Source organism: Nicotiana attenuata, unplaced genomic scaffold (genome assembly GCF_001879085.1).
Source record: "Nicotiana attenuata strain UT unplaced genomic scaffold, NIATTr2, whole genome shotgun sequence".
Lineage (NCBI taxonomy): Eukaryota > Viridiplantae > Streptophyta > Magnoliopsida > Solanales > Solanaceae > Nicotiana > Nicotiana attenuata.
The window spans coordinates 14,047-65,692 of record NW_017674564.1 but is presented as its reverse complement, the minus strand read 5'-3'; the positions used below and the strand labels follow the sequence as shown (position 1 = coordinate 65,692).

The window sequence follows — 51,646 nt, the reverse complement described above, 5'->3', positions numbered from 1 at the left end:
GCCAAACTTCTTCAGCAGTACCGACGGTACCTGTTCTTTCGATAGGTCGTTGCCCTTCACAGCGGTGACGTAGTGGATCAGATGATCCTCGGGATCTGTGGTTCCGTCATATACCCTTAAGTAGGGTGGCATCTTGAAGGTTTTTGGGGTGGAGTGAGGAGCAGCTTCTTCGGTGTATGGTTGTTCAACGAACCTTCCCACGTCGCGTTTTGGTAGCAACTTGGGAGCACCAGGGATCTTGTCGACCCTCTCCTGATGTTCCTTCATCTGACCGCGGAGCGCCTTGTTTTCGCTTTCCATTTCTTCCATCTTCTTTAGGATGGCTGTTAGCGTGCCATCGTTGGTCTGTGTCTCGATGGGTCTGTTATTTACTAGTGTAGCTTCCGGTTCACCCACGGCAGCAGTGGTACCTACCGTTGGTGTACATACGATGTTATTTTGCGGTGACCTCTCAACCAAGCCACTTAGAGTGCTTGTTAGCCATCTTTCCAGTAGCTCTTTGACCGCTGAGGGTGCTTCCGTAGCCGCAGATGTGGAAGCTCCATTTTCATGCAAGATCGTCAGGCCTTCGGATGGGGAAGGTGAGATCTCTGCACCTGGTGTGATGCTAGGGGTTGCATTCAGGATGCCATCGTCACTGGCCTCGTTGAGAGGGCCCAGGAGATTGGTAGTGACACCCAATATGGCTTTCGATCTTGTGCTATTTTCTGCCATTTTCTATTTTTGTGTGGTGTAGAGAGTGGTAGTTGGTTGATCTCTAGGTGGATACTATGGTTTTGATTCTCGAAATCCCCACAGACGGCGCCAAATTGTTTGGCTCAAAAGTTAACGATATACTTTGTAAGCGATAAAACAATCAAAAATAGAAGAGGGGTAAATCGTAATCAAATATAATAAGCCTAGAGATGCAAAGATGATAATATTGTTGTAGATCTAATATTGCAATGTGACAATGTTTACCAATAAGATATTTTCGTTAGAAGTAGAGATATAGAGAGAGAAAGCCAGATAAATGAGAGAGTTGTATTAGATCAGATCCCCCTTTTACAATGTAGAGGTCTCCTTTATATAATAGGAGACCTTCCTCGAAAGAATCAAAAAGTTACAAAGATAGGTAACGTCTCCCTAGTGTAGACGCTGAGTTCTAAACGATGTCGCTTTTTTCCTCACGGCCGAGTCGTACCCGCTACGTTGGTCGACATTCACTCATTGGGCGTACCCACTGGCGTAGAAATACTGAAATTTGACCCTATACAGGAAGCTTTCTGCACAAAGAGTTGCGAGAAAGCACTCACGAACGAAAAGGAGAAGAAAGTTGTCCAATGGAGAAGATATGCTTAAGTATTTATAGTAAACAAAATACAATTAGTAAGCTACATTGGGTAATAGAAACAGAAAAAGTAACGCATAGTGAGCAATATCACTATTAGAAATCCGGTAAATACCGACTAAAAAAACCGATCAACTTTGGTCGGTTATGGCCAATTACCGACCAAAATGCGGCCAAATACGTTTGGACGGTATTTTGATGGTCGTTTTAATATACCGACCAAAGTTGGTCGGAAATTACCGACCAACATTGGTCGGTCAATTAAATTCAAAAAAAAATATTGCAAAAAAAAAAAACCGACCAAAGTTGGTCGGTATTTTAATTATGTAATCAAAAGATTCACCATCTGGGAATGGAATCGGGGTGTGTACTGTGGCAGGATACTATTCTACCACTAGACTATTGGTGCATTTTGTTTTAAGATTGTCTTTTTATTTATTTATACTCTTTAATTGTATTTTCGCACGAAAATTTGGTCGGTTTTATTAAAAAATAAAATTACCGACCAAAGTTGGTCGGGTTTTTTAATATTAATTTTTATTTACTTTAATTGCAAAAACCGACCAAAGTTGGTCGGTTTCTTGAAAAAAAAATTTTGCGGGACTCAAAATAATTTCCCGCATTTTTGCGCCAAAGAAAACCGACCAAAGTTGATCGGTTTCGTAAAAAAAAATTAAAAACTAAAATATTTTGAAAAACCGACCAACTTTGATCGATTTTTGGCCGATGTTTTGATCGACCAAAGTTGGTCGGTTTTTGCCGAACTTTTAGTAGTGAATTGTAATAGAGTGAGTATTAAATAAGAATGAGAAAGTGAAAAACAAAATGTAATGAACCATCCTTTTAACTATTACTAATAATTGCATTGAACGTGCCTTTTCACTATTAATTTCAATGAACGTGTCCTTTAAGAATGAGAATAGTGGATAACTGAGGAGTGAAAACATAAGAGAAAAAGACAAAAAAAAGGAGAAAAAAAAATAAATAGGTTTCTTGGCCAAAGAGAATTGTGCCAAGTCATCTTGTCTATTTCCACAATTATATATACTAGTCTCTATGTTACTTTAGTCAATTATTATGATAAGAGTAAAAATTGATGATACTTGGATCTTCCGTTTGATAGACTAACAACTACATTGAGCTCTCCCCGTGATTTCTAATGAAATCTTAGTGACAACCAAAAGGTTAAGATCAATCTTTCAATTACTCTGCGAATAGAAGTCGGCGTGTAATAATACCTCAAAGGTCAAAAACAATGCATGAGATGTTCAAAGATATGACCTTCCTGTCACGGCCCAAAATCCACTAAGGGTCGTGATGACGCCAGACACCGTTGTCAGGCAAGCCAACCATAATTACTTAATTAAATTTTCGTTTAAATAATTGTGAAAACTCTGATTTTCCTTCAATTTTACTAGTAAAATATACTCATTTCAAATTAAATATAAATGTCAAGAAGTCAATACAAAATACCCCATAATCATCCCAGAACCAGGTGTCACAAGTGCATGAGCATTTACTAGGGAATAAAATAAAATACAGTAACTGTCCGAAATACAAAGTGGACAGAAATGAAAATACAGCACAATACTCTGAAGGAGACCCTGCTGGCTGCGGGTCGTCTCGAGAAGTACAGCTCACCTAAGTCTCCGTATCAACCATGCTGCTACGCCCACTAGGCCGCTAGAGATGCATGTGCCTGTGCAACAAAAATGCACAGCAAGTGTAGCATGAGTACGAAAACAATGTGTACTCAGTAAGTATCCCACCTAACCTCGAAGAAGTAGAGACGAGACTTACTAGTGATCCGATAATGTTACACATTTAATATAATAAAATCCAAGATCTTTATAAAGCATGGTTGTAATTCAACAGAATGAAACAAGTAATCAATTCCTTTATTCAAGGGGAAATTTTCAATTTCATCTTCATCAATTATACATTTATTCTCAAGTCAGGGAGTGATAATATCAACTTCAATGAACTTCAAGGCAAGCAATACAAGCATGCGCAACTCATGCCGAGGTCGTACGGCCCGATCCAACAATATTTAAAATGTGCACTGCCAGAGGGTCGAATGGCGCGAACCTTAGATGCATCTATTACCCCGCTCGCGAATCATACATGCGACGCGGTCAAATACAAATAAACAATCACCGTGCTCGCGAATCATACATGCGACGCAGGTACACATAGAAACACATATTCAAACAGTCAATCAAGACTTCATCTAGGAAACAATTGTTCGAGGAGGTGTACATTTCTCTTTTACAAGTCAAGAAAATGAAGTTTAACTCTTTTAGGAAGTTATTTGTCACTTCGATATGATTTAAGCAAATTAAACCATCAATAAAGTTACAATTATTACAAGTAAGCATGCTTTTGGGTCCTAGACTACCCGGACATAGGCATAATAGAAGCTACGCACGGACTCTCGTCACCTCGTGCGTACGTAGCCCCCACAAATAGCAACACATATGTTCGATTAATTCACCTATGGGGACAATTCCCTCTTACAAGGTTAGAAAGGAGACTCACCTCGCTCCGAAGTTCCATAACCGTCCTTCCACGCCTTTCCGAAGACTCAATTCGACGCACAATGCTCCAAAACTTGTTGTTGATGGTGAAAAACCCCACTTGAAGCACTCCAAATCGCCCACACGAACTGAAAAATGGGAGAAAAATGACCATCTCCCAATTTTTAAAAGAACACACTGCCTCCAGCATTTCCGCACCTGCGAAAATTTCCATCGCAGGTGCGGTCTCAGCCAACTCGCTCAAGTCCGCTTCTGCGGAGCCTTGACCGCTTCTGCGGAAGATTCGCCGCACCTGCGCCCCTAGCCAAGCCCAGCCATTCTCCGCTTCTGCGGCTCCGCACCTGCGGCCCAAGTCTCACAGGTGCGGTTACACCAGCAACCAGCAACTTCAGTTCTTCCTCCAAATTCCAATTCGATCCATTAACCACCCGGAATCCACCCGGGTTCCTCGGGACCCCAACCGATCATGCCAACCAGTACAAAAACCCATTGCGGACTTGCTCGAGGCCTCAAATCATACTAAACAACGCTAAAATCATGAATCACACCCCAAGTCAAACTTGATGAACTCGAGAAATTCAAACTTCAACATTCGATGTCGGAACCTATCAAATCGCCTCCGATTGACCTCAAATTTTGCACACAAGTCATATTCGACCTTACGGACCTACTCCAACTTTCGGAATCGGATTTCGACCCCGATATCAAAAATTCCACTCCCAGTCAAACTTCTCAAAAACCTTCAAATTTCTATCTTTAGCCAAAAGACTCCAAAATGACCCACGGACCTCTGAATTCACTTCCGATCGCGTTCCCAACACCAGAATCACCATACGGAGTTATTCCCTAACTCGGAATCCCAAACGGACATTGATAACACTGAAATGTACTTCCACCCCAAACTTATGAAATTCCTCCAAAATGCTAACTTCCACATTAGGTGCCGAAACGCTCCCGGGTCTTCCGAAACCCGATCCGGACATACGCCCAAGTCCGAAATTATCATACAAACCTGCCGGAACCTTCGAATCTCGATTCCGAGGTCGTTTTCTCAAAAATCCAATCTTAGTCAATTCTTTCAACGTAAAGCTTCTGAAATGAGAATTCTCTTTCCAAATCAACTCCGAACTTCCCAGAATTAAATTCCGACCATGCGTACAAGTCATAATACCTGAAGTGAAGCTGCTCATGGCCTCAAACTGCTGAATGTCGCGCTAGAGCTCAAAACGACCGGTCGGATCGTTACACTTTCTTTGTCTTCAATTATGTGATATAAGTCTAATTCACGATGTAGCAAAATAGAAGAGAACAAGTAGCATTGATGAGCAAGAGAAATTCTATAACAGTAATCGCACAACTATCTACCCTACAACCCAAGCTATTGTACAATTTTAATAGAATAAAATCGAAAAAGACGAAATTATTGAGTATTGCCTATGTGTATATTTATTATATATGCTATCAAACACTTTATTAACCCCGAGAAATTACCATCAAAATGATAGCTATCAAACCAAGGGTAGAATCCTTGCTTAGCAAGGCATCCATGTTCCTTCACGCCGCCCGGGAAACAACCTTCCTCCATCACAAAGTTTATTCAAAGAGTCTAAATATGACTCAACTATAGAGATCTCATCTTCCTCTCAGATCTTGTGGTTATGGTTTACGCATGAAAGAATACTAAAAGATACAAAAAAATAGTTTGATTATTAGAAATATATATGCATCGACTAAGACGTAAATATGATCTCCATTCTTCGTCTTTATCCAATCCCAAGCTGTCACAATGGGAATAACGAAAAGTAACCTAGTTCAATCGTCAAACCCGTAAGAACAAAATTCAAAACACAACACCGCTATATGTACAGTGAAAGTGTTAAACCAAGAGTTATAGCAACAATCGTTCAACACATTTTATATGATGTATTATTGATGTTTAGAATTTCGTGGTGATATCTAAAATCTTCTCATAAAATTTATGACATAAATTTGCCATCTGTAACAAAAGAAAGACAATGTGAAAAGTAAGTTATTGAATTAAAATTTAAATATCATTAGTACAACGGTGAAAAACAAAAAGCATCACCAATTAATAAAGAAAATCGACAAAAGCCTATTAATTCCAAGGAGCTGTAAATACATAAAATTGATTGAACCATGTTTAGTTGTCCAAAATAATGCAAACTTGTAAACCAAGAAAAGTTCCAAATTGCAAGTTCTACTTGAATAAGAATGGGAGCACACGTATTTCTACTGCAACTTGGAGGCTCAAATATTTATTTGAGCATACCAATTTTATTGAAGATGAATCATTGATTGAATTAAATATAGTTAGCCTTAAGAGTATTGATGTTTTCTGACAGAAGTCTTATACCAAACTTAGTTTGAACTGGGAACAATTTCAAATTGATAGAACAATTTCAAATTGATAGCTGACCCATCGAAATTTGTGTAGACACTTTTAGTTGAAATCAAATTAGGTAGAGTCTAATATTACAATTTTATCCAATATGGATTATTTTTTGGAAGAAATAATTTAGCTTTATAAGGGTATAAAAGTCTATCAATATTTTTAGGATATTTTTGTCAATCAACATTTAGCGTTTTGATATTCGTGCTTTTATAATAATATACTAGTCTTTATGTACGTGCTTTGCACGTAAATATTTAATCAATTATTTATATAAACTTTTTAATATGGCAACTGAAGCAAAAATCCGTTTTATTATTTGAAGTCAAAATGCAAATATAGGTAATTTAGTTAAGTTAATTAGATAGTATATCTATTTATATGTATACAAATATATAGTGAGATCGTATCTTATCTAATACTTTCTTTATAGATGATATTTTGGGTGTATTTTTCCTTAGATGGTTATTATTTTTTAACAGTTTGGAGAATGGAAGCTGAACTTCCCTTTGGTTCTCCCCGAAAACGCCCTTCCTTTTAGCCCATTATTAAGGAACTCGAATTTTTTTTTTTTAGAAAATTCAAAAAGAAATATTAGTTTTTCTGAAAATAGAAGGAGATCAGGTTAACTGAAAACGTATAGCTTAATTATAAAAAGAAAAGATGCCACGACCCAAAATCCCTCCAAAGGAGTCGTGATGGCACCTAGTCTCTAAACTAGGTAAGCCTAACCTTTTCTGTAATGACATGGATATTTACTAACTTTAAATTAAATTACTCGGAACAAATTACAATTTCCAAAACCGGTGGTACAAGTCATAAGCCTTTCTAAGAGTAGTCATACAAAATAAATACAACACTGTTCCAAAACGAGAAGGAATCAATAGAACGTAAGTACAAACGAGGTGACTCCGAGGCCTGCGAACGCAACAACAGGTTATCGTGAGTCTCCACCGCGACGACCCGCACAGCTACTATCGATCACTACCTGGATCTGTACACAAAGTATGAGCACACCACGGCGGTGCCCAGTAAGTATCAAGACTAACCTCGGTGGGTTAGTGACGAAGAACAGTCAAGACACTTACTGGTCAAATAAAATGAATAGGATGTGATAATAAAATATCGAGATAAAGATAACGAGAACAGTCAAGACATCTACTGGTCAAATGAAATGAATAGGATGTGATAATAATATATTGAGATAAAGATAACGAGGTAATATCAACAGCGGAGAAAAAAATCAAAATACAAACAGTAGGGACAATAAAGGGAGAACACGGGTAGTAACGAACGATAACCAAGTAAATCAGATAACCAAGTAATTCAACACTGACATAACAGGAACAGAGACAAGTAAGAATGTATTCAAATAAAGAAGGCAATGCCAACTCAATCAACCACATCATGTCTAATACCCAATCCCGACCATCTCAATCCTCGGTTTCTCTTATCATAATCTCAACTTCCGAACCTTCAACACACATGGCACCTTGTGCCCACATATTTTTCCATCTCACTTTTAACAACAAAATCCACATGCTATACAATACATAATGTCCGTACAAATGCACTCAAGATGTTCAAGCAGTCTCATTTACATAATATAACGTAAATTACAATTCCTAAACTAATTAAGAAAACCAGCGAGAAAAGTTGAAGTTGTTTTTAGAAATCATTTGAGTAAAGTAAGTACCCCTTTCAATTAAAATACAACATTGAATGAATTATTACCTTTAACATGGGAGTTAATAACTTAGAACTTAGTAGAAATTCCTTTTTAAGTAAATTACAACTTCAGACGGCTTAAGGGAATTTAATTGAGTAACTAATTGAATTAAAAATGGGAAATTTTTTGAAATTTGAAGTATTGAAATATGTATATATAAATACGGTGAGGTATTGAAAACACTATGAATTCCAACACAAAAGATCACAGCAGTAAAGGAATCTAACCAGTTAAAACACTTGAATTGATAACAACAAATAAACACAGCAAACAGGAAGTGCACGGCATCACCCTTCGTGCTTTATCTCTCGCTTTTACTCTCGTTCTCACCATAAGAATCAATATTCACTTTTATTCTTTCTTGTTGCGGCGTGCAACCGATCCCAATCATATAATATTGTTGCGGCGTGCAACCCGATCCCATATAATATTGTTGCGGCGTGCAACCCGATCCATATATAATATTATTGCGGCATGCAACCCGATCCATATATAATATTGTTGCGGCGTGCAACGCGATCCATATATAATATTGTTGCGGCGTGCAACCCGATCCATATATAATATTATTGCGGCGTGCAACCCGATCCATATATAATATTGTTGCGACGTGCAACCCGATCCATATATAATATTGTTGCGGCGTGCAACCCAATCCCAATATACAAATCAACACCAATCACAAAAGAATCCCGGCAAGGGAACAATAGTATAACAACAATATCCCAGCAAGGAAAATAATATCTTAAGCAATAACATCGCGGCAAGAGAAACAATATCATAAACAATAACATCCCGGCAAAGGAAACAATATCATAAACAATACATCCCGGCAAGGGAATCAACAATAACCAATCTCATTCCAACAATTAACTTCACAAAATGAATCCCAACTTGAGTCAATACTCAACAAAGGTCAAATACCAAGGAATTACCATAAGCCTGGTCCAACATGAATACTCATCAAGTCAAGCATGAATAGTACATAATAAGGATCACGAAAAGGAAACCAAGAAGCACACTAACCTTAACAAAGCAACAAGACATAATAAGCACGTGATAATTACGCTGGTAACCACAACAATGGACATGTAACATATTTGCACGAAGTCATAGGGGAACTCACAATCAAGAAGTATCAAAACAATAAGGAAGACAATCACTTCAATTAAGGCAATTAGGGGTCAAGTAACACGTAAGAATTAAAGGAAAGATAGCAACATCATATGGAACATATAGAGGTAATTTAAGCAATTAGGAAACTCAAGCATGACGGAATACTTTGCACATAATGAACATAAAGGCCTAGGAACCCTAGAGCAAATTTCCCACAAATAAGTCCGAGCACACACTCGTCACCTCGCATGCACGGACTACAATTAGCATAGAAGACTCAAGTCCTAAGGAGAAGTCCCCCACACAAGGTTAGGCAAGATACTTACCTCAATCCGGCCAATTCAATACTCAATTTAGCTTTTCCTTTAGAATTCGCCTCCAAGTTACTTGTATCTATCCCAAATTAATTTAACAACATCAATAAATGCTAAAGAATTCTTACCCAATGCTTAATTATAGGTTTTCTACCATTTTCCCGAAAAGTCAAAAAAATCGACCCCGGGCCTGCTTGGTCAAAACTCGAGGTTCGGACCAAAATCCGATCACCCATTCACCCACGAGCCCGAATATGCAATTAGTTTCGAAATCCGACCCCAAAACGAGGTCTAAATTCCAATTATTCAAAAAGCCCTAACTCTACCCAAATTCCCAATTTCTACCATGAAAATTCTTGATTTTTGCTTAAAAAGTGATAAAAAAACATTGGGTAATTGAAAGAGTAAAGATTAGAATTGATTACCAACACTTTGGGGATGAATTTGTGTGAAGAAAATCGCCTCTAGGTCTTGGGAGTTCGATATGAAGAAATGGTTCTGCCCGTTTTTGAAATCTGTTTTAAAAGACTGGGCAGGCCTTCATCGCGTTCGCGATGGGCCTGCCGCGTTCGCGATGGGTCAGGCCCAAATGGCCTCCGCGTTCGCGTTGGATGGCCCGCGTTCGCGGAGCTTTAGCTCCTCAGGCCTTCACGTTTGCGGTCAAGGAGCCGCGTTCGCGTAGAGCAAATTGAACTCCCTCCCCCAGGCCCACTAACGCTATGCGTTCGCGAGAGCCCGAACGCGTTCGCGAAGGGTAACCCCCCCCCTAAAGCTTTGCGTTTGCGTCCTGAGCTCTGCGTTCGTGAAGAACAAACTGACACCTGAGGGAATTTGCCTTACGCGTTTGCGAGTGAAGCCACGCGAACGCGAAGAACAAAATCACTATGCACCTGAAACAGCAAAACCTGCAACTTTTCTAAGTGTAAAAGCATCCTGAAACCTATTCGAAACTCACCCAAGCCCTCGGGGCTCCAAACCAAACATGCATACTAACTCAAAAACATCATATGGACTTACTCGTGCGATCAAATCTCCAAATTAACACCTTTAACAACGAATTTAGCATCAAAATCAAAGAAAAATCTCAAGAACTCTTAAGTTCATATTTTAACAACCGAGGGTCCGATTCATGTCATATCAAGTCCGTTTCTTATCAAATTTTACAGGCTCAACTTAAATACCATATAAGACGTGTACCGGGCTCCAGAACCAAAATACGGGGCGATACCATCAAATTCAAACACATTTAAATTTCCAAAAACTCTTATAATTTCAGTTAAACAATTTTCTTCAAAAATTCATTTCTCGAGCTTGGGACCTCAGAATTCAATTCTGGGCATACGCCCAAGTCCCATATTTTACCGCAGACCTCCCGGATCGTCGGAACACAGATCCGGGTTCGTTTACCAAAAATGTTGACCAAAGTCAACTAAAAATCAAATTTTAACTCTAGAAATTCTATATTTTTTTCATATTTTACATAAAAGCTTTCCGGTTTCACGCCCGGACTGCGCGCGCAAGTCGATACACATAATATGAAGCTACTCGTGACCTCAAACTGCCGAACCGGATGAAATTGCTCAAAGCGACCAGTCGGGTCGTTACAAAAGAAGATGTAGTGGAATAAGGGAGTGTGTTAGAGTTCATATGACAGAATGATATATTTTATCCGATATATTGTGATTGAATTTTACTTATATTTAATCAACAAAAATAAAGAAATCGAAAAGAAAACTAATTATTACAAACCTACCGATCCTTGTATTAACATGTGAATAATTAACATGAAAAAAAATCCTGCCTAACATATAGTTTGACGTTGTACACCAACCTTTAAAAGATAATAAAGAACTAATAATAATTTTGCAAGTTTTACAAATTTTGTTACTTTAATTAGTTGCTATACTATATTAATAAGACATAATCAAGGATCACATTCCAGGTAAAAAATCATATTCGTCTCCTCGTCTAAGTATAAATCCTATTAACTATGGTATGTCCTCCTTATCAAAAGAAAAATTATGAGTATTTTGTCTCCTCATCTAGTAGAAAATTTATTCGCCTGTAGTTTTTTAGATGGATTTAACATCCTAAATATTGTGAGTTAGTTTAAATATTACAGTTATATCCAGCACTAAAGTGCTTTATTGAAGAAATATTTTATCTTCTGACCTTTCAGGTAATACAATTTCATCCTTTGTTGCAAACTTACAAACTTCGTGACATAATTAACCACACGAGGGAATAAAGCAGTGAAATAGAGATTACTCACGTAAAATATTTGTGGATACTCAACATTAACCATATGTTTAGACAATAGAACCTCCGGCACTCCTTCGCTATCAGTCCTCATGTATAAATATTTGTCCTGCATAGTGAATTCTCTGGATGAAATTCTTTTCACAAAAATTATTAGTTATCTTCTCCAATTCATTATAGCAATAATCCTGCGCTCCAAAGAACCAAGCATGAAAACGATGTGAGAGTACCAAAACTATTTTCTAATTACAGAATAACTAATAGTAATTCCTAAAAAAGTTGTTCAGCTAATTACAAAAGATAATACCTGAAAAATAGTGCAATGCAAGAAATTAAGAGAACTCTTGACAACAGTTGATTGTAAGACTCTAATGTTCCATTATGAAAACAAGCAGTTCCACAAGTACAATGATTGTCGTCTTTAGTTTATAGAATACCATAAGAATAATTATTTGTAAACTACAAAAGGAATAAAGTTAAACATATTTGTGGTGTAATATAAGTAGGATATGAAGAAGAATTAGGCGGTGAGGAGATTTGACCCAAAAGTGACTTTGTAGGCTCGGTATATGTGTAGTTTAAATGGAAAAGAAATCCTGCCTTAGGTGATTTACAACTATATCCTTAAATTATATAAATGTTAAAGGTCATAAAAAGTCGATCAATGTTTCGGGGATATTTTTGTCGTTCAACATTTAGTATAAATTATTCATGCTTTTATAATAATATAGATAGATAGATAGATAGATATAGATAGATAGATAGATATAGATAGATAGATAGATAGATAGATAGATAGATATAGATATAGATTGATAGATAGATAGATAGATAGATAGATATAGATAGATAGATAGATATAGATATAGATAGATAGATAGATATAGATATAGATATAGATATACAGATTTGATATTGTCGTTAGCAGCGCCATATAAACCATTTTTAAAAGTTTTAAAAAAAAAATCACTTGGAAGAATAAAAGAAAAACCCAAGCTACTAAACAGTCGGTCATCCCAACATCGTCCTCAAGATCATATGCATGCAATGCAAGACTATGCATGGCAACCCATTCTTCCCCTACTTGCACTTCAAATTTTGCCATTTTCCACCAATTGCTATTCTTCTTTGACTCACGACAGGATACACAATGTACGAATAAATATGAGGAACAAATAAAGGAAGGAGCCAAAATTAAAGTACCTCATCTCCATCAACAATGATGTCTATCTTCCTTGGAGGAACAATAATAAATTCAACAAACTTTCCAGCTTTGACTTTGGCCGGGGCTGGATTTATAGGGTTAATCATGGGGCACGTGAACCCATGGTCTTTTCGTAAAATTAGATATTTTATGTACATATTTTTTGAAATTGATATAATATTAACTGTTGGCACTCATGTTGCAAGAAGATTGAATGATGCACTTGGTTGATTGTTCCCACTAGATACATTTTTTCATCCTTTTTTTAGTAGTGCACCCATGTACTAGAAATTCTAGATCTACCTCTGGCTTTTACTATATATGCCACCCGCAAAATAACATACTATATATAGCAACCACAAATTAAACATAAGAAAGTATTTTCGTAGCTCAAACACCAAGGCTCAAACATAGTGGTACATCATGAAGGAAGAAGTGAAGCTTTACTGCATGCAGTACAAATACATTGAATGTTACAGTACTGGTGATTTTGTCTACAATACAGTAGAATTAATACAATTCATCAATTCAGGGTAATTCTTATTTTTATGTAAATACTGGCTTATACTAAAATGGATCTGTCTTGTATACATACATTCAACTTATTTAAAATAACTAAGCGACCTAGCATGGATATATAGTTAATATATTTAAAATTGAAAATGTATAGCAACTTGATATGGAACATTAATTTGCAACGAGAGATTATTTGGTCATTAATTTGGTGCTATAGGTAACAAAAGTATATTTGTGTAAACTATTTCTTATTAACCTTATGGTGTTAAATAATAATTAGTATTTAGTAATGATGTAAATAGAAAACTACTACACATTTTATGATTTACGTTGCACAAGTCATGGAGAGGGAGATTTTGAGGAGTTGCCAGTTAGCTGATTTCAATGAGCACTCTTTTTTACAAAATCACCAAAATCATTAATATTCATCAGATAAGCATATGCAAACCAACTAACAGCTTGTTTGGATGGTTGTTCCTCGTTGTATTGTATTGTATTGTTATCCCAAAACAATGTTTGTTTTGATTGTTTCATTAAAATTGGTTGTATTGTATTGTTAAATCCATTGTTCCGGAACAATGAAAAGTCTCCTTTTTTGAAACAACCGATTTGGTGTGGTGGAATTGTTTCCTATTTTTCTTTCCAATTATGTCCTAACTTATTACTCCATAATTCTATTTTACCCTTTATCTTTTTTATATTTTAGCTCCAAATCTTCAACTTATAACCTACTTTGTTTTTTTCGAGACCAATGTTAAAGGTGTTTTGTTGCCTCCTGTTTTATTTTTTTCTCCTAATTTGCTTGTAAATCAATTCTAATTAGTTGTGTTCCTTTGTTTTGTCTTTTTCTGTCTCGCTCCTTTGTTCTGCTTCCTTATTGTGTTTTGCCTTCTTCTGTTTTGTCTTTTAAAATTATTTTTATACATAATTTTGATAAATTTAATATTTAAACAATTAAGGGTATTTTACTAAACTTATCAGTTACAGTACAGTACGATACAGTCAAACCAAACAACAAAATATTATTTAACAATAACAAACAATACAATCTATCCAAACATTGTATTCATAAAACAATACGGTACAATACGATACAATACAATACAATACAATACATTATAAAACGATAGGGAACAATGATCCAAACAGAGTGTAAAAAATCCAACAAATTCAGGATCTCGTGTCAAATTAAATATACAGTACTATCTAGGACCCTAACAATATTCATTTAAATGCAAAAGACACCATACCCTGATCATTCTCATTGATAACTACTCCCTTGTTTGGGCAAGCTTTTAGGAAGCCAAAAATACTTTTTTTTTAAAGAAATATATTTTGTATTAAAGCATTTGCTTTAAGTTACCAAAAGTTTGAGGTCTCAAAATTTTGTAATATTAGAATTTCATAATTTTAATTTTACTTAGATAATATTGAAGTTTGTATGAAAAAGAAAAAGAAAAAATAAAAAATAAAATAAAGTAAGGTTGTCACTTTCTCGCAGTAGAAAAATATTGTAGAAGTTTTGAGTTAAATTAATCAAATCTTTATATTAGTAGATAGCTCTTTTTACAAAATGAACTAAGGTAATATATTGTACGCACAAGGCTAATATCTTATTAATTTGAATTAACCCTTGCCAATTAATATATTGTACACACATGGTTCGTAGGGATGGCAAATGGGACGGTGCGGGTTTAAAGCTATGCGGGGCGGGGCGGTTGAAATAATTTTTTAAAAGACTGATGTGGTGCGGGGTGGTTGCGGGTCTACGCGGGTTTTCGCGGGTTTGCACAAGTTTACTGGATTTGGCCTATTGTATTATCCAGTAAAACTTGACTTCTGTGACAAACCTTAAATAGTAGAACATCTATTAAATGTTTGATACTTCATACAAACAAAGTAAATCATTTGTAACTTTTTTTTTCAAGTACACCTTTTAATTATAATGTTAATTAAGTTAGAAATTTTGAATAAATGAAAAAAGTTAGACATTTAAGGGAATATAAAATGTAGTTTAGACAAAAAAATTATGATTAAATTATTAACATTTATCACTTAATCATCTAATGAAGATTCGTTAATTGTTTCCAAATTCCAATACCATCAGCAGCATAACGTTCAGGTTTTTGTCAATTTCCAGCATTCCCTTCCCATTATGAATTTCATACTGAACGAGGGAATTCTCAAATCCAATTGAACAATTCAGTACATGAGCATAAGCTTTTCATTTTTTGGTTGATGAAATCTAAAATCCAGCAACAAAATTAATTAAAACAAACTAGCAGAAAAAAACCTATGCGGGGCGGGTGGACACTGGTGTGGGTGTGGGGCGGGTGGACGCGGGTGCAAAATGCGGGACGGGTTGAAATCTTCGCGGGTTTATGCGTGTTTGCCCCGCAACCGCACCACCCAGCACCGTGTGCCATTCCTAATGGTTCGAGTTTCTTTTTGTAAGACAATGGTGTAATGGGCATCCATATGGCAGATTAACCAAATTCTAGTGTCTTAATTAAATACTTAACGATAATTTGAAGGGCTCCACTCTACTTTAGTTCTTAGCTCCAAAGAAGTCAGAAATTAGCTATGAAGGACAACGAGACCATTGTATTCCAACGAGACCATTGTATTCCACTTAATTTGACAGATAATTTCATCAGCAACTTAGTTCCTAAGTCATGACGGAACAATAAAATCAGAAGTTAACTTGAATCCGAATAACAGTACATTCTAAGAGAACTTGCAATGCCTTGACTGAGAATAGAATTGAAGGGGTGAACGGGTACTGTTGATCACACTACCCCAAACATGTAAAATAGGCCGCAGTTTTGGTGATCCGCCATTGGAGAAGAAGTGCTTTCTTGATTAATTTATTTGTTCGTGAAATTCTTGTGTTGTAAAGGAGCTAAAGAAGGAATAGGTTTTGAATTTGAAGTATATAAACCTGTTGCGGTGTTGATATTGTCGTTACTAACCAATGCCGTAACTGCCATCAAACGAATTGTTCATTTAATATGCTAATGCAATAGTAAATAATTTATAATGCTTGCGTTAGAAGGTTGGGCATTTTAGGTTTGTTGTGATGTCCTGGTAAAAGCTTGATGCGGCTGGTTCGAATTCGACTAAAATGCTACTACTAGGATAAATATTATTGCTCGTCATATAGAAGTGTTACATCACTTTGTCTATGACCATATATATATATAGAGAGAGGGAGAGTCTTTTACTTATTCGTATTTTTCTAAGAATATGTTTTAAAGAAGAATTAAATTTGTATTTGCTCTATGATTATGATAAGACAAACTATGATAAAAAGGAAAGAACCTATGCTTATGTTTTGAAAGATCAAAAGTGGTTAACATGTAACAAATGAAAAGCTAAGGCAATGATCCATAACTTACTGGACTTTTGTTTCCATTAGGTAAATAGGTGCCTATAAAAGGAAAGATGTATCCTTATGATTTGCATTTCAATCAAATTGTTTAACAAAAGCGCATAACACCAAGCCAGGACACCAGATTCAACCTTCACAAAATCGTGCAGTTGACCTCAAAGAAAAGTTTACTACATATGACATTTTTACAACTTTTGAGCCAAACTGAGATGTACAGTGTTAACTTTACTAATAAGCTCCAAGAATTTATGTATAAATTACTTCAACCATTCTTTTTACTTTAACTACTCATGCAATCGCCTCGTAGAGGCATAGATTGCAAGAACATTTGAAACAACTCTTCAAACTCCGATTGCCTGGTGCACAGAAGGAACCGGCATCTGATGTTACAAGAGAAGCAGCTCTAGACCTAAACTGCTGAAAAGACAACACAGTAAAGTTTGTACACGTGCATGTGTTGGTAAATATGAAGTTTATGAACATAACAACACGCTGATGAAAGCTATTACACTAACTATTCCACACATAGAATACAAGTTTAAGAATGAAAAGCACCGCTCATATCACACAACAGTTCACTTCCTAAAGCCAACAACCAGAGCAACATCTTCACACCCGTCAACACAGAGTCCCAAAGGCCCAGATAATACACAACATTTCGTGCAAGTTGAATGACCACATATCACACCTCCAAGAACCACTAATCTATTCAATCCAGTTTCATACTATCTGTTAATCACAAGTTTTGATCTGTTGGTCGGGCTGTTGTAAAGCCACCACCGCTACTCCCGCCGGTTCGATTAGGTTCTCCCACTCTTGATGCCAAAGCAAGAACTTCAGGCGACATCTCCCAGCTTCCACTTTTCCTTCCCCAACTGGATCCTCTAGGATGTATTCCTGCACGATCAGCCTCATCTACCGTAGTTCTTATCTCGGGAGACATCTGGCCTAACACACCATCTTTAACGTTCAGGATATTGTTGTCGCTAAATTGTCCTTCATTATCCACTCCTCCCCCTACTTCACTCCAAACCGCTTTCCTGCCCATTTCTATGTCCTCCACAGCCTTTCCCATGTTTGGACTCACAAAACCCCCACCTGCAGATCGACTTGGCATCTTGGGTTCCCTGGGCACCTTTGCACGGAAATTGTTCTTGGATGGAGGAATCACAGTACAGAATATCTCCTTGAAATTCTGAATCACTCCTTTGTTGTAGGGGTTGGCACGCCAATCATACCGGTATCTAAAATTCTCATAAGTAGTCTGCAGTACCCAGAAAATAGATGTCACCCACAGTACACATCAAAATCCAGACCACCTTAGCTAAACAAAGGGAAGCATACTATTAGAATCCAAGATCATACCTGATTAGTACTTATGAGGTATAGATGAAAAGCTGTAAGACCTCCAACAAACCACACTGATATAAAAGTGTATACTATCAGAACAATGGAGGCAGGTGTTTTGATCATTGCTTTCCATATGGTTGTGTCTTCTAGAACCATGATTCTCTTGATGTAGACCCAGCAGAAACCAAAAACATATATGCAAAGAAGTGTTGTAGAGAAGACAAACATGAAGAAAAAACGGTAGTTTCGCTGCAATAAAAGATACAAAAGTTTCAAAAGTCTGTGCAATGTAAAGCACGAATGCAAGACAGTAACCGTAGGTGAACCATTTCTAAAGAAGCATTAGTTACAGAAAACTATCAGTGCAAGCAAATGAATAAAGATATTTCCAGAAATCTAATGTGGACGTTGAAGTTGACTGGTAAATTGACCAGCTTGACCTCATACCTTCATAAATCTGAGAGTCAAGACCGTTATAAGATGAGAACTTAAAATTGCGGATATGTTTACTAAATCCTCTTAACTTATTTCCACCACAGAGATCTAGGGCGCTAAATATTATCCTAAACTAGAAACATACAAAATTATAATTGTCTGCATGGTGGCCATTTGAACTAAAAGGTCAGTTACAAAATCATTGAACTTCCTCCTGCTAACAACAGCATTAATGGTTAAAAGATTCTGATTCAAACATTAGTATTAACCATTTAACATCATTATATACTTGAGCTAAATCTCAAGATGTTTTGAGGATCTAATGCTTCAGATCCACATCATTTCTTCATGAAGTCTACAATTTACAAGTTATCTTTGGACACTGTACACAGTTTACATGTTTTCTCAAATTGGCATTAGAGTGAATAGGTTTTAAAACTAGAAAAGAAGAAAGAATCAGTTTTTCATATTTTTAGGCGAAAGAATCAGTCTTTCATTAATATCTTTTTTTGAGGTTTCCCAGCAGAACGAAGAGTGCGATTATGAAAAAATAGATCTGATACCACTACATAGCAGAATATATGCAATAGTTCATCAGATATATCAAGCAGCGAAAAGTTAACTGAACAGAGAGAGCATATCAGTTACTAGTGCGGTACTACCAACTAAAAAATGTTAAGCTAAAAAAAAATTACCAGCCCAATGCATTGCCCTACCCAAGGGCAGTGATGGTCAAATCTTTCAACGCAGTTATTGCAGATTGAGCAGTGAGAACAACGGGGAGGTCTATAGAGCATGCAGGTGTCACAGTATTTGATCTTCACGGTAATGCCATTAACCTCAACTTCTTTAATGCGGGGCAAACGTAATTGAGGAGTTTGTCCACCACCTTCCGCAGTACCATCATAACCTTCTGGTTCTGGAGGGTGTGCATTACGAGGAATTATTCCTGGATCCCTTCCAGATGTGAGAAGGAGTAGAACTAAAACCTGTAAGATTTAAATGTGAAACTCTTAGCAGTGCAAATTGGAAGAAACCTTCCACAAGTTATGCAATAAGGTTGTCAATCCTTTCCATTGTGAGGACAGCCACTTAACAGTATTGGCAGTTTGGCAAAACCAAGCCAAACTTACATCCTTGAGATGCAGTGCCAAGTTAATATCAGATCAATTAAGATCATTGATTTTCTAATACTTGGAATTTTGCAACGGTAGCATCAGATCATTAATTATCTAATGCTTGGTATTTTGTTTCCAGCAATGGTAAGATAAAATAAAGACAGCTTTATACAGCTATTGTGTTCTCTGGAATTGCAATCATAAACTGCTAAGCTTGTTTCTGTAAAATGTTGGTAATGAGGATGTTACTATCAATGAAGACTAGGGAGAGGACTTACATAGAATGTGAACACAACGACTACAACCATAATCAATATCCCCAGGTGATTTGAAAAATCATCCATCAGCTTTCTAGCAACAAAGACACAGAAAACTGAGACAGGGGCCACTATGAGAAACATGGTCAGTGCTAGTGATCTTGCGTCTGGCCCAAATATGAACCTTCCTTGAAAGAAAAATATCTGCTCAGAGAGAAGAACATTAAAAAGTCAGAAACTAAGAAAAGGAAGTGGCATATATTCTGTAACGTGAAACTCTTCTCACGGAAAATGCTTCTTTTTTCTTTTTTTAAGGAGTGAATTAAAGAGATAACTCATCCCTTTTTCACAGGAAGTTCATGTAAAGCACATATCACTTTTCAGTAAGTCAAGAAATGGTTTTTCAACACATGAACAGCTGGAAAAGATGTCGGAGGAAAGAAAAGATTTTCAGTTTTAGATGAACATATGATAAGGACTAAGACTACCGAAGACGTTTGTCCTAGAATTGAGACTAAAAATAATCAAGTAAAACACTAAAACCTCATTCCGAGAAGTAGAATTGCACAAGCCAAAATACTGGCAATGTTACTAAAGTAAATGTGATAACATAACCTAGAATGAGCACATCTGGTGTACTCCTCCTACACAGTTGTTTGGCGCTTCCACGGACAGTAAAAACTTATAAGCACCATTAACTAGGATGCAGAATCTTCAGGGATTTCACCTTATGACATAAAAGCAGATACCTCGTATTCTCACATTTTTTGAGGAAGCTATATTTCTAATTCTTGGGTCTTTTTTAACCCATGCTGATGTTTAAAAGTTTGTTATGCAATATCAAGTATGATCAGCAGACTCAAGTATAGTTCATAGTAGTTCTAATAATGACAATAAGCTAGCGGAAAACAGGTAAAGATTGAAGCTTTAACATCTTATAAAAACGGAAAAAAGATTGAAGCTTTAACAGGTAGTACGGCAATAAAAAATAATGCCAGAGCTAAACCCTAAGAGTAAAAGTGTAAGGATATACTAACATTGCTTCCTTTCCATGCCTGGTAAATCCGTAAATCATCCGACCCATTCATGGATCCAGATAATGGATCGGATCGTTTCGGAGGAGGTACCACATACATCTCCCAGCTTCCTCTCTATTATAGCCCAATGAATCTCAAATCCGGATCTCTAGCAGAAAATCAAGTACAAACGCTCCGGCAGCAGATAATGTTAATTACAGAAAAACAAATAAACACTTAAATGGGCGAACTGAGAGCTATCATTATGAGAGTGTGAGACTTTCCGGCGATAAAAAATTTGCCGGCAACAAAGTCAGGTTTCCGGTGAAGAGAGGAGTAAAGTTTTGGGTTAAATGGGCCGACAAGGCATGAGGGTAAAGAGAGTGAAAAAGGGAGAAAAAGGGTTTGGTTTGTATGAGTGTGTTGTGGGGGCCCATTTCTAACTTTACAGGATGGTCAAACTGACGTGGCGAATTACTGTTGGGTAAGCTTGTGAAAGGTGGACCCGTTGAACTTTTGTTGTGGACCGCTTGGCTTTTGTAAACGACGTTTCATTGCAACACTTGGATGCCCTGGCACTCGTTTTTTGGTCCCTAAATCTTTGCTCGGGATAACAATAGGGGAGAAAAATTAAGGGAAATTACCAGCTATGTTCATTTATAAGTAGTTCATTATAAAAATTGGCCAATTAATAAAATATTATTAATATTAGTCAAATTAGCCAATTAGCTATTTGAAGCAACAAAATATCAAATTTTTGCTTTGTTTTGAGTGGGTGTTATTAGAATATATTGGGCACAACTTAAGGAGCTTGAATCTCAATTTTGTGATGATTTGGTGAAGTTTTGAGGCGGTTTGAATTGAAAATTCGACGTAAAAACTGAAAATGAAAAAAAAATTATATGTGTATCACATTGTGTATTATTTGTGTATCACATATGTATCATATTTGTATCAATTGTGTATCACATGTATATCCATGTATACCTGTGTGTGAGATATATGCGTGATACATGTGTCGCAGAAGACTTTTTTGAACTCGATTTAATTACGAATTTTGATACAAAAACCAGTCCAAATCACCTTCAATCTTCCTCAAATTTTGTATATTGACTTAACTATATATTTTCAATGAATTTCAACTATACCCATTGAAAAAATTCCTTTTTTGCTTAGATTTTTGGAATATTGTATATATTTTTGTATTTCATCACCTTATTTGCTACCCCGTCCATGAAATTTCCTTTCCGTCTTGTATCTAATGTTGCTAATCACGCTTAAAAATATGGAAGGTGATTTTTACACGTGATTCTTTGAAAGAAAGAACCTTATTATTTGGTGTTTCAATTTTTGTTGGCTAGTTTTGGTAAGTTTATGACTAATGGCTAGAGGTTGGTAAGTTGAGATTTATTTGGGACATTTTTGTAAGTTTTCCCAAAAATTAAATATGAGCGAATTGCTTTATATCTTCCACTTTTAAGTAAGGCATGTATTGTGGGTCAGGCCCAGCCCGGGACCGGCCCGGGACTACGGGCCGGTCTCTAATGCTGCAAAAGCCCACAGCAGGTCGGTCTCAACCAAAAAGCCCGCGAGCCCGGGACTGTTTAGCCCGTGACCGGCAGGCGGGCCTGGGCCGGTTCAACCGGGCCTCACGGGCCCAAAGGTAATATTTCAAAAAAAAAAATTTAAAAAAAGACCAACGGCTAGAAATTAAAAAAATAGCCGTTGGCCCTTAATTTCAGTCGTTGAGAAGTTTAAAAAATAGCCATTTGGCCCCCAAACTTTGTTTTAGCCCCAAACTTTTTATAATTATACTTTTTTCCTATTCTAAACTATAAATACCCCCTCATTCTTGCATTTTTACTCACAAATTCATCAATCTCTCTCTAATTTTCTTCTATAATTGCTTACTTTATTATTGCAATTTCGTAAAAAATTGTAAAGTTGGTGAATTGAAGTATTCAAGTCTTCAAGTCTTTAACGATATTCAATTTTCAAGAAGTTGTTCGTCAATTCATAAACTCGTTCCAACTCTTAAGTTTTAATAATATAGTTTTGTTTGTTTTAGTTTGTATAATTATAATTAATATGGTCTTTTCTTTGAAAAAAATATTTGGTGGTAAGGGAAAATCTAAAATTGGTGAATCTAGTCGCCAAGCTACTACCCCTCCCCCGGCTCCCCGACCCAAACCTGTTACCCGTCCTCCTGCACCTATTATTCTTGATAGTGATAACCCTTGTTTTCAATTTAGCGATAGTCAATTTTGCCATGATGTTGCACCAGGTGAACAATTAAATGCTGAATATATGAATGCTCTTTATCCTAATGAAACTATTGATGAAAATGATGAGGAAAATGAAGATTTAGATGAAACACAACCGGATTTAGATGATACACCTACTAGTCCTGTTGTTAACCCAACTGATAATAATCCAAATGATGCCCCGCCTGACCCTCCTGTAGTAACCCCTACTTTTAATAGACAACGTTCTAGACGCCCCGAAACATCACTTGTTTGGAACTTTTTTACTCAACTAAGAGAACAAAATAAGGCTAAGTGTAATACTTGTGGGGGTTTGTTGGCTCATAAATTTACTGGAGACTGTAACGGTACGGGTAGTTTGACTAGACACATAAAGACACACCCTAGAGATAAAGCTAGATATCTTCAAATGAGAGTGCAGCCAGAGGGGAGAAGTAATGAGGTTAACCCTAATACCGGGTCAAATCTAGTTCAACCAGGAATTAACACTGTGACCGGTGGCATTTTATATTACGATCCAAATAAAGACCGTGAAGAATTAGCAAAAATGGTTACTGTTATGTGCTTACCCTATAGTTTTCCTTCTAACCCTCACTTTGTGCATTATATTAGAAAAGATTTTAATCCTACTTATAAAGGATGGCCTCGCGCAACCGTAAAGAGCGATATTTATAAATATAAACATGAATATGAATAATATTTGCGGTATTTATTTACTCATATAGATTGTCGGATTGCTATTACCACTGATATTGGTAGAAGTGGTAATGACTGTGATTATCTTACTGTAACTACTCATTGGATTGATGAAGAATGGAAAATGCAAAAATGCATTATTGCTTATAGAATAATTAATTCACGTCACACAGGTAAGTTTTGCTAACACAGTTGCAGATATTTGTAGATATTTTTGCATTCGACATAAAATAATGTCAATTTCTATGGATAATGCTTCTAGTAACACTAATGTTATATGCTTACTTACAACTACACTAAATCCTGCATTCATTTAGTAATTATTTTCATGTTAGATGTATTTGTCATATTTACCATTTAATCGTCGGTGATGGTATGAGAATTTTAAATTTAGAAATTGAAAAGGTTAAAATGGCTCTTAATTGGCTTTTTTATTCAAACCGTAGAAGTAGACTTAGAGAGTATTTTAAAAAATGTGATGAATTTGGCCTTAGAGAAAGAAAGGTTCCTAAAGCTTGTCCGACTAGATGGAATTATATGTACGAAAGTTTAGTTGTTGCATATGAATATAGAAACCCAATTAATGCAACGTTTAATGCTCGTGTTGGTGGTGAGGATGATGATGAAATCCTTACAAATCAAGATTGGAATAATGTTAAAATTCTTATAGATTTTTTAGAACAATTTCATCAAGCTACAAATGAATTGTCTGGGCAATATTATCCTACTATTTCAAACTGTTTAGTTTATATTGCAGCACTATGTGATTTGTTTGTTGAATTTTCAGAGGGTGGGGAAATTTATCAACTTGCTATAAATGCAATGAAAGAAAAGTTTAAAAAATATTTTTTCCCTATTCTTCCTATTTATGGTGCTGCTGCCATGTTAAATCCTACCATGAAATTAGGAGGTTCTCACTTTTGGTATTCAAATATTTATAAGGCTTTAGATCTTTTTGATGAGGAATTTGCTACACTTGCAGATGCAAAAGCCTCAATTAAAATAAATGCTCAAACAATTTATAATGCTTATCAACTTGCCTTAGATCATGCTAGACCAAATGTTCCAACTCCTACTTCGTCTAGTTCACAATCATCTAAAAGAACTGCGGGCCTAAAAACACTTAGTTCTTGGACGGAGTTCAGGGGTTCTCAAGGTGATAATATTGATGATACTTCATATCTAAATGAGCTTCAAGTTTATTTGTCGCAGGGCCTTGAAAAGGAGAATCCAGACGGCACCTTTGATCTTTTGGAATGGTGGAAGGCCGGAGAAAAATATTTTCCGGTTCTTGCAAGGATGGCTCGAGATATTTTATGTATTCAAGCTTCAACAGTGGCATCAGAGAGCGCTTTCAGTCAAGCGAGACTTCAAATAGGTGATCATAGAGCGTCTATGAGGGAGAGCTTGGAAAAATCAGTACTCTTCAGAGATTGGATCCGTTCGGAAAGAAGAAATTTTGGACTTGCTGAATCACAACCGGAGATAGACGAAGCTTATGAAGAAATGATAGCGGAACTTGCGGAGGATGCTGCTTCGCCCGGAAGCGGTGAGTGACAAGCTCTTTCCGCCACCACCAACGGAATTCCCTCCGAACCTTGAAGGATTTATGAAATTTGTTAGAGATACTATGTAGATTATGTGTAACTTGTACTTTGGCACATCTTCTTTGTTTTTTTTTCCTTTTAGTTGTAGGTATTAGCACCTTGTTGTGCTCATTTCCATCGAGGGGAGGAAGACTAAGAAAGATATTGCCATTTTTGTTAATGTCTGTAATAATAAAAATTATAAGACATTCCATTGAATATCTCTTTGCAAACTTTTTTTTGTGTTTAAAATTGACTCTTTAGAAGATTTAACTTACAATTATATATAAGCTATAAATATATTACAATAAATTAATATAAGGCAATAATATATACATAACATACTATATATACTACATAATATATATATATATATATAATACACACACACAACATCTAACACATATTAAGCTATATATATATATGTTAATGTATTATAGATATAGATATAGTATATATAATATATATTAATGCAATATATATACATACTAATATAATGTGGTAGATTGTGGTGTGGTGCGCGTGTATATATATATATATATATATATATTATAATATAGTATATATATATAGTTTACAAGAAATTGCCTTAGACAAAAAAAATTCAAAAAAAAATAACCCGGAACGAAAAAGCTCATTAGGCCCGTTTAGCCCGTGGGCCCGGCACATTTAGCCCGTGACCATGTGGTCTTAGGCCCACAGTGGGCCGGTTCCACACATTAGGACCGTTTGGCCCGAGATCGCCAAAGACCAAACAGTCCCGGGCTCGCCCCATAATACACCCTTACTTTTAAGTGAGTTCATCAATAGGAGAAAATGGAGAAATTTTTATGACTTATGAGATATGAAATCTACATTTAAATTACGGAGATTAGATTCTTCACCTTGATGCTTATAAGATGTCGACTAGGCTTTTAATTATTGAGTCTATTGACTAATCTTTAAAGATAAACTGTATTAGTTACCTTAATGTTTTTAAATTAAAATTTGAATATTCAAAAATTATATAAAAATATTGTATATGAAATTCTTCTCATGTCAATATGATGAAAAAATACATCTTAAATTATTGGTTACAATTCACATAGTTTAAATATCACAAAACTAAAAGTGCCACATAAATTAAATATTATTTCAGACGAAAGATAATAAAGAACGTACCCTTTTTTTTTTTTCAATTTAAACTCCAATTTTTCGTGTGGAAAGAATCAGAAATTAAAGAGAATCAACGTCGTTTAAATCGTTAACTTAAAATAACATACTGAAGTACAGCATCATCTGGTTCTATGGTGTAGTGGTTAGCACTCTGGACTTTGAATCCAGCGACCTGGGTTCGACTCCCGGTAGGACCTTTCCTTTTTTGCTTTTTCGCTTTTCCATTTACTACCTTTGTTGATCATATTTTAGCAGCGGGTGCCGGGTGGTATGTAACGGATTGTTTGGTTTGGTACTAGTTTATCTTGGGATCATCTTTCCACATTCAGTATGGAAAAGATAATACCAAAGATTTTGGTATAAAATTTATGATAGTATTAGCTAATACCATTAACCAAACAGTGAATGAATAGTCCCAAATTTTTTAGCAGAATAATATCTTTAATCAGACAACTGACCCCGAAGGATCATTCTTGAATCCTTAATCAACGTAGATTATCGGGAACCACGGTTTTATTTATATTGGTTAATGCAACATCAATCTTCCAACAAACATGATCTTATTTATTTGGTTAGTAGTTGAACAAGATTTCACATGACAAAGAGAAACAAACCTAGTTATAATAATGATAAATGTCATCCAATGTTATGTTATTGTCCAACCCATCTCCAACTAATGATATTGTGCAGCAAAATAGCCTCCTATCAGGATATAAGGAATGTAGATCTTCACAGCAAAGAATCATATAATTAAGCTGCCTAAGTTCTTCACACTATACTACTAAAACTTTTAGCTTCTGCAGATGAGTGATAATGTATTTGGCGGCATCCACTGCTTTTGAGAACAAACACATATATAGTTCAGCAAAGGAGATGCATGCAAGTTTGACATTTGAGTGTAGAAGAAGCAGTCAAAGACGATATATATATATATATATATATATATATATATATATATAAGCTGCCTGAAATCCTAGATGTGACCAAAGCCTCAAGTTTCATGACATTTGGATGGTCCAATCTATGCAAAATAAAAATCTATTTTGCCATAAAGCGACACTCTCCGGATCCATATTCATTGCTTTAATTGGAAATTCGTAATTTTATTTACAGATTACCTTGAACCAAGCTGACACCAATAAAAAAATATATATATATAACCAAGCAAATAGGTTTAGATTGGCAAGATAATATCTGAGTTACAAGGTGTGAAAATCGTATAGAGGAAAAAAAAAGGATTGTCTTCATTAATTTTTGTGATTTGGGGCATGTAGTCTTTTTTCTTTTCTTTTTTGGATATGTTATGAGGCATCGTATTTAGCTCCTGTTTTAGCATACAAAATTGGTGATCCTTGTCTTTATTTCTGCGGTGGGAGAAAGGCCACAATTTGGCTTCTAAGTTGCACCAAGAGAGTTGACCTAGTGATCAATGAAGTCGATACAAACTTTGGAGACCAGCATAGATATAAAGACATATAGTAGGTGCTTTCTCTCCACCTGCCTAAGACTTGGTGGGCAAATTACTCGGTACTAGGAAGTAGTTGATGGAATAGTTAATTGGTGGGCAAATTACTCGGTACTAAGAAGTAGCAGATACCTGATGGAATAGTCGAGGTGCGCATAAACTGATCCAGATAAAAAATGAAAAAATTGGACTTCTAAGTTTAATGAGAATAGCAGCTGGTTTGCATCTGTGGGTTCCAATTTACATTTCTGGTTTTTTTCTTCCTTTTGAGTTAAAGTTTCATTATTCTAATGCATCATTTTGTCGTTTGACATTAAAAATGCCCAGCTCCGCTGATGACGCGCCTCAACTTATATTAATCCTTTACCTTTTCATTAAAAAGAAGATTTAGGAGAACTCATTGGAGTAATAGTCTAGTAATCCGCATATTTCTAGAATCACCACCGGTCTAAACCAAAATAATGAAAGAAGATAGAGAACTGGGACAATTTCTATATTGGTGGCTTGCTTAGATCTTCCTTTATACGCAAGATGACCATGAAAAGTGTGTGATAGCTGAGAACCTTGGTTGACTTGGTTCATTTGCTTGGAGGCAGGGGCGGATTTAGGGGCCGGAAGAGTGTTCACCCTAAATAATACACTCCCTATGTGAGGAAAAATTTGTTTTTTACCTCTATATATTATATTTTGAATCCACTTGACACAACCCAAAAGCATAGCTTTAGCGGTCAGGAGTTCAAAACCTTTGTAAGATCATTGGTTCTATTGCCACTATTTGCAACCTTTTTAACTTTTCCTTTTTTTGAACCTCCTTAGCGGTAATTCTGTCTCCGCGGTTTTGAGTCATCCTTTCCTAGGTGATAGTTCTGAGCTCGTGAAATTATTATATCAAAGCATAACAAAACGACCATTACATACTCGCATGCATTTCCATACTAAAGTCTCACATAAGGACAGCACCTAACGAAGAGCCACTATATATGGTGATCTGAAGTTACTTCACATGAAACAAAATAGTTATGAAGTAGTAACATTTATGGTAATCTCATAATGCATCAACAAAAAACTCTGAGGTTCTCTGCAAGGAAACTAACGTGTTATTACCACCTTGATCTATAATCAAAATCATCTTCCACATTCGGTTTCCTTTTGTCTCTCCAGGTCTCGCCCCACTTCTTGGCCTCAACAACAGCTCGTTCCCGTTCTTGATCCTTGCTCGAAGCTCTCATTTCCTTTACAGCGATTCCAGCACGATTAAAATCAACAGGGCTTACATTTCCTTGTTCTTCTCCCTGGAATATCCTCCCATCTCTCTGAGATCCAATCTGATTCGATTGAGCTGAAGGTGAATCATGCTTTTGGGATGCAAAGTAGCTCAAAGCAAGCACAATGTCTTTCGTGTGAGGTCGAGCATGGGGATCATCCTGAACACACATTAGTGCCAGTTCTACTGCCCTCCGGAAAACAGATTGTGGAAACTTGCCTCTTAACTTTGGATCTGCTAATTGCACATAATTCTTGCAGTCTTTCAACATAGGACGTGCCTGTCAAGAGGCAAACAAAGCTCACTATTAGCAGGGAAAAAAGGAAGCGCACAAACATGAAGTGCGGAAACAGGAGACTAGTGTTATCAAGCTCAACACTTTTCACTCAGAAAAACAAACGAAACGACTTAGCTTATGATATATTTCATGACAAATGGTCAGAACTGTGAAAAGATGGTAATTCAAATTATTAGAGAGCAGACGTTTCACGAAATACCTTTGACATCATGATAAAATTATTGAACACTCAGATAAAAACTTTTGCTTCAAAGCTAACTTACTAGAAGACAGAATCAAGAAGTGACACAAACATCTTTAAGTAGTGAAACAAAAACTTGCTACAGGAATTAATTTTCAAAATTGGATTCTGTTCCAGCTTGCTAATTATTGAATGAACTGTCATCAGTGAGCGAAGTTAATTACCCAGTCCACAAGCATTTCTTTTCCATGTTCGCGAGTGTCATCCATTGCTCTACATCCAGTAATTAGCTCCAACAAGAGCACACCAAAACTATAGATGTCTGACTTCATAGTCAGCTTTCCAGTTCCCGCATACTCAGGTGCACAATATCCATGAGTGCCCATAACCCGAGTTGAAACATGCGTATTGTCTGCACCTGGTCCAAACTTTGCAAGACCAAAGTCAGAGAGTTTAGGGTGGAAACCCTCACTTAATAATATGTTTGCTGACTTAAGGTCCCTGTAGATAACAGGACGATCAGCTTGCCTGTGAAGGTAATCCAGCCCTTTGGCGGCACCAGATGCTATTATCATCCTGGTATCCCAATCCAATGGCTCCATGTCAGGCGTCATATCTGCACATTACCTCTAAATCATCACAATTCAAACTTTAACGGCCGAGTGCACATATTAATTGCATCCTCTGATGCCTGTTCAATTGAACAATTTTCTACAGAAAAGAGAAGTTCAAATCAAGTAAGGTAATGCTAGAAAATTTCACACCAAAGCTAATACTCACATAGTAACAACTTGGGAAGACATATTGGAGGCAACCACTTATAGGTTCAGAAAATTTAATGCACAGTTAATACAGTTAGGAGTTAAAGATGGGCAGTTGATCATTTTCACGGGGAGAACTGAGAAACAAGATATCCATCAAATTTGGCAATGCAGCTCTTCTGCTAAACAAGACAAGCTTAGTTGTTATAAACAAAGGCAGAAGTCTGTGTCGTGCTGAAGCAACCACCGGATCTATTTTGGAATGCGTATGTCAGACAGAAGCAGTGAAGACTTCCTCAGTGAAGAAAATGAAAATAGAAGTGGATGAGTATTTAAAGTGTGATAATAAGAACTTCATATCTTCAAGGATCCTGAAAATGGACTTGTTACACCATCAATGGTCACCCAAAAGTTTTATAGCAAGTAAGGAATGAATCTACAGCTTCGAAGCAGACCAAGACAGGAATGAATGGTATTACTGAAGCATAACAGATGGCCGCAGGTAGACAAATAAGAATCTATTAATTTTTATTTCTTTTGTTGCCAATCCAAATTTCATAACATGTGTAAGTGAGAACTGCCTATCAGCTGAAACTATGTTAACGTTGAAGCATTACCATGGAGATGATATTCCAGAGATCTTAGAGGCATGAATTCATAGATAAGAATGCGCTGGTTTCCTTCAATGCAGTAACCAATTAGATTAACCAGGTTAGGGTGACGCAGCAGTGAAAGCATGTGAACCTCCACAAAGAACTCCTTATCCCCTTGAAGACCTGAATGATTTAGCTTCTTAACAGCCACAACCTGAATGGATCATTCCAGGACCAAAAAGTATGATGAATATGAAATGAACAAGACACGCTTGCTTTAACGTGAAACTGGATAAAGATTTAATGTAGTGAAAATCACCTGACCACTTTCAAGTTGCCCTTTGAATACTGGCCCAAAGCCACCTTCCCCAATAATTGATTCTCGCCTGAAATTGTTCGTTGCTGCTGCAAGTTCCCTGTAAGAGAAAGTTGGAAGGTTGCTTTCCGAAGGAGAACTATCTTTTGATATTGGTACTTGTTGTCTGGGCTCCAAGAGTGTGCTATATTTGACTGCATTATCTGGCAGGTGCATATAAAACAACAAAGAAAGAACAGATGAATTATTACACCAGGAGATTCATGACTATTCAAACTTCTAAAAGCACAACTTAATATCCTTATAACTATAATATGGGATTTTACACCAACTTACCGGCCTCAACAAATGAAGTGCAAATTAACAAAAAGACAACTTCAGAACCATGGAATTTATCAATAAACAGTTAGTCTATGTCAAGCATGGGAAGCTTTGTGAGAATATCACTGTAGCTAATCAATTTACTAAAAGTTTAGAACAACATAAACAAGATGGAATCTACATTAACTGTGGAAGATCAGGTTAATTCATCCAAACTTGTTATAATCTCATATTTGGTGTCAAAGAGAGCACATGCCTCGGTGTCCTTACACAGCTTAAGGATTCGCAATTACATTACAGGGTTATCCATCCTCTGCATCATAAACCTCTTTAAGCAATTAGTATAACTTGGTATTGAAAAGTCTTGACAAGATAAAAAGTGTGATTAACAGTTTAACGTTTAGGCTTCAAGATCCTAATTACATTCATAGTATTCCACTTATCTCTAGACAAAAGTAAACATCTGTTCATAGTCCCAACAAGGCAATTTAGGAAGTGAAATCACAAACAACAATTTGTCCTTTTATGTTACCTTCAAAAAAGATTCAATAGTTTGTCCTTTGGAGTAGTAGTATTTTGTGTACAGTTAAACACCCTCATATTAAAGGGGACACAACTAGTACAGACTATTTCCTACCAAATTTAAAATACTAATTAATAATACTATATTAAACTCGACCAGGTATATTAAAACGAGATAGAGAAGCTAACTGCAATCAGGCTGGAAGATTTGGGTGAGAATCATTCAAATGTATTTTTGCATGGTGAGTCATTGGAGGTGCAAGAACTAATTAACTTAGACATCTAAGTTGATCGTAGATAAAAGTATAATAACATTTTATTTTCCAAGTAGAAGCTATGAAAATTCCTGAGCCGAGGTTCTATCGGAACAGTTTGCCTTCTTAAAGTCTTAAAGGCAAAGGTAAGACCTACGTACACTCTACCCTTTCCATACCTCACTTGTGGGATTATAGTGGATATGTTGCTATTGTTGCTCTTAAGCTATGAAAATAGAATGAAAGCGGAGCTAATTAATATAACGTTACAGATTTAAAAGTAACAAGATTAAATCGACGAAATAGACGAACGGGGTAAGGAAACGAAGTGAAACAAACCAAGATCAGACTTGATGGGCGTAGTAGGGGCGGCTTCAATAGGAACGTAGCTATTGTTGAGCTTGGTTTTCAAGTTGATCCCCTTTTTTTTGCTACGAAAACATGGGCAATACCCCATTATATTCTTCTTTTAGATTCCTCTATTTAATGATCAGATTATCAAACAACTCTCAAAGTTCTCTGCATGCATTTGGCCGGCGTCTTCGTTTTTCTTTTCTAGGTTTACCAATTACTATACGCACATCCAGATATTTCAAATACGTGGTTTGGATTTGGATGGCAAAGTGATCATGACCGATCCACTCGTTTAAATTTAACGAGCTAGAGTCAAGATGAGTTTTGTATTAGAAATCACAAGCTAACTATTTTGGATAAGGTGGACGACTTATACGTTTATCAAAATTGATAATTAGAATAACATTAGAACTCGACTTAGGAGAATGGACTGGGCCAGTGTGCTCTTATATTAGGATCAGTGACACGAATGATCTTGGTCTTGAATTTTTTTACCTTTGGTATACATATGGATAAAATTTCAAGTTTAACAAGGGGTAAAACTTTTGATTTTTATTGAGATTTTTACATTCTTATACACTATATGAAACTATATTGCCCTCCCTACTCAAGTTTTACTATAATTACATTTTGTATATCCAATTACGATTTAAGTACATTTTAAGGGAATTAATGATAATAATTAGTGTCCTAAAATCACTATATATCTTCCACTCTACCCCCCCCCCCCCCCATGTTTCTCTCTCCACCTCCCCTCCCCCCAACGTATCTTGCACAAGAGAGCAGCAATTCCACCATTGACAACCATTAAAAAATTTTGAAGCTTTGAATTCGAATTTGAGTTTTCAAAAAATATTATTTGTTTGAATTGGGTGTTGTTGCAAAGAATTGGGAATTCTCTCTACGTCACTCTCTATCTCTCAATCCTAATTTCAGTAATGTAAAGCAAAGAAAAAGAGAGCAACAATTCCACCATTGACAGCCATTAAAAAGGTTTGAAGCTTTGAATTCGAATTTAGTTTTTCAAAAACCATTATTTGTTTGGATTGGGTGTTGTTGCAAACAATTGAGAATATGATTTGGAGTTTATATCTCAATTTTGAGGGTGTTTTGGTGAAGATTAGACTTGACATTGGCTGAATATTTCAGATTGAAACTCGTCGAAGAAGAAGAATTGTATTATGTTTATATATACATACAATTCTTCAAATATATATATATATATATATATATATTGTATGAAAGTTGAACAATATTGTATAAAATTTATAGTTAAGTTGTATGTTATTGTAGTTGTATTTAACCGGGTAGAAATAATGTATGAAAATTGTAGATAAGTTGTATAAAATCTCATCCATATTTGAAATATTATTTCCTCTTGAGAAGAAGCCACGTTTATGAGATTTAACACCTCTCTTTGTAGAAGAAGAAAAATCACCTTTGAATCTGTAAAATTTGCCATTATTTTCATTTTTTGCACCACAACAATATGAAACTTTGAAATGCTAAAGCCCCAGAAGAATAACACATAAAAATGAAACTCAACTGTTTCTTGCTAAAAACCCAAGTCATGGCTCATGGGAATTTTCAAGAAAAGATCTATATTTTCCCTGACCTATATTTTTCCATCTTTTCTAAACCTATAAATTGGTCAGTATTTGACAACCATGGAACGTTATGCATTTGACTTAATACGTCAGTCCAAACTTAATGCATAAATTTAGTCCCAAATGGCATGAAATTGGTTAGTATTAAACAGCGTGGTGCACATTCAATTGCATCGGGAGAGAAAAGGGGAGAGAAGAGAGAAAAAAGAAAAAAGGTGTAACTAAATCCCTTGATTGAAGACACAAATAATGGATTTGGGAGCCTTTTAAGGTGGATTGTATATATTTTGTAAATAAAACTTGTTTATGCCAGGTAATTAATTAAACATGGACATTTAGGGTAATAAAGTTTCTAATAGGGTATAGGAATGAAAAAAATCCCTTTTTTATTTTGAAGATTTGCCCATTGGTCAGCTTGTATGGGTCAAAATCTGTCTTTAGAATATTCAAACCAAGATAGTACTAAGGGAAGAGTTCCCAAGTCGTCGTTTGTTGAAATGGCCCAAGGAGCAGCAAAGTTTGTGATCGAAGAGTCAACGAGAGCCGTGGTAGAGGTGTCGACAAAGGTCGAGGCAGAGGTCGAGTACCGTTGACAGAGTTGTAATGGCTAGTTTTCAAGATAGGATATTAAAGAGAATATTCTAGTGGATATTCTCTGTACTTGTACTATTAGGGTTTCTTAGGAATATGTTCCCCATAAATAGAAAAAGAGAGAATGATAGGGAACATGTGATATTCATTTGTAAAAAACACACTTTGACTTAAAAAGAGAATCGGATCTCATTTGCTAAGATACAAACATCACCTTTTTACTAAGATTCTTGTCTATACTTTTTCACTAGATCCGAGAATAACTCAAATATTCAAGGGATTGTCTATCATTCATCATTGTCAGAAAGAACATCCACTTATTCCATCCTATCTTGGGTGAATCATTCCTTCTATTTACTTAAATGGCATTTATTGCTATTTATTATTATTGAATGCTACATTATTGCTTCTGATTTCTAGAACATTTATTGTATGCCACTGCCACTGTCCAACCAGATCTACGTAATATTTATTGCTTCTTTAAGAGTTCCATCTAGGGATACTATTACTAGCCAAGATTAATTCTTATTTATATAAATTTATTTATTTGAACCCAGATATATATATTTTTGGTCAAACAATTTGGCGCCGTCTGTAGGGATTTCTTAGTTAAATTTTTAGTTTCCTCTAGATCTGCAATTTACATAGGTCACTAACGTCAAAAAAGCCAATATCTCCTTTCTTTGTGATATACGAAACCCTACATGGCAGATAACCAAGGAGAAAGAACGAGAATAACAAGTGATTTCCCAACCAACCTCATAAATGTCATCAACGAAAGCTGCAAAACGATAGGCGAGGACATGACACCCAGTGCGTCGCCTAGGCGAGAAAGGTCACCGCCCCCACACTGCAGCATAGCAAAACCCAGTGGTCAATGGGCCTCCACGTCTACAGAGGAAGGGACGCCCCCAGCTGTGAAAAACTCCTCGGGGCATGGCTAACCGATACGCTAATAAGCTCATCAACAAACCCGCTCCGGGAACGACTGCAGAAATCGCAAGGACTTGCACGATACAACAAATAGACAAGTAGTGCAACCGTCCCCTCCCCCAACGAAAGGTATAACTCACAATGTTATTGATATTGCATGTGCAACGCCCTCGCTGCCATTCTAAAAAGGATGGAAGAAATGGAGAATGAAAACAAAGCACTCCGAGACCAGATGAAAGAGCACCAAAAGCGAGTTGACAAGATACCGGGCGCTCCTAAGCTACTACCGAAAAGGGACGCTGATAGGTTCATAGAGCAATTGTACAGCGATGATACAACCTCATATGCCATACCAAAGATCTTCAAAATGCCGCCCTACCTCAGGATATACGATGGTACGATTGATCCTGAAGATCATGTGACTCACTAAGTCACCACTATGAAAGGCAACCACCTCGCCAAGGAACAAATGTCATCCATTTTGCTGAAGAAGTTTGGCGAGACCCTCACGGGAGAGGCATTACATGGTATTTGCAGGTACCAGCACACTCCATAGGAACTTCGAGGAAATGTCCGATAAATTCGTAACCGCCCATGCCGGAGCCAAGAAGGCCGAGGCGAGAGTAAAAGACATATTTGCTACTAAGCAGTCCTTGGTAGAGGGACTAAGGGACTTCCTCACCCGTTTCAACAGAGTAAGGATGACACTGCCGAACGTATCCGAAGGGATGACAGTCACAACTTTTCAGAACGGGCTGAATAGAGAGGGTTCAAGAGCAACTAGAAAACTGTTGAGTCAATTGATGAAGTATCACTCAACCACTTGGGACGAAATCCATAATGATTACTGTGCCGATGTCCAAGCAGACGAGGACGACTCAACTGGACAACCTACTAACTAACCTCGATATAAGCCGAATCTAGAAAAGAACGAAGAGACAGCACCAGAAGAGATCATTCAATCTCGGGACCTGACAGGGAACGACACCAACCATATGTCAGGACGACCGCTGCGCCCTCCCTCCGCTATGAAGAAGGCTTGTCTAGGCCAAGGACGGGAACTCATTGGAACGAAAGAGGTATGCCTCCCTTATAATCTACTCACAATTTTTGTGTGTCACCTACAAAGATAGTCTACGCTCTGGAAAAACTCAAACGGAAAGTGAAATGGCCGTCGAAGATGAGATCAGACCCGAATACCAAAAAATTCGACACCTTGTGTGAGTTTGATAAGTACATTTTACCTGATTTTAATGTATAACTTTCTTCGTAAAAGTATAAAAAATTATCATGTTTCTTTCACAAATTTAACTTGATTGCGTAGGAAATGTTACGAGAAGAATTGGTGCAAAATAAATAAGACTTCAAGAAAAAAAGAAGCAAGTGACGATAAAATATGAACTGGCATAAAATCCATCTACCACATCAAAGTGGCCATAACCAGATCCAAAAATAAAAGAATCTTTCATAACAAAAACAAGCAGCTATAGCCAAACCAACTTATTATGGTTTGATTATAAAAGCATACTTCGGAAAATGATGAAGGGTAGAGAGAAGGAGAGCTCAGCAGACAACTGTCACGACCCCAACCCCGGTCGTGATGGCGCCCAACACAATGCTAGGCAAACCCGACCATTTCAACACTCTCAATCCTTTATATAGAGTTCATTACCAATTAACAGGGTTTAACTACCAAATTAACATGAATAGAAATCTGTAACAGAAGGTAAAATGTGCGAAAAACAAGGTAACATCACTACATAGCCCACCGATCCGGTGTCACGAGTTAAGAGCCTCTAATACAAGTCTGAGAAACAGCCTAAACAAAAGATAGTCTAAAATACTGAAAATAAAGAGGATAGAGGGAGAAATCGGGTCTGCGGGCGCCATGCAGCTACCTCGATGACTCCGGTGAGATCTGGACAGCAGAAATAGCTCGAACTACGCCTCAGGGATACCTGTATCTGCACACACGGTGCAGGGAGTAATGTGAGTACTCCGACCCAGTGAATAATAATAATAAATAATGACTGACGGAAAGAAATCTCGCAAAAACACTAAGCAGTTCTATATCAAAGCAGTAAGAACATTTAAACAACAACTAAATGAAGAAGTCAGGCAAAATCCTTTAAACCAGTACTCATCTCATATACTTTTCACAATCACTGAAATCATAATTATACCGCTGCGGCGTGCAGCCCGATCCGTGTTTCGCTGTGGCGTACAACCCGATCCATAATAAATATATTGCTGCGGCGTGCAGCCCGATCCAATAATAATAGTCGACTGCGCTCAATGGGGGTGTGCAGACTCCGGAGGGGCTCCTACAGCCCAAGCGCTATACTGCTGCGGCGTGCAGCCCGATCCATATATATACTGTTGCGGCGTGCAGCCCGATCCATATAAGTATACTGCTGCGGCGTGCAGCCTGATCCATATAAGTATACTGCTGCGACGTGCAACCCGATCTATATATATATATACCTTGCTGCGGCGTGCAGCCCGATCCATAACATATCAGTCATCCTCACTATTGGGTTCTCAACCCCTCTCAGTCAATATAAACTTCGCCCTTCGGGCATAGTAAGATAAGATAGGGATCCCAGCCCACGTATTACTCACATTCTGGTTTAGCTATTTCAAAAGCCGGTTCATATTTTATTAAACAGTTAGAAACATGACTGAGGGTATGATTTTTAACAAGTAAAGTGAGGTCAATCAGTACGAATGCCCCTACGGGTTCTACAGGTCGGCACAAGGCCCCAAACATGGCAACTAGCCCAAATCATGATGATAACCAAATCAGTTTAATCGAATACGCAGTAAAATATCAAACGGGACGGACCAAGTCACAATCCCCAGTAGTAACAACCTCGCGCTCGCCATTTAAGCACGTGTTTCACTTCAATATAGCACTACGTTGTGCGAATCCGGGATTTCAAACCCTCAGGACATCATTTATAACCATTACTCACCTCAAGCCTGCCAAAATCCTAGCTAGTTATGCCCTTGCCTCGCAAATCAACCTCTTCGCGCGTCGAATCTGGCCAAAACCACAACGAATACGTTACAATAGGCTAAGGGAATATAACCCAATCGAAAAACATCAAAATTCACGAAATTGGCAAAACCCGAGCCCCGGGCCCACTTCTCGAAAAATCAAAAAATTAACATCACCGGATTCCTTATCTCGCCACGATTCTATACATATCAAAATTACCAAAATCGGAGTCCATTTGACCCCTCAAATTCCACTTTGAAATACCAAATTCCCAAGCCCTAGCTTTACCCTCTTTTGATGAATTTCCACAAATTTCCATGTTAATTCTACCATTAAATCACGTATTTAGGCCAAGGAACTCACCTCCAATCACACCTAGTCGAAATCCCCTTCAATTTCCATCCAAGAGCTCTCAAGGTCGATCAAAAATGGTGGAAATAAACTTAAGCTCGCGGAACAAAATGAGTTTTAAACCTTTCTCTGAACAGTGATTTTCGCATCTGCGGTACCTTTACCGCATTTGCGGCTACCGCTTATGCGGTTATACCTCCACTTCTGCGGATCCTCATTAAGTCCACGACCGCTTCTGCGATCCTCTATCCTCATTTGCGGACCTCGCTTCTGCGGATAATTGTCCGCTTCTGCGGAAACACCATGGCTTCACCCTTTCGCACCTGCGACTCTTCCACCGCATCTGCGGTCTCGCAGATGCGGCTCCCCTTCCGCATCTGCGCAATCTTCCATCCAGGCCAAATGACCTCACCTGCGAGCCTTCTTCCGCACCTGCGCAACCGCATCTTCGATTCCTTTTCCGCAGATGCGGAAATACCAGAAATCAGATACACATCAATCTCATAAGTCCAAATTTCATCCCGATGGCCATCCGAAATCACCCCGAGGCCCCCGGGACCTCAACTAAAAGTGCCAACCCATCATCAAAACACCACAATTAACACCAAAACTATCAAATTACATCGGATTCAAGCCTAAGTTCTTCTAAAACTCCCGAATTACGCATTTGATCAAAAACCCGACCAAAACACCTCCGAATGATCTGAAATTTTGCACACACATCCAAAATCATCTAATGAAGCTAGAGCAACTCTCGGAATCCCATTCCGACCCTCGGATCAAAATCTCACCTATCAACCGGGATTCGCCAAAATACTAACTTCGCCAATTCAAGCCTAATTCTACACCGGACCTCCAAAATCAATTTCGATCAGACTCCTAAGTCACAAATTATCCCCCGAAGCTAACCAAATCACCGGAAATCACATCCGAGCCCTCTAACTCACAAGTCAATATCCGGTTGACTTTTCCAATACAAACCTTCCTTAAAGAGACTATATGTCTCATTTCCATCCAAAACCAATCCAAATCGACTCATTCACTCAAGACTCTTATAATAAAACATAAAGAAGCAGAAAATGGGGGAAACGGGGCGGTAACTCACATGACGACGGGCCGGGTCGTCACAACAACTAAATCCATTTCAGAGTCTTTCCTTTTTATTTCAGTCAGTTCTTCAGTTCTTTGAATTTTCGCCCAGTCATTACAGCGGCTTTTGTTTCTAGTTCCTAATTTTAGCTTTGAAAATTACTCTATATCATGCTTTTAATTAAATAGGGAGAATTATTCTTTTTGAATATTTCTTTCTATTTTCTTATCTAATGGACAAGAATATTTTCATTAGCAGTATTAGCTCCAGTATGGAGTAACTTACCATGTGTTGGAAAAGTGACGAATCTTAATATTTTTATATAATACTAAATTATTCCTCAATTTCACATGTCCAAACTGAAGCTTTTTATTAAATTTCATCTGCTTTATAGTTAGGGGTCATTTAATTTGTAACATCTATCTATTTCATACTACATATTAACTTCTTACTAATTCTGTAGTCGAAAGAGGGGGAAGAAGTAATATAGTAAATTTTGGTATTGATAGATGTTAACTTCTATTTAATGACAACTAGCTCTTATATGTTAAAATTGATTTTATACTTATTTGTAATCGAAAGACGCGAATATTGTAGTGATCAGTTATAACAAGTTGTGAAACTGAAAGGGACTTACTAAAAAGAGCATGCTTTAGCTCAAGTATATATTTCTGGCTTGTAATATTACTATTTTATCGATTAATTTGTATAACCGAGAGGAGTGCAATTAATTGTTCAACTTAAGTAATAATATATAAATATAATCGTGAGAGGCATTTATACATTTGTGAGAAATAGAAATTGAAGAATAAGTATCACTGTTATATAATTAAAATATTAAGTGAAGTCAGGATCCCAACACCTTTTTATTATATTTGTGAAAAATAAAATATTTTCTATTTCTCTATTCATGCATTTTTAGTAATTAAAACAAGAAACGTCTGTAGAATAGATAAACCAATCTCTGTGGTTTCGACATCTTTCTATACTATTATTTGACAGAGTACGAGTTAAAATTTTATATACGCCAAACACTCACCAAATTTTTTGGCGCCGTTGTCGGGACTGACAACATCTACTTTAGATTAATTATTTTGTTATTAATTTGAGAACTACTTCTTCTTCTTCTTCTTCTTCTTCTTCTTCTTCTTCTTCTTCTTCTTCTTCTTCTTCTTCTTCTTCTTCTTCTTCTTCTTCTTCTTCTTCTTCTTCTTCTTCTTATTATTATTATTATTATTATTATTATACTAATATTACTGTTATCTTTATTTTTTGGTTACGACTATAGGTATTGTTGCTGGTAATGTTTTTCTAATTTTCTCTTAAAGAATATTACTACTTATTATTTTCGTATCGTTTTCTTTCTTCTATCTTTTTAATTTTTTATTTTACTCTACGTATTATTCTATTGTTTCAAGGACCAGCTAGCTTTATTCATAAAAAAAATATATTTTATTTTATGTTCTTAATTAGTATCACTAGTTATATTAATTACTACTGCTATTTAAATTTTTATGTATATTTTTTTTCTTTTTAGTGCCACCACTAATATTTTAGGAACTAAGTTTGATTTTTTTTTTTTTTTTTTTTTAAAAAAAATCTTTGCGTTAAAGATTTCAGGTAGTTTATGACCCCTCTTTTACAAAAGAGTTGGCAAATTAAGATCCAGAAATTGAAAAATCTCTTCGATTGCGCAGGAAAGGACGAACATCATCTCCTCAAAGTATAGCTAGTGAAGAAATGGAGAATGAAGAGCTTAACAATAACCAACTTCCACCACATCAAGTGGAAGAACAGTTCGATGAGGTGGCTCCACGACATGACAGAATACTCAGAGATTATGCAAGGCTAGATCATTTTGAAGGAGAATCAAGTGTAAGGAGACCATCAATTGCAACAAATAACTTTGAAATTCGCACAGGCTTGATTCAAACTATTCAGCAGTCGTGCCAGTTTACTGGTGATGCGAGTGAAGATCCCCACACCCATCTAATTAATTTTCTTGAATTAGCTGAAACTTGCAGGTATAATGGAGTCATAACAGATGCTATCAGGTTGCGGCTTTTTCCTTTTTCTTTAAAAGGTGAAGCAAAAATATGGTTGCGAAGTCTACCGAGAGGTTCAATCACTACATGGGACTAAATGACTCAGAAATTTCTTAATAAATATTTTCACCTACAAAAACATTTAAAATGAAGCAAGAAATCAATAATTTCGTGCAAACAGATACTGAATCTGTATACCAATCATGGGAACGATTAAAATCAGTGCTAAGAAAACGCCCACACCATGGTATCCAATGTCACACCTCCTTTTTTACACACCCGAAGGTATATAAGGGAGTTTTTCCAATTAAAGTGACATTATTCGAAATGGGATTATTTATTTATTAGAGTCGCCACTTGGGATAGTTTATTTGGTGTCCCAAGTCACCAGTTTATTGTGAATCCCAAATCAAGGAAAATTTCGACTTTCCTTTTGAAGTCTGCGAACCAGAAATTCTGAATAAGGAATTCTGTTAACCCGAGGGAAGGTGTTAGGCACCCCCGGATTCCGTGGTTCTAGCACGGTCGTTTAAACTATTATAATTGGCCTATTATCTGATTTTAATACATGTTTTAGCCTATGGTATATTTTAACTTTTTAAGCCACTTTTAATTATTATTTTTTAAGGAAGATTTCAACGCCATCTAAAACATGTCTTTGGACCACGCCACATGAAATGCACCCGCAGTCCGCGACACATTTTATTTAACGTTGTTGAGATTTGAATTTGGGTCACATGAAATGCACACCCGAGTTTAGGAAAGTAATTTTTAAAATAGCGCGCCTAAAGCAACTACGCACTTTCAAATTTGCGAGCGCCATGAAAAATTCAACTAAATAGCACGCCTCGATTTCTAGGATTAAAGTTAATTAAATAAGGGCCATGCGTTTTGAGATTTTGTTGGGCAAGACACACCTCGATTCCAATTCTTAAAGGGAACTTGAACTAAACTTTTGAGGGCCATAAACTATGCCTTACCTAATATGGCACGCCTCCAATCTACTTTTAAAAGCCCAACTAATTAATTAAGGACGGTTTAAAGGAATTATAATTATTCTAAACTAAAACCCAGACTTAATTCATTTAAACAGACGGACTAACATTAAATGAAGTCCGGTCTATTTCAAAGCCTGGGCCTGAAGTGAAGCCCAATAGCCTATCAAAATTGCAAGGTTACCAAGTTGCTGATTTCACAATAGCTTAAACTAAGCCCAAAAGGGAGCCCAACTCTGAGGACATACCATCGTCATAAAGTTGGGACTCAGGATCGAGTCCCTTCAATAGCACAAAACAGCATACATTCGAATTTGGAATTAAAACTGACCCCATATCGATTTTTAAACAAGTAAAGCAAACAGGGTAAGAGGTGAAGCACCACTAAGTCATAACACCCTTTGAAAGAAAATCATTTTTTGAATTCAGTTACTCTAATGATACCAATTGCACTGTATGACACTTTAACTTAAAAGCCCATAACTTAAGACCATAACAGGAGAGTATGAATTTCAATTAAAACTCATAGATCCCAGACAGATTGACACTGTACCACCATGATCTTAAATAACAAGTTCAGTAACTTAAAATCCAATCAAAACCTATAGGATCATATATTCAAGAGGGAATACTACCTAATTCGACTAACTTAGGAACCATCCCTGTAGTAAGGAGTCATTTGTGCCTTACAAGCATGCTGATAACAATTCAACTGAAATTCAAGGTAAAGAGAATTCAAAATCTGACTAAACAAGCTATTAATCAAATTTTCACGATAGTTCCTGTCACGACCCTAACCCCGAACCCGGTCGTAATGGCGCCTCTCGTGAAGACGAGGCCAGCCAGTTTAATATAATTCATCTTTTAAAGCAGTTATGCAACACAAAATAGTCTAAACATGAATTAATAAATTTAAGTAGCGGAAATATCAAGAATAATACGGAAAACCCAACCTAACACAGCCCTAACCGGGGTGTCACAAGTCAAGAGCATCTACGAATCACAGTACAGTCTGCTAAAGTCATAAACTACTACAAGTGTTTGTAGGAAAACAGAAATGATAGAAGAGTAGAGACACGGGGCTGCGGACGGCAACAACTACCTAATAATCTCCGAAAAAGCCCGCCTGGAACTGGAGGAAATCAACACTTCGGAGCGGAACCAGCTACGCCTGAATCTACACACAGGGTGCAGGGAGTAAAGTGAGTACTCCAACTCAGTGAGTAATGAATATAAATAATGACTAAAAGCGAGAAAACACGTAAAGCATATAGCAGTCTATAATGAAGCAGTAAAATCATTTATAATCAGGAAAGCCGGTAAGAATCAGGAAAAATGCTCTTAACCAGTAAACAGGTAATTGACAGGTAATTATGATAAAGTAAACAAATAAAAGTTCGCCCCTCGGGCACAGTAACACCACAACCGCCCCTCGGGCAACATCTCACAACAGTAACAGCCCCTCGGGCTCACTCTCACATCACGATGGGTACCCGCGCTCACTGGGGGTGTGCTGACTCCTGGAGGGGCCCCTTACGGCCCAAGCGCAATAACAAGCCATCTCGTGGCATCAAATCTAGGCCCTCGGCCTCATATCAATCAAGCCACCTCGTGGCGTACATATCTCAGGCTCTCGGTCTCCAATAAATATTAGTGTCTCATCACAATATAGGCCCTCGGTCTTACTCAGTCAAAAATCATCACAAGCCTCTCAGGCGATAGTAAAACAGTATTTCTCAGCCCAAACATCATTTAAATCTCAAACTGAGTAAAAGCTCCTGAGTAGTAAAACAGTGGAATTTAATATGACTGAGTTCAAGTAGTAAGTCAAAACAGTGAGGAAATATCAAATAAAAGCCCCGAAGGGTTCAAGTAGTTAGCACGAAGCCCAAATATGGCATTCAACCCAATAAACGATGATAACTAGTAGTTTTAAATCAAATACGCGGTAAAATTATCAATCGGGACGGACCAAGTCCAAATCCCTAATAGTACATGACCCCACGCTCGTCATTGAGCGTGTGCCTCACCTCAACATAGTACTATGATGCACAATCCGGGGTTTCAAACCCTCAGAACATCATTTACAAGCATTACTCACCTCGAACCGGCTAAATCCCTAGCTCGCAACGCCCTTGCCCTTCGAATTGGCCTCCACGTGCGTCGAATCTATCCAAAATCAGAACGAATACGTCACAATATGCTAAGGGAACAAGACCCAAGCGAAAACAATCGAAAAATACTAAAAATCCCGAAATTAGCAAAACCCAAGCCCCGGGCCCACTTCTCGAAACTCAGAATATTTTACTCCAATAGGTTCCTTATCTCCCCCATGAGTCTATGCATATAAAGAACACCAAAATCGGAGTCCAAATGACCCCTCAAATTCCCCATTAAAGGCCTCTTAAACTCAAGCCCTAAACCTCCATTTTTAGCCCTTTAGTCCTTCTAATTACAGCCTTAATTCAAGATATTCTACCATAGAAATGTGTTTTAAGTCCAAAATCCTTACCTCAACAAAGTCTCTTTGATTTATCTCCTCAAAGTCGCCCAAAGCTCCCAATTCCGAGTTCAAAAATGGTTAAACCCTTCAAAAATCGCGAAGTATGAAATGTATACCTTCTGCCCAGTCATTTCCGCATCTGCGGTCCAAAATCCGCTTCTGTGGTACCGCATATGCGGTCAATTCATCCGCTTCTGTGGAAACTCATTAAACCAGCCCAAACCGCATCTGCGGTCCTTTTGTCGCATCTGCGACTCCGCAGTTGCGAGTCCCCTACTGCATCTGCTGTCTCAGACACTTGCTTCCAAAACCGCTTCTACGGTCCTTCTTCACGATTGCGATCGCCCACCTGCGGTGCCCAAAGCCGCAAGTGCGAAAACACCAGAAGCAGCAATATCAGCTGCTGCAACAATTCACCAAATCCTTCTCCTTAACCACCCGAAAATCACCCCGAGGCCCCGGTGAACCTAACCAAAGGCCAAAACATACCCAATAACCTTATTCGAACTTGTCCAATCATAAAAATACCTCAAACAACATCAAATATACCAAATCACATCGAATTCAAGCCTAAGTTCCTAAAAAATCTTCCGAAATACGCTTTCGATCCAAAAAACCCAACCAAACCACGATTCTGAATGGACCTGAAATTTTGCACACACATCTCCAAATGACATAAAGGAAAGCTACTACAACTCTTGGAATTCCGTTCCGACCCCTGGATCAAAATCTCACCCTTACCAAACCCAGAAATCGCCAAAAAATCTTCAACTTTGCCATTCAAGCCTAATTCTTACTCCGGACCTCCAAAACCCATTCCGATCACACTCCTAAGTCATAAATTACCGTCCGCAAGCTAACCGAACCATCGGAACTCACATCTAAGCCCTCTAACACATAAGTCAACGTCCGGTTGACTTTTCCAACTTAAACCTTCTTAAAAGAGACTAAGTGTTTCAAACTTCACCAAAACTATTCCGGATTCAATCCAACCAACCCGATACCTCGAAACACGGATAAACAATACATAAAGAAGAAGAAAAGGGAGAAACGGAGCGGTAACTCATGAGACGACCGGCCGGGTCGTCACATCCTCCCCAGCTTAAATAAACGTTCATCCTCAAACGAGTCAAGAAACATACCCGAAGCCTCAAACAGGTGAGGATATCTGCTCCACATCTCCAGCTCGGTCTCCCAGGTGGCCTCCTCCACGGGCCGACCTCTCCACTTCACCTTCACGAAGCTATATCTTTTGATCTCAACTTCCGAACCTGACGCTCCAAAATAGCTGCTAGCTCCACATCATAAGTCAAATCACCCTCCAACTGAACCGTGCTGAAATCCAGAACATGAGACGGATCCCCAATATACTTATGGAGCATAGAAACATGGAAAACCGGATGCACACTCGACAAGCTGGGTGGCACGGCAAGCTCATAAGCCACCTCCCCAATCCTCCGAAGTACCTCAAAAAGCCCAATGAACTGCGGAATCAACTTCCCCTTCTTTCCAAATCTCATAACACCTTTCGTGGGCGAAACCTTCAACAGAACCTTCTCACCAACCATGTAGGACACATCTCGGACCTTCCTGTCAGCATAACTCTTTTGCCTCGACTGCGCTGTGCGAAGTCTCTCCTGAATTACCTTCACTTTATCTAAAGCATCCTGAACCAAATTTGTCCCCAATAGCCTATTCTCACTGGGCTCAAACCAACCAACTGGAGATCTACACGCCTCCCGTACAAAGCCTCATATGGAGCCATCTGGATACTCGACTGGTAGCTGTTGTTGTAAGCAAACTCTGCAAGCCGTAGAAACCGATCCCATGACCCTCCGAAATTAATAACACAAGTGCGTAGCATATCTTCTAATATCTGAATAGTGCGCTCGGACTGCCCGTCCGTCTGAGGGTGAAAAGCTGTGCTCAACTGTACCTGAGTACCCAACTCTCGCTGAACAGACTTCCAGAACTGGGAAGTAAACTAAGTGCCCCGAACTGAAATGATGGAAACTGGGACACCATGCAACCGAACAATCTCCCGAATATATATCTCTGCCAACCGCTCTGAAGAATAAGTAGTACAGATAGGAATGAAGTGCGCGGACTTGGTCAGCCTATCCACAATCACCCATATAGCATCGAACTTCTTCAGAGTATGAGGGAGTCCAACTACAAAATCCATAGTGATCCACTCCCACTTCCACTCAGGATATCCATCCTCTGAAGCAAGCCACCCGGTCTCTGATGCTCATATTTCACCTGCTGACAATTGAGACACCGAGCTACAAAACCCACAATATCTTTCTTCATTCTCCACCACCAGTAATGCTGTCTAAGATCCTGATACATCTTGGCGGCTCCTGGATGAATAGAATACCGCGAGCTATGGGCCTCCTCCAGAATCAACTCTCGAAGCCCATCCACATTGGGCACACAAATCCGGCCCTGCATCCTCAATACTCCATCATCTCCAATAGACACATCCCTGGCATCATCATGCTGAACCCTGTCCCTAAGGACGAGCAAATGTGGATCTTCATATTGGCGCTCTCTGATGCGCTCATATAGGGAAGATCGAGAAAGCACACAAGCCAATACCCGACTGGGCTCCGAAATATCCAACCTCACGAACCGATCGGCCAAAGCCTGAACATCAACCGCAATAGGTCTCTCCCCAACTGGAAGATACGCCAAACTCCCCATACTCACTGCCTTTTGGCTCAAAGCTTCGGCCACCACAGTGGCCTTCCCCGGATGGTACAATATGGTGATATCATAATCCTTAAGCAACTCCAACCATCTCCGCTGCCTCAAATTAAGGTCCTTTTGCTTGAACAAATGCTGAAGACTGCGATGATCAGCGAATACCTTACAAGATACGCCAAACAAGTAATGCCTCCAAATCTTCAACGCATGAACTATGGCAGCCAACTCCAAAAAATGAACGGGGTAGTTCTTCTCATGGGGCTTCAACTGATGAGAAGCATAAGCAATAACTCTACCCTCATTCATCAACACACAACCAATCCCTGCTCTCGAAGCATCACAATACACGGTATATGAACCTGAAGCTGATGGCAAAACCAACACTGGAGCTGTGGTCAAAGCTGTCTTGAGCTTCTGAAAGCTCTCCTCACACTCGTCCGACCATACAAATGAAGCACCCTTTTGAGTCAACTTGGTCAAGGGCGATGCGATATATGAGAATCCCTGAACAAACCGGCGATAATAGCTTGCCAAACCAAGAAAACTATGAATCTCTGTGGCTGAGGACGGTCTGGGCCAACTCTGCATCGCCTCTATCTTCTTTGGATCAACCTGAATACCCTCACTGGACACCACGTGTCCCAAGAATGCCATTGAACTGAGCCAAAACTCACACTTGGAGAACTTTGCATAAAGCTTCTCCTCCCTCAATCTCTGCAACACAACCCTCAAATGCTCCGCGTGCTCCTCCTGACTACGCGAATATACCAGGATATCATCAATGAAAACTATAATAAATGAATCAAGATAAGGCCGGAACACGCTGTTCATCAGATGCATGAACGCTGCTGGGGCATTGGTCAGCCCAAAAGACATAACCGGGAACTCATAATGACCATATCTGGTCCTGAAGGCCGTCTTAAGAATATCCGAATCCCTAATCTTCAATTGGTGATAACCCGACCGGAGATCAATCTTGGAGAATACCCTCGCTCCCCGAAGCTGGTCGAATAGATCATCAATGCGAGGCAAAGGATACTTGTTCTTCACTGTTACCTTTTTCTGCACATTCTCATAGTGCCATCCTTTTTCTTCACAAACAGAACTGGCGCACCCCAAGGTGACACACTAGGCCGAATGAACCCCTTATCAAGGAGTTCCTGAAGCTGCTCCTTTAACTCCTTCAACTCCGCTGGTGCCATACGATGCGGCAAAATAGAAATGGGCTGAGTGCCCTACACCCGATCAATACCAAAATCAATATCCCTGTCCGGTGGTAGGCCCGACAGGTCTGCAGGAAAAACATCAAGGAAATCCCTCACAACTGGGACAGAATCAATACTGGGAGTCTCAGCTCCAATATTCCTCACAAAAGCAAGATACGATAAACAACCCTTCCCAACCATACGCTGGGCCTTTAAGAAAGAGATCACTCTACTAGGAACATAATCAGTCACGCCACGCCACGCCACTCAATTCGTGGCACACCCGGTATAGCCAATGTAACTGTCTTGGCATGACAATTTAAAAGAGCGCGGCACGCAGATAGCCAATCCATGCCCAGAATGACATCGAAATCCACCATACTCAATAATAAAAGATCAACTCGAGTCTCCAGACCCCCAATAGTCACCAAACACGACTGGTACACACGATCTACAACAACAGTCTCACCAACCGGGGTAGATACATGAACTGGTAAAGCAAGAGACTCACGAGGAGTACCCAAATAGTGAGCAAAGTATGATGACACATAAGAATAGGTAGAACCGTGATCAAATAGTACAGAGGCAGCATCTCTGTGGCAGACTGAAATAATACCTGTAATGACAGCAGCAGAAGCAATGGCATCGGGTCTGCCTGGAAGAGCATAGAAACGGGCCTGACCGCCCCCTGATCGGCCTCCCCCTCTGGGGCGACCCCTGGCTGACTGATCCCCACCCCTAGCTGGCTGGGCAGGTGGTGGTGGAGCAACTGGCGCTGAAGCTGATGACTGGCCCCTCTGCTGAGATGAACTAGCAACACGGCGGGGGCACTGCCTCCACATGTGGCCCATCTCGCCACACTCATAATAAATCCTAGGTGCTGGAGAAGGGTACTGATGGGAACCCCTCTCATCGGAGTGACCAGCAGATGCACTCGACGTAGAAGAGCCCTGAATAGATGGAGCACAGGATGAGCTCTGAGCTGGGAGGGCACTAAGTGAAGAATGGCCCTGGTGTGTATGAGCACGTGATTTTTGCCCTACATAAATTACTCCCATAATTTCAAAACAAAATAATTTCTTTCAGTATTCACAATATTGTGTATTTTTGTGGCATTTTATGTTAATTGTTTTCATTTTGTCTATGCGTGTTAATTTTGGAAAAAATAAATAAAAAAATATGCTGCATTTGCATTTAGGATTTACTTCTACATTTTAGGATTAAGTGAAAATCAGTTGTTTTATAAAATGGGAAAATTACAAAAAAATAGTTTATTTTGCGCCTTTTAATTTTAATTTTGAATTTTGGTAGTTTTTCCTTTAATTTGTTTTTTTTAATTAAATGTGGTAATTATGAGTTAATTAATTCAATTTGATAGGTTAATTTGATTTTTAATTTTAATCTAGGTTTTTATTTTAATTTTGGAAGAAGAAAAATGAATTAAAAAAAAGAACTAAAAAGAAAATTGAAGTGAAAGAGAAAGGAGTATTAATTGGGCCAAGTTTTAATTTCACCAGGCCCCAAACGAATCCCCCTTGAGACCCAGCCCAAGCCTGCCCAACCCGTCCCCTGTAACCCGGTCCAGCAACCCCATTCAAAAACGA

At 37.8% G+C, this 51,646-nt stretch overlaps 2 protein-coding genes and 1 non-coding gene across 3 annotated transcripts; 1 reads left to right on the top strand and 2 right to left on the bottom strand.

Moving 5' to 3' along the window:
- Nucleotides 1–17,030: 17,030 nt before the first annotated feature.
- LOC109218904 (probable protein S-acyltransferase 7) lies at nt 17,031–21,340 on the bottom strand. The gene is made up of 5 exons (XM_019383303.1): nt 21,004–21,340; nt 19,988–20,170; nt 19,287–19,580; nt 18,172–18,405; nt 17,031–18,070 (listed from the first exon to the last, which is right to left on the bottom strand). Exons 1-5 carry the CDS (start codon nt 21,100–21,102, stop codon nt 17,543–17,545), a joined length of 1,338 nt encoding a protein of 445 aa, XP_019238848.1. The 5' UTR covers nt 21,103–21,340; the 3' UTR covers nt 17,031–17,542.
- A 5,468-nt stretch (nt 21,341–26,808) lies between these two features.
- TRNAQ-UUG lies at nt 26,809–26,880 on the top strand. Its single transcript has one exon. It is a non-coding gene; the product is annotated as a tRNA-Gln (tRNA).
- Nucleotides 26,881–29,109: 2,229 nt separating this feature from the next.
- Nucleotides 29,110–33,421, bottom strand: LOC109218905 (serine/threonine-protein kinase CDL1-like). The gene is made up of 5 exons (XM_019383304.1): nt 32,998–33,421; nt 31,565–31,764; nt 31,270–31,459; nt 30,116–30,507; nt 29,110–29,692 (listed from the first exon to the last, which is right to left on the bottom strand). The coding sequence occupies exons 1-5, from the start codon at nt 33,113–33,115 to the stop codon at nt 29,249–29,251; spliced, it is 1,344 nt and encodes a 447-aa protein (XP_019238849.1). The 5' UTR covers nt 33,116–33,421; the 3' UTR covers nt 29,110–29,248.
- Between the last annotated feature and the right edge of the window lie 18,225 nt (nt 33,422–51,646).

Excerpts from the sequence above, each read along its gene's own strand:
- LOC109218904 (XM_019383303.1), bottom strand. The coding sequence starts at position 21,102 with ATGTATGTGGTACCTCCTCCGAAACGATCCGATCCATTATCTGGATCC. Across the intron at positions 19,581-19,987 it reads TCGTTGTGTTCACATTCTAT|GTTTTAGTTCTACTCCTTCT; the intron begins GTAAGTCCTCTC and ends TAAATCTTACAG. Across the intron at positions 18,406-19,286 it reads TAGGGCAATGCATTGGGCTG|CGAAACTACCGTTTTTTCTT; the intron begins GTAATTTTTTTT and ends CTTTTATTGCAG.
- LOC109218905 (XM_019383304.1), bottom strand. The coding sequence starts at position 33,115 with ATGGGGTATTGCCCATGTTTTCGTAGCAAAAAAAAGGGGATCAACTTG. Across the intron at positions 31,765-32,997 it reads GCCCATCAAGTCTGATCTTG|ATAATGCAGTCAAATATAGC; the intron begins GTTTGTTTCACT and ends TGCACCTGCCAG. Across the intron at positions 31,460-31,564 it reads GGCAACTTGAAAGTGGTCAG|GTTGTGGCTGTTAAGAAGCT; the intron begins GTGATTTTCACT and ends TGATCCATTCAG.